The 53,715-nt window shown below is 39.5% G+C and overlaps 2 protein-coding genes across 2 annotated transcripts in view; one reads left to right on the top strand and one right to left on the bottom strand.

Moving 5' to 3' along the window:
* Positions 1-3,121: 3,121 nt before the first annotated feature.
* On the bottom strand, positions 3,122-38,836 carry radil2a (Ras association and DIL domains 2a). The gene is made up of 16 exons (XM_008303329.1): positions 38,229-38,836; positions 36,447-36,785; positions 35,580-35,815; positions 31,172-31,500; positions 26,315-27,010; positions 26,127-26,164; positions 24,850-25,019; positions 24,634-24,746; positions 20,414-20,633; positions 18,930-19,102; positions 15,046-15,190; positions 12,282-12,463; positions 11,779-12,160; positions 7,168-7,289; positions 6,192-6,331; positions 3,122-4,976 (listed from the first exon to the last, which is right to left on the bottom strand). Exons 1-16 carry the CDS (start codon positions 38,354-38,356, stop codon positions 4,874-4,876), a joined length of 3,516 nt encoding a protein of 1,171 aa, XP_008301551.1. The 5' UTR covers positions 38,357-38,836; the 3' UTR covers positions 3,122-4,873.
* A 10,303-nt stretch (positions 38,837-49,139) lies between these two features.
* grap2a (GRB2 related adaptor protein 2a) overlaps positions 49,140-53,715 on the top strand; it is a 20,967-nt gene continuing 16,391 nt past the window's right edge. Inside the window, exon 1 of the mRNA XM_008303328.1 lies at positions 49,140-49,338. The gene's annotated coding sequence lies outside the window, so the exon portion shown is untranslated. The remainder of the gene's footprint in view (positions 49,339-53,715) is intronic.

Here is a 53,715-nt window from a genome sequence, read left to right as displayed (position 1 = left end):
TTTTTTTAAATGTCCTGTATTCTCTGTCGTCATTAAGCTTTTAGGAAACTGCTTCAGGACTTGCTGAGTTATGAATGTGTTTCCGATAAGAACTCTGTCTCATTGTGGTTCAAATGTTGTTTAAATAAATAAATAAATAAATAAACCAGTAAAATCATCATAAACGTCTGTGATTATTGTCTGCTGCAGGTCTGATGAACCTGGGCGTCCCTTGTCAGCAGTTCCTGCTCCACATGCTGACTCAGCTGCTGAAGACCTCCGACAACACGATCAGATATCAAGACCTGAGCAGACAAGTGCAGACACTGAGGTGAAGCAGACCGGTTTCTATATTCTCTAGAGTACATTCTTAATTATTCTCCTACTTTTATTGCAACATACGTGATTGTTTTTGTCCTCAGCGACAGCACAGAGGTCCACACTCAGATGTCAGAGGACTCCAGAAACAGTCAAGCAGCAGCTGAAGCAGGAAGCAGCAGCTGTTTGGAAGGTCAACATCAGCAGAGGCTGTTCGACCCTAAAAACCACAGCAGGTACCCAGCATGCATTCACACAGAACATAGTAGAACTCTGTTTTTACAAATAGGTGCAAACAGACATGAAGACAGATTAAATCGTAATGTTTGTAAAATCTACCAAACTTTACAAATTATAAAATGAGTCCAATGTACATTTTTTAAGCATTTTCATAAATCTCTTTGCAAAACCTGAATTTGTGTTTCCATCCACATGTTTTGATGCCCATTCTTGATTTGTGAATTTGTGCAAAAACCTGAGTGAAACCCTGGAAATTCAAATATGAATTCAAAATACTGTTAAAACAACAACAACAACAAAGCTGAGGTGGAAAAGAGAGGAAATCATTCTATCTGTGTGGAGTGATGAGGAATCTGTACTGTTCCTCACATTATGACATGAAACCGAGAGAAATGCTGCGTTTTCACCATCTGAGCTTTAACAATTTGACTTTTAATTGTCTTGAACTCCTCATAGTCACATAATGGTTATCAAAAAAAGATTTAGCTGATTTTGTAAACATCCAGGTAACATCTGTGTTTTGAATGGAAACCTGACCTGTGATTTGATCAGGACGTCTTGACATGTGTCATCTCTAGTCTATATAATGCTACCAAATATACTTAGACTTTACTGGGAACCACTAGATTAAACTATCTGAGAATGCCAGTTCACTTTTATTTTTATTATTTTAAGTACATTTTAAAAGCAGGTCTTTCACTTATAAAGGAGTATTTTCTTCATTGCTGCATTGGGACATTTAATGATATAAATACTTCCTCCACCACTGTTAAGTACAGACATGAAGCCACAAATTCCCTCTGACTTGTTTTTAGAGCTAATGGGAGGAGCAGGCGCTGGTTTTAACCTAATGTAAAATATAATAAAACCAGACAGACACCAGCCATGTCCTGAAGAAAAGCTTCTGTGGCTGAAGTGGAGCAAACTGGGCAAACTCCTGACAAACCCAATCAGGCCAAGTTGACATTCAGACCAAACCTCGATGTGTGAGGTTAACCAGGCCGAGTTATTCCTGACCCTCAGCGCTCAGCAGTAAATCACTGCGACTCCTCTAACGCCTGCATTCAGACGCCCAAAATTACAACTTCAGGACACAAGTAGCCTCAGCAGCTCTGCAAACAAAGGAGCTCAGTGCGACCTTTACTTGGCCTGTGGACAGGTGGTCTAGCTTTTCTTGACCTGGCTGCTCTAATTGTTTTTTCTGTGGGACACAATGATGTTTGAACAAGTCAGTTCAGCTATTCTGGGAGTAAAGCATCCAAACATTTGGTGTTTTAGCTCCTCAGCTGTGAAAACTTAATGCTTTTTCATTATATTAAAGTAAATATCTTTGGGGGTTTTTTTGCACTGTGGGATCAAATAAGATACTTTAACTGTTGTTGATGTTATTTAGAGCCAATAGAGAAAATAGACAACATGCTATGGACATAATCGGTTGTTGCTGGCCTACTGAGGTGAACTGCTAATGCACAATTAAAAGTGTTGTTTAGTCACAGAACTAAGTATGCAGTAAAACACATAAATAAATAGACAGCTAGAGAACAGCTGTGTGGTGTAAAATGACATTTTTACTGCCACCAACCAGCAGCTTCATCCGTCTGAGCGTCAGACTCGTCCACTTCGACTCGTCTGCAGCCCATCCAGGAAACTTTGAGGTGGTTTTGTCGAGCAGCCGCAGAGTTTTGGGCCTGATCAGGATGATCGAGGACCGAGTCGGGATCCAGACCTCCAGGCTGGATGTTTTTCGGAGCAGAGTGCCCACGGAGGAGGCCCGCCTGCCCCCGGAGAGCTCCCTGGAGGAGTGTGGTTTCAAAGGAGGGCCAGAGGAAAGTCCTCCAGAGGCCACAGTGTACTACGACTACACACTGCTGTTTACAGACTGTCCCATCCTCAACTGTGACCACTACTTCCAGGCAAAGCCAGATTCTGCTGCCAGCAGGACTGGACACTGTCTGTAAATGACATAACACTGATAGTTCCTAGCCAGCTAGCCGCATGCAGCTACACGGCTGTGTTGAGTTCGGTCGTTGTCCTTTAATTGTCTTATAAATAGGATAGATTACCTCAACTTTCTTGCTCTGATGAAGGCTGTGATATTCGAACATATGAAGTTCTACATGTAACTCTTCTTCAACACATTTCTCCACGACTGAACACGGCACAGCTTCAACATAAAGACACTACAGTGAGCCATCAGGAATACTTACAGGTCTTAAAGGTGGATTTATGTCAGAAAGCTGCAGGGAGCTTCACACTCAGCACCTTATGGCCTGTTTACACTCTAATTACACACTCAGGGATGTAATTGAAGTCAGAGTGTGCAAATCTTTACACCAGCATAAAGCAGTGCTTTTAATCAGGGCCTCAGGGGGGCCACAGAGGCTGAACTGTGCCATGCTGGAGACAGTGGAAAGTGCCTGGCTAGTGGAAACCACAGAGCGGCTATAAACAGCGGCCGCTAAAGCGTGCCATGCAGCCGACACACCCAGCAGCTTCCCTGCTGCTCCACCCAGAACAGCTTTTAGATCCCAGCTGCAAATGTACTTCAGTCCGAACCCTGATGCTGTTAACAGGAGGAGACAAGTTTTCAAAGTCAAAAATAATATTTATTCCATAAAATACTGCGAAATATAAATATTACAAAACAGAATACTTTGAGTGAACTTTAACACTGTTTACACAAAGGAGGAAAACATAAACAGACTTCAGGTGATCGGAATTTGTTGGACATACAAGAATCTCCTGATATTTGTTTTTATTTTTTAAATCAGCTGCTTATTGATGAGCAGCTTTATAATTTGGGAATCTTTCATCCATTAAACCTGCAGTACATACAGCATTAGTGTATTATATGTGTGAAGAGTCGACAGAGTGAAGCAGAAAAAGCTGAACATTATAACAAACATTGTTCTTCATATTTTCATATGTACAGTAGAATATATTGATCTAAACTACAATAAAGTGAGTTGTTTTAGCTGTTTAGCATATGTTTGCTTTTATTATTGAAGTGGGTTTTCAAAGGGATTTGAAGCTGAGGAGTTTAAAGATATAATGCTTAAGCTTTCCAGCATTTATTCTTCGCAAAGGATTAGTTTTAGTCATGGGTACGAGGGGCAGGACTCAGACACATCAGCAAGGACACAAACTGTAATGTAGCCTGTTAGCTGTAATATAGCAGCAACACAGAGATGAGTAACTGACTTAAGAAAATACAGGATTTTGTGTCATTTTCAAACAAAAATGCCACCAAACGTATGTGAATATGTGAACATTTGTTACATATTCATCTTATGTTATAGTAAACGTAATATTTGCTGATTTGCACAAACAACTGGAAAAGCACTCAGATGATATTATATATATATATATTAGTTATCTGAGGCTTTAGGCAACACTTACTTAGGTTTTTTTGTGTGTGTGTGTGTGTTGAAAAATGAATTAAATGCTAGAAATTCAAATGACGGTTCACTTGCAGCATACTCAGGTGCAGATTTTGTCCAGTCTTTTTGCATAGTAAGAGATCCGAGGCAGCAGGATAAGGAGAACAGCGGCCTTGAGAACCCTGATTACAGTCATTCCTGCACGAAGACAAGAGGACATTTTACAGTGTAAAGATCTGTGACGCTTTGAAGGCCACAATGAAAATGACCAGCTGCTACAACTCACTGAAAATCATATTGAGTTTCCTGTTTTGGTAAGTTTCTCGTTCAAAAGTAAGAATACTGACGAACATATCTGAAACAGATGAAATCATTCCATCCTGATGCCCGCAGGCAGAGTTTTTAACCTTAATGACTCCTCAACAGACTAAATGACCAGCTAAGATGTTTGATTTTGAAGTGTAAAATGTACAGTTTCACAGTAGAAATAAGCATAATTTAAAAATGAATTTCAAAATAATTCCAGTTGAATCCAGACGTGCACCATCCCGCAGATGCTCCCGTGTAGTCAGACATTCAGATAGATGTGTCTCAACTGCAAATCGCCACAGACGCCTACTTTCCCCACGAGAACCGAGCAGAGTTTGTTTATAGGCCAGAAAGAGGCTGGGACAGCAAAAATGAGCTTTTTAAAACTTCGCCTTCCGTCTGCCAACGAAACGCCCACAGTCTGAGTTTGGTGTGAGATCGCAGAGTCTTTGGTTGATTGTCGCGACGCTCTTTGCGCACGAAGCTCCATTCCACAACGAGTGAGAAATAAAAAGCAGGAAGTGTGTTTTCCTTTGGTTGGGGAATCCATCCTGTGAGAAATACTGACTTTGGATGCAGCAGGAAGGATGAACCTCACGTCCTCCAGTATTCCCAATTGCACTTGATCGTCCACCAGCGCTCTTCCTTCAGCATTTAGTCGTAGCCGAGGCCTTGACGCTTGTTTTTGCGTCGATCTTGGCGACCAGCAGCCTGAGAGAGTCTCCTGATGATCGAATCAGCTCTCTCCCCCTGAAATGAAAACACACAGACAATAAGCTGTGAGATCAGGCCTCTATTTGCTGAGTGTCTAAGAAGTTAGCGGCACTTGAGTCTTAGACAAGGACAGTTGATGTTTTACACTCACGAATCAAGACACTGTGTTGAAGTTTCCTGACATTTTCTCATTTAAAATCTTAACATTTGAAAAGAAAACAAAAGAAATGCTTAAATAATATCAAAGGGGACTAAGTTATGTGGGCTTTTTATGCAGAAATTTGACAACAACATCAATAAATAGCATAAATTTCATAATATTTGTCAGTGAATCAATCAATGACAGAGAAACTTTATGGCTTCAACCATTAACATGTAAAATGATGCATTATTAGTAGTTTACACAGCTGAAATCTGAATGTAATCCTGTCTGAGTGAAGTGAATCACCTTCCTTCTACCAGATTTTATCAGTAAAATCTGACTTTTGTGTGAAAATAGAGGAAATGAAAAATACTTTTGCTAATCTGATGGAAACATGTGAACACCAACATATGGAGACATTAACACTATCAGCAGAGCCACATCCCATAAGCTGATTAATGTCCTGTTGTAATGACAGCACCAGTAAATCCTGCTGTGTTCTTTTCAACCCTGTTTTTAGCAAGTATTTGTTCACGTTTTGTCAAATTGGTGAAATTAAAAGTAGCCAAATTAGATACCAGCAGCTCCTGTTTGAATGTAGATGTACAAACAACTATCATTTGATTACTGCGGGATAAAAGGAAGCTTGAAAATGTAAACTCTCTTTTTCTATGATTTTTCAAGCAGATTTATTGATGTTTGGGTCTTTAAATTAATGCGTCTATTTTGTCTCTATGGGTCTTGCTAACTTTGTGCTCTCCACCTTTGTCGTAGAGATTCTATGAGACGAGGAGTTGCACAAAAAAACGCATCTTTCTAAAAAGAAAAGTGAATTTAAGCTAATTCTGGTAAAAGACATGTACAATATTTGGCATGGTCCCTAAAAAACAGAACAAGTAGTTTGTGATAATCTCTTTACTTCTGCTCCTTCATGGCTCTTCTTAATATTGCTTATTTTCTAAATCACTACTCTTAAAAGTAAAAATAAAAAAACATCACTCTGAGGATTTTTGCTCCACTTGGACTGATTTTTTATTTTTTTATTGTGAATTTCTTCCTAAATACACTCCAGACTGCTATCAGCAGAGTTGGTGTACTTTAATACTCACGTGTTATATTCCATCCCAACCAGGCTGATGCCGTTCACAGCCAGGATGCGATCACCTGTTCTCAGTTTCTGACACTTGGCAGCCGGAGAGTCGGGAACCACTGACTTCACATAAATGCCACTCATTCTCAGCGGCGTTTTCTACATAAAGATAAAACATGACAAAAAATCGGATTATTGAGCGCTATGAAGGGATTCTAGAGCTGAAATGTCACTAAGACTGAAGTATTTCAACAACTATTTTGTACACACATTCCCAGATGACTGATTCTTTACCTGTAATGCCATCAGCAGGTTTAGATTTTAGGCTCAGAGTCAAATATCTCTGCACGTGGTGGATGCTTTAATATAAAATTAACTGAAGAAGCTTCCTGAAGGAGGAGCTGTAGTCAGTTTGGTGACTGAATAATATGACATTCCTATTAGACTTTGTTGTTCTCGTTTTGGAACTTGTGTCCACCAAAAGACCACAAAAAATTCAGCTTACAATCACAGACAGCTGAGAAAACTCTTCCCATTGAAGAGGCTGGAACCAGTGAAGTTTTAGCACTTTTGATCATTCATCTGATCAGCTAATCAACGAGCTGCTTCAGTTCCACATTAGAGAGCAAATATCTGTGTTCAGACATTATCTGAAAGTTGCTCTGTTCCACACTACTATTATTTCCACTGTCAACCGTAATGTTAACTAATGAGCTGTATTAAAATACAAGTATCACTGAACCACATTAGCTCTCGTCCATGAGATCGAACTGTGGAAGTCATTAGGAACATTTAGTGTGATTAAATGTGCCAGTTGAGGTGAAACCCCTGCAGTTCACAGTCTGATCTGATTAGTGTTTGTCATGGGACCTCAGGAGCTACACAAGCTTTTTTTTTTCTATGTCCAGATTAACACACGTAGGAGCTTGTTTTTCGTTTCATTTTATGCTACTGATGCACTAAATACTTGCTGCTAAATCAGTGTGTCGTCATACCATTCCATCTACGAGCGCCAGTCCAAGACCATGAGGTCCTCTGTGAAGCTCCACTGTGAACACTTCCTCTCTGTCTTCTTCTGTTTCCACATTTACCGTCTTCCTCTCAGCACTTCCACTGGCTGAACAAACACAGAGAGAAACATACCAACAGATTTAGTCTTTGTGCATCAACATGATAAATGCCAGAAATAAACCACTGACAGTTTAAAAGAAACCTCCGAGGTCAGTTAGAAGTGACCCACAGAGTCAATATATCAATTTTTGGAAACACAAAATAACACTTTTGCAGACAAATAGACAATTATGTTGTTTATGTTGATGTTATTTCTGCTTTGTTGTTAGTTTGGTGCTTTAAATGCGAAGCTCTTTGTCACTTTTCCTTCCTTAAAAGGTGCTATATAAATAAATTAATTACTTACACAGCCTTGACACCAACAAAGAACTATTTTAATTACTGATTTATCAGTAGATCTTATTTTGTTTTTCAGGGGAAAAAAATGCTTGTCTTAATTCACTGTTTCCAATTTTCTCATGTTGAAATGGCTGCCAGTCAGTTCTAAAGAGTCCAGGTAAAGCTCAGAAAAGGTTCAGAAACGTGTCGTGTAGGTGACGTAGATTTTGGCTTCTTCTTCTAAAGATTGGGAGCTTAGCAGTTGTTACACCGATCAGCAGGAGCTGAATGAGGAGCAGGAATTTATGACTTGAATGCAATATTATATGAGATTGTTTTTAGGTTCTCAGCTGGGTTACATCTGCACTCCTGTAAATGAATTGAGTTCCAGTCTTCCATTGTCTTCTGGGTAAATGGACCAAGTGCAGGTTAGCATGTTGCGGTGCTCTAACATGGTCCTGTAGTCTTCCTCTGCCTCATGAGGGTTGTTCTGTCACAACAACAGCAACAGTAGCCTTCCCCAACAGACCTGTTCCCAGCCCTGCACCTCCAGCCCCCCACCACCACCCAGCGGATCCCCTCCGCCTTTTCCCGACATGCAGCCTGTCTGCCCCCCACGCAGGACCTGCCCCGAACAATGCCGCTGCCGATTAAGATTCCATGCAACAACCCAGCTGTAAATTCCCATGACGGATCGGCCACTGCTCTTTTCTCTCCTGACATCACCACCTCTCTGTAACTCCTCTGGCCAGATTAAAGGATTACCAAACTTTGAAAATAACATCAGTCGCCGGCCAGAACCACAGAGGTAGATGTAGTGGAGGTCGAGGTTCGGGTCGCCGTGGTGGGATAATGGTACAGAGCTCCCAACGACATGTAGGGAACAGGACATTTCCAAAACTCTCACTAACTTCATCCATCCATGATGTAAACATGATCTTCAGTGTTTGTTTATGAAACATTAGGAACATTGAAAACTTCCCCTCTTGCTGTAAATTTGGACTAAACTCTCTTCAGAATGACAACTCAGTGTGACTGAACCATCCCCAGATTTCTAAAGAGAATTAAAAAAAAATCTGAATACAACTTTTCTATCTCTCAAAAATGAATGTCCTGACTGAGTGTGAGAGTGTACTGACTTTACATATGCTGTACAAATTAATAAAATACAAGCAATTACATCATTCAGTCAGTCTTTGTGCTGTTTGTGGAAAAAAAAGTGAATTATTAGATGTGTTTAGCTTTTGAAATGTGAGAACTTGATACCGTTCCTTGTATTACTTTAAACTATACAGAATATCACCAGGTTTTGGACTATTGGTCAAACAAAATATGACATTTATTTATTTGAATTAACATGTTTCACCATTTTTTTTTTTCAGTTTTCTAACTGAAATATTTACCCAATGAACTGAATAAACAACCAGCAGATTAAATGATAATATAAACAACTGTCAGTTTTAGCCCTAGTTTAGCAAGCAACTTTAAAAATGATCATTTACTGCTTTTTGGGAGAATTTATTACATTTTTATGGTCTTAATTTATAGTGGTTTAACTTCCTTTAACAAAAAATGTTAGAAGAAAACGTTTCAGATTGAGAGTCACATTGCTACAAGTGCAAAACATGATTATTCATTGATGTGCTGATTATTTTCCTGATGAATATGTTCGTAGTTTAGGCTATAAAACATAACATGTTACCTGAAAATACCCATTCCAGCATCTCAGAGCAAAAAGTGACGGTCCTAAACTAAAAAATATCTAATTAAGAAATTGTTACAAAAGGAAAGTCGCAAATCCATCAAATATTTGACGTTTAGTCTTGGAAAAACAGATCATCAAAATAGTTGCTGATAAACTGTCTGTTGCACTTGTATATAATAGGATAAATCATGCAGATTACACTATGGAATTACCTGCGTAAAGGACATATATGGAGACAGAGAGTGTGCCAGATGGCTTCGCTTCAGTGTAATCCTCAAAGCATTTAAGCAAATTACTTTTGATAAAAGCATTAAGAGAGAAAACACAAAGCAACAAGTAGCCAATGAGAGTAAAGACAGCTGATTAAGACCAACGAAATCCTGCAGCTTAAAGTGCTTCTGCAGGAGCACACTGGGGGGTCTGTTAGGGAGCGCATTAACACAGGTTCAACCTCGAGCACATGTGACCAGGAGTGTTTCTGAAGGTCTGATTCAGATCTGAGAGTGTCTGGACCACTTTCCTGAATCCAAATGTTGAAGTCTTTTTTTGTAAATAAGCCATCAGTCTGCTCGCTTTGCTGTGACTTCTGTTTTTATTTGGTCAAAATAAGTCAGTTTGATGAAGCTCATGTTAGTCTTTGCGATTTATTGGCTGAGATTAACAGTGTTGGTGTTGTAATTTTTGTTCCAGAGTTGTGATTCATATCATTGGGTAATGTATGATGGTTTATCCTGCATAGAGGAAAAGAGGTTTTAGCCAGTTGAAACTCACCAGTGTCAAAAGGATAAGAAATTAGTAAAAAAGAAAAAAAAACTCAAGCATAATAGACATTTTGGTTTTCGATATTATTATTATTATTATTATTATTACTATTATTATTATTATTATTATAATTCCAATCCACTAACATAGAGGTGGTGGACTTCATGATCTATTCTGCCAGTAGCTGCCACAGGGCGAGACATTTTGGCTTCATCTCTGTCATACGTTATGTCTGTGGGTGGAAACCCTCATCCTGATGCCTGAAGCTTACATACAGTGCAGCTTCATCGAATATTTCCAAAAGTGGTATAAAAATAGATAATTATGCAGCCAGCAGCATCATTTCAGTTTTATACTGCCTGAAAAAACAAAACAAAACATGGAACATCCAGATTTCAGTTTCGAGTGGTTAATGTTCTCAGTGACTCCCTCTTACTCCTACACATGACCTCATGATGGAGGCGTCCATAAACAATAAGGGTGGGAGAGGAAGCACTCTTTCCTTTGCACAGTGAACCCACCCTGCGTAGCCTTCCACTTGAAATTCCTGACCGCCAGAGTCAGTAAAAGATGAAGGGAGGAGGCGCTCCACGTCTTTTATGTCTGGGTACCTTTATGTGGACCTGGAACCGGGGGGGACAAATATGCAGCCGGTGCACAAGGTCAAGTCACTAAATACTTTCCTTAATAGATTCAGGCAGCCATAGAAGGTAAATGAGGTTTTGGGAGGAATGAGCGCCGGTGACCTCATTCTAGACGTTAGTAACAGGGGACGAGGTCGGAGCTGAAGTGGCAGAGCTGTGTGTCATTTGAATCAAAACCTGCTGTGTGTAAGTGAAGCCGTGAATGGGCCTTTCAAATGCTGCCGGTTTGTCATCATGTGTGACGGCTGTGTGGTTTGCTCTTTGTTTCACACTCTCACTCGCCATTATCATCTGCTGTTGTCAGGTTTCAGTTAATGTCTTTCAGCTGTTTGTGTGGCTTTAAAAAGACCACTCTGAAGCATCTCTGAAGCCACAGAAAGAATATATGTTGAACCTGACCAGGAAAATTTCATTATTGATTAATGTGGGGATGTTTTTGTCAATTAATCCATTAACTGTTTTAGATATTAAGTAGTGAGATCTCATATCCTGTTAAGTTCCCAGAATGTCCTTGTTATATCCAACCAACAGCCAAACAAAAATGACAAATGTATCGGTATCGGTTCGATGAACGAATTTAGGTTAAGTGACATTTTCAAGCTGCTTGTTCTGATCAACCAACATTGCCAGAACCAACTGCTCTCTGACTGGTCCAGCCTGAAGAATACATTATCTCACGAGTGAGGCAGAGATTGTGCCGAAAATAGGAACACGTGACAGACCAGAGCCTTTACCAAAGGCAAAAACTAGCCAGCAGTGGCAACTGAGAAAGTATCCTGGGGATGCTGGTATGGAGGCAGGCATGTAAATGACTCGGCCTAATGACTGGACTCAGACTGCGCGTGACTCGTCTCATTAAGATAGGGCAGCAGCTAAATCAGTCAGTGACTTCAAGATAGAGGTAGACTTCTGTGGCCTTTCAGTAGTTCTATTTTCTGCACACCTCCTGCACCATACACTATGTACAATGAATGTATGCATATGTACATACTGTACATTGTTTGCTATGCTCTTTATTTACTTGACAACACCTGAGAGAAAGGAGAAAGAGAAAGGATTGAAATACTTTAGTGCAGATCTTTAGTCCAACTTTTGCCTTCCGTTACCTTTCTTTAGCTGGCGGGCACCCTCCTGCAGGTCAGCCTCCAGCTCAGCCAGCTCCATACCTTGTGGGGTGTTGGGTGGCGTGAGCAGGCAGGACGGGTCCAGCGCCAGGCTCTTATGGTAGCCCATGTCAGCCTGTCCTGGGAGGGTGTTCTGCAGCTCCAGGCTCTTCAGCTTCTGGGTCAGGACTGCCTCACAGCTACTCAGGTCCCCATGAGATCCCCTGGCCTGAGCTGGTTCTGTAGGGGATGCACAGTGGCGCAAGTCTGCCTCAGGGGTGGGACAGGTAGCTGGGTCAGAGACCACCTGATGGGCAGGATCTTGGAAGACTCTGACAGAGGGCGAGGTCGCAGACTGGCTGTCTGTTGTCGTCCCGCTGAGAGCCTGAGTTTGGGAAATATAAAGTTAATCAATAGCAGATGTAGAAACATCAAAGTGTTTTAGTTCCCGACTGCCTCTGGCTTTGTGTTATGTTGTTAAGCCGTGGGGTCAGAGAGCTCGTTACCTGTTCCTCCACATCGGCTCGGGTTTGGGTTTCACTGTGGGGCAGCCGGCGAATGAACTCTTGTAGACGACCAAGCTGCTCAAACAGAGCCGGCTCCACGATAGGTTTACCCAGCTCCAGGTGAAACGTGCTGCTGGGCAGGATGAGCGGCGGGTGGTTGTCGAAGCTCTCCAGGATGTCGGCTGCAGGGAGACGGAAGATGTCTGTTATCATGCATCGCAAACAACCTGACCTTTGTTACAGTCTTCTCATGAAATTCGATGCTGTCAGTTTAAGTAAAGCTGCTGCATGTGGGTTAACACTTCATTAAGAGCAGTAAATAAAGTGCAGGACTTGTGCTGCAGACCAGAACAGGCGCTGGTGTTTCACCCAGCAGGGTGCAATCAATCCGAATGAACGAAGAGGTGAACATAGGTGACCACTGGGAGAAGAAGCTGTGGACTGACGCTGATTGGTGGAGACAGACTGACAGGACAGGATTACTCCGGAGGAATACGTCCACATTCAGCCAGGTAAAACTGACTCTTTGTGTCTGTTTCAGCTCTTCGTTTAGACTGAAGTGGCGTCTTTCTCCCCAATAAACTGAGCTTTTCCCAAATGGCCTCCAGAGCCCATTAAGGGCACCACCAAATATGATGATAAATTTAAAGTTGTGAGCATCTACACTGATGTTAACAGTGGAACCGAGAACATGCTGCACACTCCGGCTGTATCACAGTATGGAGATATCGCCGACCTGCGAGTGCTTTATGTTGCACAGAAACATCAGAAACACAATCAAAAGGATGTGAGTACACAAAATTAGTCCAGGACGAGAGGAGTTGGGATAATCTGGCACTCTGTCACAACAGCTGTCATACTTTGTGACAAAATGTATTCATCCTTGATATGAGTCAACACCAGCTTGATGAATGGTAACGTGTCTGCACTTATATGGCGCTTTTCTACACACATTTACACACCAATGGCAGCAGACCTCAAGTTTTGATCCTTTATTGTGTGCATAAACTTTTTTGCAGTGGCGCCTTGGGAAAATGCCATGATAAAACAAAATTTTTGTAATGAAATAAAGCAAACAACTCTAATAAAATTTATATATAAACTACAGTAAGAATAATCTAACATTTTATAGTAATGAATTGAGTTTAAATTATTACACTTTATTTTGCTCAATATTTAGCTACAGTTTATTCATGTTTGTCCTCATGGTATAATGTCTAATTAATTTTATTTATTACTGGCGACTTTGGGTCTCTGAACATGTTGTGGTCCAAGTCTGCAAAACTGTGTAATTTCTAACAGACAACGTAACATGAAAGGAGACAAGCTCATTTAACTGTACACGACTTAATGACAAACAACTGAGAGTGTAATGAATATAATAAAAAACAGGAGCGCATTAAATGGAGCAGCACGGGCTGATCCGCAGCTGATGTTTAAGCAACACTGAGCTTTCGACAGAGTTTCTGAGCATAGTTCAGCTCTCTTGTTTGATCAAGTAATTAAACTTGCCGCGTTGTCTGTTATTTATCATGAAGTCTTACGCAGTCATGCATGCCTGCTGTCAAGTTCTAACATGTAAGCTACACAATAGGTTGTTCTGATTCTTACTGGAGTCTGGTTACTGCAGTTTACTGTAAACAAAAAGTCATCTTGTGGAAAGAACAGCTGAGAAAATGCTTTTAGTCTCATGATATTGGGCAAACGGTCATTTCATAATCCATTTTAATGGACACTGAATTGCTGAGTGTTTAAACAATCTGCCACCTATCTTTTATAACATTCAGAAATGTGCAAAAACAAATTCTGACAAATTCCAGGTTATATTTTTATGATGGTATGCAAACAGGTAAGGGGGGAAAATGGTGAGACCATTGTGTGGATAGAGGAAACCTGACTACAAAAAATTTAAAAACATATTTGCTTTACATGCTCATTTTTAGTTATTATCAGCATATTTGCAGAGAATTGTCACAGTCATCATGGGGTAAAACCATAGACTGTATACAAATCCTACATAAAACATATAAAAAAAATATATGTGGATGTTTAATGCATTAACAAAAACAAGAGATAACAAGAAACAAGAAAAAAAGGGCATGTAAATGTATTTTGCAGCCAAGTTACAAGCGAGTGAAACACTTGTGGAGCACTTTGCATCAGCTGAATGTCAGATTAATCATACCCTTGGGGTGATTTTCAAAACCAAAGAACATCTGTGTTGTCTCAGAGGGGGAGTTGACAGTTGTACATTTCTCTGCCACATCACCATTAAAAACGCTGGGCTACACAGTTGCAAAGCTAGCTTAAGCTAACTATCTATCTAGCTAGGCCAGCTAAATGCCCCCTATTGTTCCTCAGGCCTGCAAGAATCTCACAGGTGACTTATTTGAACCTTGGACAGTGAATCCGGGATAGACAGAAAAGCCTTGAGATATCCTAAGCTTTCATAATTGATAATCCATCCAATTACTTTCCCTATGAAATGTAAAGAAAATACCTTCACAGTTTATCAGAATGCAACATGACATCTTTCAAGTGTTTGTAGCAAATATAATAAAACATTTGAGTAGCTATTTTAGCCAGAATTTGCTGAATTAATAATTATTCTAAATTATTCTGATTAATTTCCCATCCTACTAATTACTGTTTTATTGTTTGTACTGTCCGTGTCACTACTTTCTTTCTCCATCTTTATATTGTTATCTACAGCTACTATAGTGTGTTCATACATCTCTGTCATGTCTGTTCCTCTGTCACTCACCCGTCCTGACAGCGTCCTCTGCATCATCCACTGATGGGTTCCATCCGGCAGGGCAGGCCTTTCCAGAGCTGTACTCCCTCAGCATGTGGTGAAGCTGGGCAGGTTTCAGAGCAGCAAACTCAGTCCTGAGAGAAGCCCAGGACGCCTGGATGAACATAAAACAACAAAGAAAACACATAACATTGAAAAACATGCAGCAAACTCATTCTGAACCCATTTATAATCTTAAAATGGAGGATAGTAAAAGCACTCCACTGAAGAAAGAGCCACAAAAGCTCTTTGTAGTCTTTGTGAGAATGACAGTGTGGCAGAAACAACTATTTTCCCATCATGCTCGTTTTCAGCAAACAGTCACTGCTACTCTCTCATTTGCATGAAAAGTATTTTAAACCAATTACATGATGTATAAGCAGTTTTTGTTCCCTTCACCCCAGGGCCAGATGTGGTAACCAAGCCTCATGGGAAAATATTTCTCAGTCTGAATGTAATGCTGGTGAATACAGTAGCACTTTAAGTGTCACTCTGATCTCACTGCAGCTTTTCGTGTGTTTACTCTGCACTCCAATAAAAGGTGAGAGCTGGGTTTCATTAAAGTAAAACTAATTAACACGTCCTGCTTGTTTTGTGCAGCGTGAGAAGTGCAAACTTTTCATTAGCTCTCGGCTCAGCCTCTCAGGTCGCCGTGAAAATCCTTATCATGAAATATGATTACTGCCTCGCTGCCGCTCTCACTCATCCACACTTGAGAAAGACAATGTTTGATCTTTTGATGACTATAGAAGCAGGTGAGTCACTTGCCAGCACCACTCATGTGATTATTGTGAGAGACACATTACATAGTTCATTCAGTCTGTTCCCAGTTGAATTGGTGGAAGTAAGACTTTGCCTAGACACGCTGAGGCCACAATAGAAACCATAAGCTAAATGTTGTTGCCCTGCTTTTACAACACAGACGCCATACTGAGCTCAACAGAAGCTGAAGTTTAAATTCTGCTTATAAACAACTGAAACTTAAAAATGTCTCTGTTATGTCTGAGACTTAATGTTCGGCAGCTATATTTTCCCAAAATAACTCAACAGATGTTGTGTTCTCCAAACTGCTGGCTAAACAAGCGACGCCACATCCCTCTGGTGTAATTTACAACTGTGCCAGCGAGCCACTTCAGTTCTTAAAAGCCCAGAACTACAGATGGAAAAGTAAAAATCTGACGAGGGTGTGTGCTGTTTTGTAGCAGCCACAAAGTGACCTCATGCCAGGGGAGGGATGCATAAAAGCAGCAGCTTCTTAGCAACCATCCAATCCCACAAGCAGACGAGACAGAGCCCTCAACAGCTGTGCCACGGGTGGGCTGGTGCTGCGACTGCGAGTCATACAGTGAAAACAGGTGTCAAACTGAGTGTAAAACTAGGCCTCATACTTAACCCAGTTCCTCCATGTACAGGCTTCTCCACTGATGTAGACAAGGATCATCTCAAGTTTAAATTAGCTGTGTTTACCTCCAACAATCATAAAAACCTTCTTCTCTACGAGTTATTCCGAACCAAAATAAACCAATTCATTCAACTCACCTAAATAAATGTATAAAATTTACTAGTTAGCAAGTGACCAAACATGTTCAAATATTTAGCTAAAACTAGGGGATAACAGTTTCGACATATAGGAAATAAAAGAAGTTGTAATAGATATACAGCTGAAATGGTGAGCTACAGCAATTGGTAAACACTTTAAAAAGCTAAACGTGTGTATAAAAATTTGATTAAGAGCTAGCTACCAGTAAAAGATGAGCAAGGATAACTGAACACTGTCAAAAGTAATAAATTCATGTTTGAAACGGGTATAGCAAGAGATACCAATGTTAAACTGTTAGCTAAAGTCATGGATATGCAGCTGAAATTGTTAGTTTGAGTAGTTAGCAAACAGCTTAAAAAGATGGCTACCAGTAGTGGAATTAAACAGGGGGAAATGATTGAAAATATGGATTTAAGAGTTGAACCACTTAGCTAAAGTAATGGATACGCAATTGAAATTGTTGTTTGAGTAATTAGTAAATAGTCGTAACTGCTAAAAGTGTGCATAGGAAGTTGAAAAAGCTAATGACAGATAAGAGTAAATGTTCGAAAACAAGAAACAGAAAAATGTGTGAAAATGCTAATGCAGCTTAGGTAATGGATTAACAGTTTAAATAGTCGGTTAACTGAAAGCAGTTGGCTAAAATTGTTGGTTGCTGTAACTAATTTTAGCTAATGTAGCTAACTGATATATAATCTAATGAGTTAAAGTAATGGCTAAATTTTCAAAGTTATTTTTTTTAATTTACTTTTTTGCAAACAGTGATTATGATTGAAATAGCTTAACCCCTAAGTGAACATCTGGTGTATTATCCATCATTAAAAAGAACATTTGAGTGGTGCAGATGAAACCGTCCTGCTGATGGGACACAACATTAACTATAAAACAGTTGGAAACTACTTTTCTATATCACTGAAGACGTTTAAAGACATTCCTGGAAAGTCCTGTGGCCTCAGGCTGCTCAAGAAGGCATAAATATAAACTGGTAATCCACCCTCCCCTCAATCCGGACTTATTTAAACTGCCTTTCTGTCCTTAAGTACCGTCCCTTTGATTTACAGTAATCCCTCACTGAGTTATGTCCCACATTAACGAACTGTTAAACAAACACATTACCCTAAACCCATTCATCTTGTCAAGCTGACAAAGTATCACAAATAAGCCTCAATCTGAGTCACATTGCATGTAAAATACTTATAAAGTCATGGGGTTACATGGACTACATATAAGTGAACTTTTGTATTTTTAGTTTTTCTATTTCTAACAACAGCAAACAAACAACAGTAGCACATGGTGACTCCATCACAAAAACATTCAGCACGTTCCATACCATCAACTTTCCAGGCGCCACAAACCTGTGAATCAGGAAAAGGTTTGTCGTTCTGTAGGGCTGAACGACCTTTTACATAAGTTTGTACTCATTATGTCATACCTGGGTAATTTTATTTGCAGGTTTCCTTTCATGACTCAGTGTTTAATAACAAGCCAAGTGGGAGCTCAGCTTCCTTCTGTGGTACACAGAGTAAACAAGATCTGAATGGGTAACTAAGAGAACAGTGCTCTTAGGGAGGGATTAAGTGTTAAGTTGGCAAGCTACTGCAGCACAGCAAACACCGAACACAAGTAGAAGCAAATATAAACTGGTTGTTCTCTTGTGTACAGTGTTGTCTGAGTGATGCAGTGTGCTGTTCCTGAACAGTGAGAGCCTTTAAGATGCCTTCATGTGAATGCCTCTCTTTGTCTTTGAACATTAACATACCATCCAAGAATAAACAGGATCTGAGGTGATAATATATTACACATTAGCCTGGCTAACAGGATGTACTCAGGTCCATATGATGTCAAGTGATGGCCACACCTTCACTGGCACCATGATCTCATGACCTGATCTTTTAGTGTATTTACTTGCTCTGTTCTTGCAGGTTGTTTCCTCATATCTAATCAGTGTGAATGGTAGCATGGGAGCTTATGTGTATCTATTCTCAAGGGTACTATAACCATAAACCAATACCAGGCCTCCACAGACAATACACTGCTCAGCCTTTATGGCATTATAAGTCACAATGCTTGGGAACAGTAAGAAGCTGGAGAAAAGTTTCACATTGCTGCAGTGGTAGAGGTTAAGTGAAGTTCAGATTCCCCAAAGATGGAAACTTTTGCACCGAATACATAAACACATAAAAGTAGATCAGTCGTAGTGACACCTTTAAGACAATAAAAACATTCAGGCTGACGTAAACGTGACTCTGCTGTCGGGGGGCTACACCCGCCTGCAGTAAGACAAACAGGAAAGGAGAAACGGATGTCCTCTGACCTGCAGGAGGGTTTCTTTGGGTGTGGCCAGCAGATTGACAGCAGCAGAAAGCTTCTGGAAAAACTCGACAGCCAGATCGCCCAGACCAATGCTCTGGATCCAGTCCATCAGCAGGTCCAGGTTGGCTCGGATCTGCACACCTCGGGACCACTGGTAGAACCCAGCAACAGATCCTAAACAACCAATTAGTCAGTCTTTAATCAGAAACATTTCTTTCAAAATCAGGGCTTCATCTGACACTAAGCACGATGGGTTGCATGCAAAAAGATAATGAGTCTGCACTACCTTATTTGACAAAAATCAATGCATTTTCCTGTTATTTTTGACCATTCAATAAACACAAATGTCTATCACATTTAAGTACATGGAAGCCCAATTAACAAAACAGGTTAAAGGAAAAATAAATGAATATGCATAACAATACAGAATAAACATGAGAATTAAATGTACAGTGAAGAACAGGAGTTTTTACACTAAAAAATAGTAAAGGTGCACAATAAATGTAGAAATAAAAGCACTTTTAGCTTGGAGGGCTGAAATGTTCTTTACGCTAAACGCTTTTGATTTAAAATGCTCAAATGGAGATGGGTTTTTTTTTTTTAAATGGGGTAAAACAATCTATTGCAGCTTTTTGTATGGGCAGTGGCCAAGTTTAAGAAATAAAAAAGATTATTGGCAAAGCAATCAATGGTTTGATCATATAATACCAATACATAAGAGACTGCACACACATTAAATGCAATACTACAATACTGTAACATTCATTAGACTTCACTTAATCCATTTAGAGATATGATGCTGACAAGTCTGCAGCCATGGTAGCAGCTCTATGATGCTGGACAATTAGAAGTAACGTTTCCTGTGTTTGCCAACTTAGTATTCACTTATGAGCATGCTAACATTCACTCAATAACTAAACAGCTTGCTAAAATCCTAACCAGCATGCTAACATGCTCATGGTGCCAGTGCTAATGTCCTTCATCTTAGTTTGCCTTGTTATTATGCTAACATTTGCTACTGGACTAATCAGCATGTTGAAAGTGGCATGCTGGTGTTTTACATATACCATGTTCGTCTTTTCAGATTTGCTTGTTGGCAAAATAAGATTTACTAAAGATAAAGTACCTATGAGGCTAATGGAGAGTTGTTAGTTTAGCATTTGAAAATTGAAAATTGGTATCTGTGCCACAGTTAAAGACAATCTATTCAACATTCATAGAGATATTTCACCTAAAAGAACAAATTTTATTGTGGGGCGAGAGGAAAAGTCAAACGACAAACAGCATCATTAGTATTCATCCTCTGGGAACCATGAACGCCTGCAAAATATTTAATGGCAGTCTCCATGCATATCCAAGTTGTGTGTCCAAAAACTGACAAACCAACAGCCCAACATCTACATTGATAGAGCTACACCACTTGCACAACTACAATCAAAAGTTAAAACTGGTTTCCTCATGTGGGACAGTGAGCTCAGATCTTACCTCTCTCCATGAGGGCGTTGAACAGTGATGCATTGATGAAGAAGAACAGGTAGGCACACAGTTGTAACGAGATGTCCGGATGCACCTGGAAGGCTGTGAGAAGCTTCAGCACCTCCTTCAGCACCTCCAGGATGCCTTCGAGCCCATCAGGCACTCGCAGCTGCCCGTTCTCTGAGAATGGATTCCCATCCAGCAGACCAGGCAGGGCTGAATACATACTCTGTGGGGAGAGGTGATGACATTTCACTTGGCTGTTTGATGTTGCCCTGCATGTTTTACAAAGTACTGGGTGATATGACCTTCAGAGTGGAAAATACCCTCTTCTTCTACCAAGTGTATTGCAACGTGGAAATCAAGCAATAGTAAGGCTGATACTGGTTGTTACTTCTCTCAGAAGCACATAAATCACAACATGTTGTACAGACACACACCTTTCCCTTTGCATCGTGTGATTTCTGATTCTATATAAATATAGGTCAATAAAGTTAGTAGCACAGAAATGTCTTTCTGTCGCCACATTAAGTGCTGCTGTGTACAGAACACAATGACATAATGACTCAGAGAGGAAGGCATTCACAGAGTGTACAGGAAAAGCTTGTGTTTCGCAACACAAAGGGCAGCCGTAGGGAAATGAATACCACGATCCTATAGTTACTCTGCAGTTTGTATCGTTTCAGACGATTAAAACTGATAGTAAGTACCCTATGGTCACTAATGTGTGCTAATTTTAGCTAAAATTAGATCGATATTGCGACTACGTTTCTTTTCTTCTGCTACTAATACACTAAATTCTACCATTTGCCACAGGGCTGTCATCCTGAAGTTATTAGAATTACTATTTTCTGATGTGTAAATATAACAATGTTAAGGCCCATGTCATTATTATGAGTGGGTGTTTTATCAAAAAGCTAGTTGTCAGGTAATAGTTACTTCTAACCATCACACAACCCTCTCTGTAATTTGGGAATCTTTCCCACCTCTGGTATTTATTTAATGAATGCAGCATTACATTTGTCAGGTTGCTAGAAAGTCTGTGGACTCCAGGTGGACAATTTAAAGCTCTGTAGTTGCTATTTAGGTGTACTTTCAGCTTGCAGTGGCTCAAAAACCTACTTGTTATAGCTTTAAAAATGCAGATTGCATGGTGTTTGACAGAGAAACAAGGAGTTTCAGTCCATTATATGTTAAAGACAGATAACAGTAAGTCCTGCCGACAGTGCAAAATCATCTGGCAAGCTGTTTTATTGAATGCCACCTCGCTGTCAGCTATTATCAGTACTCCTTCTTCTGACATAGTTCTTCCATTGTTTCACATGTATGACATCAACCAGTGGGTCCACGTACACACTACCACACACCATGACTAAGATAATGACCTCAGAGAAACTGAAAGAGACCATGAGTTCCACAATAACCCTGCATGCCTGAGGCAACAGGTCAGCTGATAGTTTACAGCAAATCTGCAGGTAACCAACTGCAATTTTGTTCACATTTCATTTATGAATAGCCTTAGAAGAGGAAGTGAATAAGAAACGATGTCTGTACATCATGAACATTCAGTCATTTTACACAGGAAATTAACAGAAAGACCTTTCTCTCCTCCTCCCTTACTTTCCTCTTTTGGGTGTTTCTCTGATGACAGTCGTTTTTCCTCTGCAGGAAACAGACTTCTGCTCATAGCTACTAATCCTCTCTTTCTCTCTGACACAAAAAATAGTTACCACGAAACAGATATAAATAACACATTGTGTAATTCACAGAGAAATTGCAACATTAGCTAGTGTTGTGACTAACAAACCTCCAAAAGGTAGAAAAAAATGTCAGACAAGTTTTCCTGGAATAGAACTCCTTCAACTAAGATTGATAGGACTGAATAACATCCACTATAGAGGCTATTTTTTCAGTGCAGACATTTTTACAGAAAAGTCAACAGAAATATGTCTGAGTATTCAAAACAACAGCACAGACTGTTCCTGCTTCCTTCCCCACCTTCCTCGAACAGTCACTGTGCAGGATGGTGGTGTTTCTACAGCATCTCCTATTAATAATTCCGACATCCCAAACATGTTTAAGAATTGACTTGTAAAAATACCCTGCTTGGACTAAAAAATCCTGTTTGCTAAGGTTTATCTCACAAAAGTTTCCTTATTTAAGGTTCAAAAAATCCTTTCATTACACCCACTCTTTCTTTATCATTGAATTGCTGGCAAAGTTTCTTTACACTTGAGGTGAACACAGAAACACTTTCAACCCTTAGCCTTCCACTGTCAAATCATGCACGTATTATCATTTTTCAAAATAAAAGTCAAACATCCAATTGAAGGAACCATTAGCAAAACACATTTCTGAGTGGAAGGGGACTTTAGATGTCTGCGCTGTGGTGCCAACTGAATTCGGCATAAACCAGACAGTCTTAATGAGCCCCTCCGGCATGGGAAAGTCACATAAATTCAGCCTGGGAGCATCTTGTTAGGCTGTAAAACTGCAGACAGACAAAACAGCAGTGCCAAAGCAAATGCAGACACACAGGAAGACACATCTAAGACTCTAAAAAGTGTATATCATAGTGTATCCCCAGAGTTTTACATAGATCAGTATTAGTTTCTTATATTTGTCAGGCCTCCACCAGACAGGCACATTTTATTTCTTTACACATGTGTGAGTAACATGACAAACATGCAAACCACAATCTAAAGTCTGAAATGCTGGACAACCATACATTTTTTTCCAGCTAAATGAGAGTTCACCACAGTTCCATAATTCTTTGGAGCCTTCTTCAAATCTCTGTAGACGTGCCAGAAATTATTTGGGTTGTAGATTCCAGGTCAAATGGTTAACTTAGTGGTAGATATGCTCTCATCCGCCAAAAATGTTATTGACCAGACAATTGCTGATGTCACTTTCATAAGGAGAAATTGTTTTTGGCAGCAGGAGGAACAGATTATCAGTAAACATGTAAACTGAAAAAACAGAAAACACACCTGTGTTTTTACAACTTTGAACTCACCCAATCTAACAGGGACTTCTAGCTCTATTTAATGTTCACTGATTTTTGACTTTGCGCCAAACTAAATTACATCATGTCAAAGACGCTTTCAGTGTGGTTGCATCTCAGTCAAACAGATGACCAAAAAATTGAGCGCAACAATTTTTATATCACAGCTCATAAACCAACATGGCAGATCATTTAGTCAGATAATTTTTCTGTGAACCATTCCTAAATAGTGTCTGGTGGGATCTCCAGTTGATAAAGTTCTATTTTCAGAAATGATATGAATATAGGAAGGTGCACGCTGGTCTTCTCTATAAGTAATTTAGGGTAATAAGGCTAGTAGGTAGAGTGCAGTAAGTTCACTGCGGCCCATTTAGTTAACTTAGAGAAAACATGCAGAATTTTTCCCCCAATCTAGGGCTGCAAGGTGGCGCAGTTGGTAGCACTCTTGCCTCGCAGCAAGAAGGTCAAGGGGGCAATGGGATCTTTCTGCGTGGAGTTTGCATGTCTTCTTCATGCAGCGTGGGTTCTCTCCAGATTCTTTGGCTTCCTCCCACAAGTCCAAAAACATGATGAGGTTAATTGGTGATTCTAAGTGTGAATGTGAGTGTGCTTGGTTGTGGCCCTGTGATAGACTAGTGACCTGTCCAGTGTGTCCCCTGCCTTCACCCTAAGTCAGCTGGGATAGACTCCAGTGAGGATTAAGCGGTGAATAGATAATGGATGAATAGACGGTTGACCAATCTATTGTTTAAAGAGTAGGTACGATGCCAACCAAGACAGTCCTCATTATAATTATTTACCTTTTTGTTTGTATTTTAAATTTCTCTATACACCACTTTGGTCAACACCAGTTGTTTTTATAAAAGCACCTCAATGCAACTTTAAGAGAGAAAAAGGTCATCCGTTGTTCTCATTGTGGTTCCCACGAAATCAAGAATTCTGGGTTTGTTATTCAACAAGCCACCGTAACCTTGAGAGACAAGATTGTCGGTGTTTATATTCCAGTCAGTGGAAAAGACACCCTGCTCACTATCTCACAGACCTTTCCTGACGGAGAGTTTGTGTTTCCATTCTGTTATTGTGTTTTCTGTCTGGAATATTCTCAATGAAAACAGAAAATCTATTCGCACAGTCCAGCTTCCTGCTTCACATGTGACAGACGCTCAGCTTTACAGGTCAACAACATGTTAACATCATCCCTATATATTAATGTGTGGAAGCCAACCTTTGTTAGGTAGTAGACAGACTGCTGGAAGGTGAACATGATGACTTCTTCCAGGACTGTCATGGCTTCCTCACAGGCTGTTCGAGTGGAGGACATCTCAGAGTCAAACAGACCTGATAAAACACACAAAGACGCCTTAATAACACACACACACACTCGCACACACACACACACTGCAGGTCCGACAGCTGTGATTATGATGAGTATAATAACCACCTCGATCCTCCTGGTCCTGCCTCCAGGGCAGCAGCTGAGGGACTTCGTGCTGGATGAAGTGCAGCAATTCAATGGAGTTGGCCATCCACAGCAAGAGTGGCTGCAGACCTGGAATCAGCTCCTCCATACTCAGCAGTTGAAGATTCTCTGGCTGCCCATCACCAGAGCTCCTGATAAAAGCACAACCAGTGAAAAATTAGTGCTGACATAAGTATAAAAAGATAAAAATAAAAATAAACAACACTGACTTAACTAGGCTTTATAGTTAACACACTGATCTTTTCAACCAAGCCAAACACACTCTCTTACATCCAAACAGGTGAACAAGGACTTCTTCACAATGTCTGAGAAATTCAACCAAATATCTCGTCATCTACATTCTGTTCTGTCTGTGGATTAATTTGCACTGATTTAAGATGGAGGCTTTGTTGGAAGGTTAAAATCTAGATCCTATTTTAACCTCTGAATTAGGTCATTTTACTGTTTAAATGATGACCTATGTACTTTCGGGTTAACCTAGTGTCTTTAACTTCCTTTTATTGTTCTGCAAATCAGCAAAATGTCACATGCAACGACTTTTCATTCCTTCATATGAAGCCACGTTTTTGCTTTTCTGCTGTCACAAGTCAGAATCTCTGTTCTTCTGTTGGCTAAAATGTTTAGTTGAATACATTAATTTGCTGAAAGTTAATTAACATAACTTTATACTTTAGTTATTTTACTGCAACTGTGAAAGGTGATGATTTTCTGCTGTTGTCTGATTCATCCAGCGATGATCGTTTTAGTTACACTTTAATTTTTGACATTTCATAACAAAATAATTACTTACTACTTGTAGCAGCTGTTATTAACTGATATTTTTCTCTTAGATGCTTCTGAAGATGTGGTCACATTACTCTCGACTTTCTTTTGAAAATTCTCCTGCTTACTGTAACCGGAGCCCACACACTGACCTCTGATTCAGAGTTCGTTAACCTCTGAAAAATTAAATCACCTGCTGACACAGACAAAATGTAACCCAGTGACAGTGATAACAAAGCAGACTTTGTGAGCTTTGTAATCATGAGAAAAATCTTAGCTGTGTCTAGTTTCTATGAGAAGTGCATGTGGGAAATTGTGCCTTTGCACAACCTGGATTTAAGGAGCTTCGTTATTTACTGGAGGAGCATGTAGTTTTATTTAGACAGCAATACCGCAAGTGTCATATGTCATCGCAGGCAGCAGCAGGTCATTGTCATATATTTCTGGGACATTGTGAAAACACTTAGTCTACTCACATTTCTGGCTGGATTGCTGCAAGTTCCTTTGTCTTCTCCTGTGATGGACAACACATAAATAAGATATCCATTTCATGCAAGGATTATCAGTAAGCACTTGATTACTTTGCATTTGCTGTCACACTCAGGGGAATATAATGCTCAATACACAGAGATTAACACTGTGCAGAGTAAAGTTTCATCCTTACCCACATAACAAGCTGGATCTGACCGGCTATCCGGAGCAGCAGCTGCCTGAAGTGTGTCAGCTCGAACGTGGAGGCTGAGTGCTGGATACAGAGGCTCAGCAGGAAAGCAGGAGTCAGCTTTGGATCATTCCCACTGGGCTCCAACATGTCCAGAATCTCTTGCAGGACTCTTTCCTCCTGGTCCAGCTCGTAGCTTATTGAAGCCTCTGTGCCTTCCAGGTCTCTCCAACGAGGCGGTAACGGCTTCCTCTGGAACTTTTTTATGGTGACAGAGGAGCCGCACGATGAACAAGAGGATGAGGTTTTTGAGTCAGCATTCGGGCAGAGTCTGGTCATCCAAGGAGGGGTGTGGAGGGACCCTGATGCGCTGGTAGGATCCTTAAACATGAACAAGTAGTGTTTCCCCAAGCCTACCAGATCTCCTGGATTCAGTTCTACCTCCTCTTTCAGAAGAAAACCATTTCGGGTCACAGGAGCACCGTGAAGAGGCTTCAGCATCGTCATTGTCTTTTTGTGCTCTCCTGTGGAGGTCTGGTTGTTCGAGTCCAGGCGTCTGACGCAGCAGTGTTGTGGCAACACATCGGGAGCAAAAAGAAGGATGTCTACCTTTAATCTCTCCTCGTCTTCGCCGTTACTGTGCTCCCTGCAGCAGCCAAAGATGGTGGTGGTCCCACTCATCAAGTAGATGACAAAATCCTGCAAAAAGGAAGTTTTCATTAACTATTTTAATTTTAAAAAATCTATTTTTATTAACCTATAAACCTGCCATGTATTTTAAAGATTAATCCATAAATTGTCCTGTGAAATGTTCAATGTTAAGAAAATGTTAGAAATGGGGGGAAAAGCTGAAAGTAACAATTAAACAACTGATTATTAGTCTATGACAAGTTAAAGAAATGATCATCGAAATTTCCCATATTATCATAGATAATCATATAAGACAAAAAACATCAAATCATCACTAAGGATACTGGAATTCATTGTTTTAAAGAATGTCTTAAACGCCTGATTAATTTTCTTTCAATCCTTTAATTGACTAATCTCTTCAGCTCTTTTTTAATCCCAAATTCTTGAAGCAAGCACTGGTTCCAAAACACAGTCGGTGTGTAGGATGGGATTGACTTTCTTGTGTAACACTTTGGACGTGAACCAGCAGTGTGCATGTGAACAGCAGCAGGATCAGCTGTTAAAAGTACAACCTGCGCTGGCAGCATGAGGCGCGACAGGAATGGAAGGGCTTACGGGTGAGACGCTGGTGATGTCCGTCACCTCAGGGTCACCACATTAAGACTATTAGTCAGGTGATGATAGTGTCTCACCTTGCTGGTCAGAGCCAAGCAGCCTTAATGTGACGGTAGTGCTGTGACATTATACTATCTCCTTTACACAAGTGCTGTTAGTAAAGTCTCATGGCTCACCAGCAAAAGCCCAGTTTGTATTTTCAGTTAATGTGTTGAATGCCTTATGTCTCATTTTATCTCAGACACTATTTAAAGATACTTGCTGGACTCACAAGGTTTTAAAATAAGAATAAAAATAAACACGAATCATACATACACACTCATCCTACAAGTCAAAACCTGCCACTTAAATTATCTACAACGCAACACCACTGATAGTTTAGTAAGAGACCGGGGTGTGTTATTCCAGTAGCAGCTAATGTAGCCTGGAGCTTCTAGCCCAAAGCAAAGACAGGGAGGAGTCCACTTCAGACGTCTGGTAAGCTCAGTTCTGTCTAATTTCACACCACTGAAATGTATTTTCAGTCTCAGTCTTCAGACCCAACTGGCACTGATTCAACTACATTTACTAGTAGACACTTATCAGACTTTACACTACTTTTATCTCTTATATGTATACTCTGATGTGCATACATATAAGGGGAACTGTGGTGTTGCCCATTAAATTTCCTTTATTTATTTTTATTTTTTTAACACAAGCAGGACAAGAGTATAATTTTGTTTTGCTCCACTTGTTGATCTGTTAAGATATCTGTAATGTTTATCAACATTAGTTTAGCATGTTAGCATGTAATAGATCTGAAGAAAAAGTCCAAGGATCACTACAGTAAAAGGATTCATTCTCTGACGACTATGAATGTCTGAACCAAATTTCATGGTAATCCATCCCCCAAATGAACTACAGCTGATGGACCAATCATCATCAAAGCATTGAAACTCTGTTAACCACAGACTTATGACATTTCAGCAACATTTAGGCCCGTGTTTTGTCATATGGTGTCCCATTCAACTAGAAAAAGTCTCACTGAAATTAAGAAGCTCTTTCACAGGAGCATCCTGACCGAGATAAGCACAAGTAGTAGCACAAGTTAACAGGTTACAGACATACATATGACGATTTAAATAAGGTTTGCATAAAGATGTACTTCTTTTTTGTTGCAGTTCTGCCACCTTTTAGAAATGCCCTTTAATACAGGGTAAAGAAAGCCCATTGAAATCCACTGCTTAAATTTACATTTTAAGTTAATAACATGGTTGTCATACATAAGCTTGATATTCACTGGGTGGAAGTTATTTCTGTATCAATAGATGGCTCTGACGCTTTATATCAATTAGGTTACGGGTCATAATTTAACATCTCAATCACTGTAGGCTACAACAGTTAATTGATTAGTCAGAAAATTAACCTATAACTATTTAGATAATTGATTCATCATTTGCTGGTTCCTGCTGCTCAAACATGAGGATTTTCTGCCTTCCCTTGTGATATATGATAGAAAAACAGCCTCAGAAACAAAGCTAAACATCAGTTTTCAGTTCCTGTTTCTTGACCACTAACACACTCCAGACTCTCCTAGTTTCTTCGGTTTGGCTTTGCATTGGCTGATTCTAAAGAGTAAAACCAGGGCCTGCTGCAGCTCTCAGCTTGTTGCGTTGCAACCAGCATCCTGCACAGTCAGCAAACTTCACCAACAGGGAAAGAAAACATTGCGAGAAAGAGCTTCCTGTTCCTGGGAATGAGCTGAGTTCAAGCCACAGCCTGGCCCTCTGGTTTACTGAGAAAAATGAGCTGCGTAAACAAGTGATTCAAACTGCATCACCAGTATCGACAGGGATGGTGATACTTTGAAAACAAGGTGTAGTTTCAAACCCTAATCGAGCTTACTGGCATGTTGATTACAGCACAGCAGTGACAGTGTTTATATACTCTGAGAAAGCTGCTGTATAGATTATCCTCCTCCACAGTGCCTGTAATCAGGGTTATCTCCATGTTTTGACAAACGTCCTGAGCAGGCTTCCTTTTGACTGAATGGTGAATGCTCTGTTCATGGACCTTTCATTGGCACATGGTGACAGACAGCACGTCCTCTGTGAAAAGCTGAGCCTGAACAGGATTACTGGCCCGAACACACCTCTGTAGGTCACTTCCATTCGGAGAAATCCACTGTGAAGCTCAGAGTGCTTCCTCTTTGTGTCCTGTTACAACACAACTCTCTGACTCTGGGATTTCCTCCCTGAGGTTCTTAGCGTAAGACGTTCAATCCAACACTCTCGTGTACTTGTGTTTGCCTCAGCCTGTTTACATGCTGCCAGGAGACAATCAAGGATCTTATGCAGTCTGAAGGAGGAGTCCTCCCTTCCTCCAGGGCAAATTTTCCACTTGACCACACATATTTAGATATGAGATAATTTAGAGAGGCTGTTCATTTACAAGTGCGCCATGTAACTCGTTTGCTGTTCTCCAATAAATAAAGTCTTAGGTATTTGGTTTTCAGCTGTGGCATTCAGATATAGTTTTTTTTTCTAAACATAGGCTTTCAAAGCAGGCAAACTGGAAAGTAGATTTTGTCAGAACTTTTTTGTACGTTTACATTTTAATTGCTCTGTTAAAATGTAGATTATATATATATATATATGACTAGTAGTGAATGTCATATTTCAGTTCACCTTGGCATTTAGACATCAGCTGTGTGGGAACACTTTAAACTGAGCGATGACAAGAAAAAGGCACTGTGCCAAGTATGCAGTTTGAAACTGGCCTGCCAGGGTGTTACAACAAGCCTGAAAACTCACCTGAGGACTGTAAGTAGCAGTGTAAAAAACTGAGACCATAATGGCTAGCAAACTTAGCTTAGCTAATGTTTGGTGGCCAGCCATGAGTGCATGATGAAGCTGCTTTCATCTGCTGTTCAAACAATAACGTTACACATGATAAAAACATGCACTTACTTTATCATAATTATTACTGATCCAAAAAGTTAAAATATCTGGACATCTGGGGCATTAACATAGTTTGTCATTAACTCTCTTGATTCATTGTTAAAACATCTTCAAACTGGGCAAATTTAAAGAGAGCAGTAAGCAGGACTTCACATGGCCATTTTCTGGCATTTTAAGGCTGACTTAGTGCATGAATCTATTCTGTGGAAGAGGAGGACACGGGTCAGATGAGTCTGAAATGAACTGAACATTCTGAGTCAGTCAGTTTTTTCTTGAGAGGAGAATTAACTAATAAATTCTCAGAACAGTTGCTGATTAATCACCTCATCGAAAACATGTGATTACTTACAAAAAACAAGAAATGGAGTCTTATTTTGAGAAACATTTCTGGTATATTTATTTGTAAGACTCATTACGCACCCTGGAAATTACAAAGAATTATCTTTTGCTAAGATTTTTTTATTTCACTACTTGTATTAAATTGTTCGACATGACTGGCAAAGTTTCACCCGCTGGAAGTAATTATAGGGCAAGGTATGTCAGGTAATAAACGATGAAACACAAAGGGATTAAAAGTCATTATAAGTCAGTCTCTACTACATTGATTTTGGTCATTCTTTATTTAATGGGAAGTCTCATAGCAGGGAAATAGTTTCTGAGTAATCCTGTCACTCACCTGTCTGTGGCTGTAGCCCTGCAGTAGGAGGAAGTACGGAAAGTCAAATGGTGGGTGGATGGAGTACTGGGTGGTGTTGTCGTCGCTGCTCTCCGTCTCCTCTTTCTCCATGCCGAGCCGCAGCACCTCCTTGTCGGCCTCGGCCTCGGGATCTTCTCTGAGCGCGCTCTGTTGCGCCCGGCTGGCCTCCTTCCCCATTGCAGACAGATCCATCTCACTCAAGCTCCTCCAGAAGCCGAGTCCGTCCACGTCCTCCCCGCTGCCGTCCACAAACAGGGAGGTCACTCTGGAACGGCTCTTCTGCAGCTTACGAGCCTGAGCATTGATACCTGGATGGGCGAGTAGACGGTGTGTTAATGCAGAGTTTTGGCTGTCTGCTATTCAGCTGTTCATAGCACATAAAGCCAAAGACATACAAAAAAATACACAAACAGAGATGCCTTTGGATTACCTGTGTCTATCATTTTATTTCACTTTATTGTCATGCCTCATCCTTCACAAGAGACACAGAATCAAAAAGAAACCAATGTGCCCTCGAAGAAAACTTTCTTTAGCACCACGCCTGAATAAATCTACATGTCACTGTACCTTAAAAACGCCCAAATCTGAGAGAAAGGCACTTTTAATGAAGTTCATTTAGTTTTAGTCTTTAAAAAAAAAACATGTAGCCAATTTTTTTTGTCATTTGAGTTTTATTAATTTTAGTCACAAACATTTGAGCCTATTTTTTGTCAGTGACATTATAGTGACATTTTCCCACCCATTTTTATGTCTTCTAAATATTTTGAGGTGGCAGCTGTCGCCATCTTTGTGCACAGTTGCCACAGTTACAGGTGTTATTTTGGTCTACGGTGAAGGTTAGTGGAAAAGGTTCAGCGTCCACGTCCCTCCAATCTGCAGACAGACTCTCCTCAGGTGACGTTTTCAAACTCTGAACAGCTCTCTCTCTGTCGATCATGCTCATGTAGCATTAGCATTAACATAGCTACCAGTTCTCTCCACTGAAGCGCAGCATCTCAGTCAGTACTGAGTTCACTTACGTGTTCCCTAAAATTACCTGTCTGGGTTAACATGGAGAACATTATTTCAAGCAAAATTCCCTCGGGGAACGTCTAGAGGAGGATTTAGATAAGGTGCTGTCAATAATTCTGGAACTGATTCATTCCCTCTGACTCAACATGAAAAATGTCTGACGTAAAGTACCATTACATCCACATAACCTGACCTGAAAATGCCAGTTGCTGCCTGCTTAGTTCATAAATCTGCTTCTACTAAGAGGCACTAAGATCAGACAACACTACTGACAGAGACATAACATTGCCAAATATAGAGCTTCTTTTCAACGGCAGCACAACAGGTCAGACTGTTAAATCTACTGAACATGAGGAGGACATTTTTACTGATCAGGAGCTACAGTGTGTGCATTCACAGATTCTGCAGATTATAGAAAAATACCTGACATTTAACTAGAAATGAATTCATTTTTCTATTTGTCTGTCTTTAACATCATCTGTTAGTGTTTATTCATTGAAGAAAAAGCATTTCAAGCATATCGAGGTTCAAGTCTTGAAATGTGTCGACAAATATTTTTCATCATAGTTTTTGCTGATAAAGTTAACACTGAAGAAAAGCAGCTCTAAATGCATAGTATTCTGCATTTTCTAGAAAAAGATCAGGCACTGAAAGCACAACTAGCTTTTGCTGATGTACAGTCTGGAGAATCATCTTTATAGCGAAAGAGCAAATGTATGAATATTAGAGTTTGACACTAGTAAATTAAAACCATATTAAGTTGAGTAGAGATGACCACTGTAGGGTGAAACAGTACTTCATTATAAATGGATGCCTATTACACCCCATATGTGTGTTATCAAGTTGCATATTGCAGGCTCAACTACTTAACTAAATGTTTAAACATCCGGTTCTTAGAGTTTAAGTACTGTCGTTAAATTTCTTGTAAGTCTGACTAACAGCCCAGAACTCAAAGATATTTACTTTAAAATTAAACACCAGGACAAATCTTCATAATTTCAAGAGCGGAACTCAATAACTTTAGTTTTTTTTTTTTTCTTTCACAATGCTTTTCAATCAATCGACTAATCACGTCATTTATCTTCAGCTAAATCCATGCCAGACAAAACAGAAGAAATACAGCTTTTGTGTATCAAATGTTTACAACAACCAGAAATCACTCTGGTCAACTCAAACGCAACGGTTCACTGAGCTGGCGGCAGTTCAAGTGCAACACAACGAGAGGAAAGCGGGGGAAATGTGCAGGGAAAGTGAGATGTGGCCACCTCTATCTCATACCTACAGCCGCTCTGTCGACCTGACGTAACACAAACACTATTCAGCTCATTTGGAGCCATTAAGCACAGTGGAATGTCCAAAGAGCCCGGCTTCACACCCGGAGCTCTGCTGCTCTTATCAGCTGTGGAAATGGGTGTTTTCCACATTGTTCAGCACCACAGTGACAGACTGGGCACGCTGCCTAAAAAGCCATGGAGGTAAAGGGCAGTTTCCCTCGGTCAGGGTAGGTCGTGCCCAACAGAGCCATGAGAACTACTGCAGGGTTTGACTGATGTAGACTTCTGCATACAGATGTTTCAGGCTGCCCAGCTTTTGTAGGCTTCATTATTACACTGAAAATATGATGTTTACCTCCAAATGTTTTTCTGCTGAAGGTGGGAAAGTCTTTGAAACAAATTTATGAGGCACTAAAATTTACACAGTGTAAACCCAACGAATGACAGTCATTTAAAGGAATAGTTTTGGGAAATTTGCTCCATCCACTTTGTTTCTGAGAGGTAGATCAAGGGATAGCTACTACACTCACATATAAAAACAGTTAATATGAAGCTGGAGCCAGCATCCAGCTAGCTTAGCTGCGCACAAAGACTAGAATCAGTGGAAAACAGTTAGCACAGGCTCTGTTCGATGGTATCAACAGCTACAAACACCTCTAACAGTGACTTTTTGCTGGATTATATTATTTTATAGGGGTTTTGTGCCTGTGTCTTCAATGGTTGGCTATAAACTTCTTAGAGCCAAGACATTCAGTGCAATGTATACACAATGTACACAACGAATTTCTTGCTTTTACAATTTGGTTTTTGTAAGCGATATAAATTGGTGAGCTTTAGAGGTGCAGGCGGGCAGATTGTGTTACCTCTGGACTGTTTCTCGCCTTTATGCAAAGCTCACTGTCAGTAGCCTCATATTTGCAGACTTGAGTGAATAAGTGTTTTTCCCAAAATGTCCAACTATTTCTTTACATCAAACCCCAAGGTAATTAAGTATCTTTCAGAGGGTTAGCTGCCTTCATAACTATCAGCAAGTAAATTTCCAACACTGGTAGACTAGTATATGTTCAGTACCTGCTGGTGTAGATAATCATCAGTAGGTGGTTTTGTTGTCTGTGGACAGAAGCAGAGTAGGTTTCCCTTTGTTTCCAGTCGTTATGCTAAGTTAATCTAACTAGCTGCTGGCCTTGGCTTTATACATGCACAGATATGAGAGGGGTATTTATCCTTTAACCTTACAATTAAATCCCAGATTCCATACAGAGTGTATGCTTCAGCATTGTTGCTATAAATGTTGTATTTGTATTTGGGAACATGCCCTGGATTGTGCCAGGGATAATCAGCAGCTGAAACAGTCACTGATTGACTGGTAAATATCTATTTAAACATATAAGTAATCTAATGTCTTAGTGTGAATGTAGGATAAACTGTAAAAGCATCATACTTCAATAAATAAGTGAAAAACTATGCCAAAGAAATTAGATTTTAAGGTTTTGTATCATTTTTGTGTGGCTGTGATCAGGAGGAAGTTTCAAAATATCAACAGCACCAAGAGAAATGATTATTAAAAAGCCAGTATCAACAAAGCAGTGTGCTGGTCCAATGCAGATGAGAACCACAACACACTTGTGCCAAAGTCAACAGGGCTGCACAGTCCCCAGTGTTCAGGAAGTGAGCTCTGCTAGAAAGAATAACACAGCAGTCAGAGGCCACATTGTGGCAGCTACAGGCCCGGTGGGAAGAGCTGCCCGGTGCCTTGATGCTTCGCGGGGACCTGATGGGCCCTTGAAATAAAACAAAGATAAGAGCGGGGCCACTCTGACCTCCTCTATCCCTCACTGCAGCTTTTGTTTCCTCCTGACCTCTCTCACATGGCTACCATCTCCCCTGTTCTAGCTGGTGATAAGCTGGACAATAAAGGCTGTTAGCCTGCAATAAGAGGCAAGGATAAAGGCTCCCCATGCAGAGACTGAGTGATTGATTACCCAGCCGTAAGGATGTTAGGGTCACTGAGTATCTACATCACTGAAAAGGGCACAAACTTAGATCTCTGAAGAAAACAAAACATATGTTCAACCTATGAAGACGTTAGCTGATGAGTATACCTGCTGTGACTGTGTCTCTATCCTTTAAACTCTGCTCTTCGACACTCGCTCGTCGCTGGATTTCAAATCGCCTGGAGAAGCCTTCCTTGGGTTTCCAGAGTGACTGCAGCATGAGGGGCCTCTCGTTGTCACCCACCACCCTGAAGCACTCCCTCTTCCACTGGTTATCAGCACCCGTCTGGCCAATCACGTCACACAACACATAGTCATTGGCGTCTTCTTTTTCCAGACAGTACCTGAGCAACAAAAGCAGAGAAACTTTTAGGAGGATTGTGGGAGTGGGGGATGGATGGTAGCTGCTTTGAAACTGAATTTACGCACTGGTTTTAGGAATGCAGGTTAACCTCTACCGCAAACTTGTAGCACTTTTAGCTGTAATGTCCATGGCGATTTCTCTTTTAGTTTTAGTTTAGAAAGTTTCTGAAAATATCTTTTTTAAAAAACCTCTTTAGCTTGTTGCTTGTTTTTCCCAAAAAAACACACAAAATCCAAAGATAGATTAACTTAGAATACATAAAAGCAACAAATTCTCACAAAATTAATTTAATCTAATTTTGGGCACCTATGCTTAAGAAAAAGCTTAAACAATAGCCGTACTAACCACCACTTGGTAAACATGTTTTGATTTTGAACACAAATGAGGTGAGAAATAAGCTGTGCAATTGCGAAAGCAGTCTTCATTTTATGGCTAAAACTATAAAGTTGCTGATGAAAGGGATTTGAGAGTTGGTTTTGCTTCACAGTCATGGTCTGCTGTCTGATCCAGTACATACTGTTCAGGTTTAACTGGTGCTCAGTTTTTCCAGACTTAAATCTTGTTGTAAGGGGTCTCCCTAACATGTTTCAGCTCCATCTGGAACCTCTCACCTCTCTAAAGCCTCCTTCACCAGCTCCTTTGCACTGGACTGAGTGGTGGCCAGCACACTCTTGTAGTTGGTCCCCTGACAGATGTCACTGCCAAAGATCTTCAGGATGCCAGGGACGGACAATTGGCTGGACAGCTCTGCTGGGTCGTCTGCGGCCTGGATGTCTCCGGACAGAGTCCCGCTGCCCATCCCCTGGCCGCGCCGTCCGCCATCCCGTAAGTTGGGGCTGTGGTTGAAAACAGTTGAAAGCCTGTTGTTGTGGCGGCGGATTTTGCTCTTGGCTGGCTGCCGGACACCCACGCTGTCAGTGGAGCGGACAGTGCTGTCCGAGTTATTGGATCTGAGACAGACAAGAAAATATTAGGCCATCTTGCACATGCACCATGGTTGTGGCTTCTGTCTATCCAGACCGGAAACATGCATTGAAAATTGTCGACACTGATTTAGGGTTCGTACTAAACATTATTTTTTGTTAGAGTTTTCTTCAAGAATCATGACATTTCTTGGTTTGTAAAACATCAGAAAACTGTGTAAAATGTCTGTAAATGACAAAGCTTCAACCTTGAGCGACTGTAAATTACCACAATGTGAGACAAGGGAAGGCAGCCAGTTCTCTTGTTTGTGAACCTGCAAACTGCTGGAAAGGTGTTTGATTGACTACCATAACAAGTGCACATAAATCTTTTCTAAGGTAAAATAAAAGGCTGAGTAAAAACTTTGATCTGCAATCTGATTAACAAAGAGCAGCACAACTACCTACAGATACAGAAACAACCTTTTCACAATATTAATCATTATTCCTCTCTACTTAATGAAAGAAAAACAATGAAGAAGTTGTATTTATGTGAAGGTAAGAAAAATGTTTTCACAGCACTTGGACTAGGCTTAGGTGGGGGTTTTCTTACCACTAAATATAACACATAAGTGAAAAGGGAGGTTGTGAAGGATGAAATTCGTGAAATGCAACAAAATGTATATAAATGCTGTAAATAAAGCAAGACATGGGCTTACTGCAGAAAAAGGTAGAAGGCATCTGTACATACTTAAGAGGAGTTTTCTACAACTGTGTAACTCTTAAGTTAATTTTCAGTTACGAACATGATGGCAAACATCCTGACAGCTATTTTAAATTTTAAGCTGAATTAAGAAATGAAACAAAGATTCATTTTTAACATGTCATATGTTATTCTTGGAGCTTGTGATGCACTGATAATCACAAACAGGATACCACAAATAACGATGGCTTACGATTTAGAAATCACTATAATATAGTAGGGTTTTAAGGTCCATAAAATGTCAGAAAACAGTGAAATATGTTGGTTAGATGACATTTTCAAACAGTTTTGTTCACAGTTGGAGGATATTCAGATGTATAGAAGTGGAAAGAAACCAGAAAATAGTCAAATTTAAGAGGCTGCAATATTTTTTTAGAATTAATTTTAACAGTTAATCGATTATTAAACTGGTTGGCAGTGAAATTAATAGTTGACAACTATTCGATTAATGGTTGCAGCTCTGTAATGTAGATGCAAGCGGTCTCCCTCTGGACACTCTTGCTGTAAATGGACGATGCTGTTTAAACATTAAGATTGACAATAAGTAAGTTTTAGTAATCTGAATTGTGTCTTAATGTGAGACGTTACAATTGTCAGTAAATACTGTATATAATATAAACACTTAAAATAGCTTTACATCTACCTACAACAACACTATAGTGATATTTATGAAGTGTTTACACATTAAAAACAGGCATGAAGCACCGTGCTGTCATGAACAGACTTACTGCAGAGATCCATTGCTGGGTTTCCTGCCCAGCTTGGCCAGGCGCTTCTTGGGAGAGCGGATGAGTAAACCCACAGGGAAGTTCAGGGCTTGTTTATTTACGTGGCTGCTTCTCTCCTCCGAAATCATTATGGTCTCCAGTTGTTTTTTTCTTTTCTTTACACAAACACAACGAAACTAGCAAGATGACCAGAACATTGCATTCTTTGTAGCTAGCTAGCTAACAGCAGGAGATGAGAAGTTCTGGAGGATGAGGAGTGTTTTCTTCCCCACGAGAATAGTCCGCTTTCAGTTCCCAAAAAAGGCTTTTTTAAAAAATCAGAAAAAGGTGTTTAAACAGTCCGACAGTGTCTCTGCATCCATGAGAGAAACCGCTCTTTCCAAAGTTAGCGTTGTAGAGAAGTTCCCACAGGAGAAGCGCCGGTGGTTTCAAACTTTTAAATCGGACTTCTTGAGGATAAACTCCGAACTAAAGAGAAGGTTCAGCAGCAAAGGAAGAAAAAGAGACATTTTCAACACGCCGGTTATCGGTTTCTGAGTGGAAGTGGCAGGAACACGGGAGAAGCTCCGGTCCGGTCCATGTTAGACGATGTTGATCCGTTACGTCCTCGAGCAGGGACTCAATGAAACAACCTGCTGCTGGACGCACGAGCACGAGCCGCTCTGCTGACGTCACCAGTGTGGAAGGAGAGGGGGCGGGGCTTATAACACACACACAATGATCTATGTTTGTGAGGACATTCACTGATCTATACAGGACACAGCCTATAGACGTATTCAGCCTTCCCTGGAAGTTTTTATTACTTTACCTTTATTTAGCTTTTTGACAAGAATTTACACAAAAACGGTAAAAAGAAAAAAGTAAAAGCTAATTTAAATGAATTCAATTGACAAAAAATATAAAAGCATTTTAAGTGACCGACCTGGTCACTGGTAAAACAGTATTTTCCAAAGTAGATGTCCAAGTCACTGAAGATCCCATGCAGTAGAGTTAAATCCGTGATTTAAAAATGGAAGGAATATGGCACATACCTTGAGTAACTATGCAACAATGAGAAAAAAAAAAAAGGGGGGGGGCATCAAGATACCTATGACTTCTCTGAGGGAGTTGCAAGCTCATTGTGGAGATGATGTGTTTGTGATGATGTGCAGTGTTTAGTGTCAAACATAACATCTTGTCTGATGGCCAAAAAGCTCAACTTTGTTCTTATCAGAAGACTGAACTTTCCTTCAGTTGACATCAGAGTCTCCCACATGCTTCTGGTGAGCTCTCATCAAGATCTCATACGAGCTTTTTGAAACACTACCTTTCTTTTTGCTACTCACCAGAAAGCTTTAACTGGTGAAGAACAGGCAACAGTTGTTTATATTTAAGACACATTCAGTCCTCCCAGGCATGGAGGACACATTTCTGGAGAGATGTTTTACCTTTCCTCAGGGAAATTCTTTCAAGCAACGCACTTGGCCAAGTCATAGTTTTCACTTTATTCATGAGAAACTATGTGTGGTTTGGATCTTTAGTTTGCCAAAGCCAAAGATGATAACCTCACACTTGCTTTGTCTTGATTTGTCCACAATCCAAAGATTTTCAGTTTATTGCCACAGAGGAAAGAAACTAAAAGGTTATTCAGATTTAAGAAGCCATAATCCTAAAAAAAATAATCCCTCACAAACCACAAACCATGTCTGAACCGTCTAACGCAGCTGTGAGGACTGACCATAATGTCCTCATTACATTGCAGAAAGGTTTTATGTATAACCCTAGATTTAATTTATTTCTAAATCACAGAAACAGTCATCTGTCACAATTGCTCAGCACAGAAACTGTAGGAACTCAAATGATATTTTATTAGCCTCTGTGAGTCAGTGGGTGGATTCAAGACGCTGCTCAGTGCAACATTACATTTTGTGTATCACCTCCATCGTCAGCCTTTAAACTTACTCGGTTATTATAAACCACAAGATGGCAGCATTGTTTTACTCCTTTGTTCAAGTATACACTTCCACACACCCACTGGAGTCCAAAAATTCAACTGAGAGTCAATTAAGGAAGTTGGAGGTTGCAGCAGAGGTGTGATGGTTGTTGGCTCAGATCACAGCCAGCGTTCTAAAGGTAAGAGGGATCAACAGGGCAGAGAAAGAAACTCAAACTGACTGCTGGAGCCTCAGTGTTGTGACAATTTCTGCAATCGAGTAAATTCACAGAGAGCAAGTGTTCATCAGAGTTTATTTATTTCAATATACTTTAAATATGCATTCTGGTCTCATGTCTACCTAAAACAAAAGGTACCAAAAAGAAGTTACATTTAAACCTGATGAGCTCTGTTTCTCTTCCCCTCTCAGCAACAGACAGCGCTGGGGGAAACCAGCAGCTTTAGAGCTAGGACGATGAGTTTTTGGTTATTCAGAATGCACATAAGACTGCATTATACTATTTTGCTTCTTAGACGTGATCATGAGTCATTGCTGCTATATATAACATAAAATACAATCAGCTGATGCATCTGAAACAGAGCATCTGCCTCCTGAAAGAGTTTTGTTTTTGTACCAAAGCATCTGGTTTCAGTACAAAAAAAACAACGTCTGTTTTACGAGTGTATTATGTGATACATTTCCAAAATGATCTTAATGTAACTACTACTCCCTTTCTAAGTTTGTGAAGTCATCCTTAAGTTTGTCCATCAGCTGATTTCAAACACATAAACAGCTGATCAGGTGGCAGCACCACCTGTAGCGTCAATGACTGAAATTAAGGGTTTAGATGGACCACAAAGGACATGTTGAGGTTTAATCTTCTCAATTCCGATAAATTATAGACACATGGTTAAAAATTAATGTATGCCTTAAATCTGTATTAATTTGTTTTTTTTTATTTTAGGAAACCTCCACACAGTTATTGAATTATTTATAAGCAGGCCGTGTTTGAAGAGTTGTTGCTACAAGGTTCAGTTCTCCTGCATTTGTCTGTGGGTTCTTTTGTCTTTTTGACATAATAAGTATATTTGCACCAGAACAGTGTCTCTATGTTTGCCATATGAACACAACTATTTCCTTTGTTTTTAGTATATAAAACTCTCCACATGTGCAGAAACCACAAAGAGAACACTGAACTGCAGCAACAGCATCCTGAAAACGAACTGACTTTATGTCACAGAGATCTGTCCTGGTTGTACAATAATACCACAGACCTTAGGCCACAATGTGTCTTGCTTGCAGTCCACATGTTAGTATGGTATGTTAGACTTTTAAGTTGTTTTTTTTTCTTTTTCAACACAGTACAAACTGGATCTGAGACAGAAAACATCACTGAGTCTGTCTTATGAAGGTAATTTAAGGAACGCTGATGAACGTTGTTTTTTATCAAAGTATTTTTCTTCTCTTTGCAGACATGAACTTTTTTTTATGCCTTTAACTGTCCCGATGAAAGCTTTGCATGTAAAGTTTGTTCCTTGTCTTTTAATTTCATTTTAGTTTCATTTGCTGTTTTTGTTGTATTTTATTTTTGCTTTCGTTTTTTTTTTTTTTTTACCATCTATACGCTTACGGTTCATTAACATGGAAGCGTGCAGCCAGCCAGCACTTTGTTTTGTAGAAATAGAAGTGGAAAGCCTTTTAAGCTGTTCACAAATAATAACTCAGCTGTAAGCTCTTGTACGTCCTCACATGCGTCTGCTTCATCCCGTCCACTGAGTTTACCACAACCTAAGGTGTGTAGATTAAACACTACGGAACATTTTTGCTGGTTAAGATAATCTTCTGCTTATAAACTCTAAAATGAACTATATCAGAGGCAAGAAACAGCAAAACAGAAACACAGCAGTCTGTCATACTTTTGAAATAAGCACATTTTCTCACTCAAATATGTCTATCTCATAATATAAAAATATCTACATATTTTGTGTATAAATCCTTATTTGCTTTTGACTAGAAAAAATAGGTGTACAGGCAGAGTGTCAGCCACAGCAGATGATTTAAAAACACTGGTGGGCAACTGTGAATCTCACACAAATGTTATTTATGTGTGGTCTCCTGTGACAGAAGTCAAAGGTGAAGCTTCTGTCCTACAGTTAAGGCAAATTTATGCACAAAGTGCTCCATCTAGTGGCAGAAAGCTCTCCCACAGCTGAATCTTAATTCATCAGCAGAAACACTTTAATACACATACAGTTGAAACCATACATTTACATACACTGTATAAAAAAGACACAAACTTTTTTTTCTCACTGTCTAAGATTAAATGTGAATAAACCTTTCCTGTTTTAGGTTAGTTAGGATTACTAAAATTATCTCTACTTATTAAATGCTACAATAATGAGAGAGAGAATGTTTTAGAGAACTTTTTTAAAACTGTTTTTCAAACTCAGAAGTTTACATACATTTCCTTAGTATTTGGTAGTATTGCCTTTAAACTGTATGACTTGGGTCAAACGTTCTGGGTTTCCTTCCACAAGCTTTCACAATAGTTTGATAGAGTTTTGGCCCATTCCTCCTGACAGAACTGGTGGAACTGAGTCAGGTTTGTAAGCTGCCTTGCTCCATACGCCTTTTCAGCTCTGCCCACAAATTTTCTACAGGATTGAGATCAGGGCTTTGTGATGGCCACTCCAAAACATTGACTTTGTTGTCCTGAAGCCACTTTGTAACTAATCTGGCAGTATGCTTCGGGTCATTGTCTATTTTGAAGACCTATTTGTGCCCAAGCTTTAACTTCGCTGATGTCTTGAGATGTTGCTTCAATATTTCCACATAATGTTCTTTCCTCATGACACCATCTATTTTGTGAAGTGCACCAGTACCTCCTGCAGTAAAACACCCCCACGACATGATGCTGCCACCCCCATGCTTCACAGTTGGGATGGTGTTCTCAGACTTCAAGCTTCCCCCTTTTAACTCCAAATGTAACGATGGTCATTAAGACCAAACAGTTCAGTTTTAGTTTCATCAGACCACAGGACATGTCTCCAAAAATGAAGGTCTTTTGCCCTGTGTGCATCTGCAAACTGTATGTTTCATTTGGAGTAATGTCTTCTTCCTCTCTCATCCTTTCAGTCCATGTCAGTACAGGACTCGTTTCACTGTGGATAATGACTCTCTGACCAGCTTCAGCAGCATCTTCACAAGGTCTTTTGCTTTTGTTTTGGGGTTGATGTGCACATTTCACCCCAGAACACTTCATCTCTGGGACACAGAGCCCGTCTCCTTCCTGAGCAGTATGATGGCTGGACATTCCCATGGTGTTTATACTTGCGTATAGTTGTTTGAACAGATGAACGTGGAACCTTCAGGCATCTGAAACTTGTGGAGGGCCACAATTCGCCTCCTGATATCTTGACTGATTTCTTTAGATTTTCCCGTGTTTTCACAAAAGGAGGCAGTGTGTTTGAGGTGTGCCTTAAAGTACATCTACAGGTGTGCCTCCAATTAACTCAAATGTTGTCAATTAACCTATCAAAAGCTTCCAAAGCCATGACATCATCATCTGGGCTTTCCCAAATAGTTTGAAGGCATAGTAATGTTAGTGTATGTAAACTTTTGACTTTTATGAAAGTAATAAAAAATTCTCCAGAAAATTCTCTCTCTCATTATTTTGACATATAACAAATAGAAATATTTTTGGTTATCCTAGCTGACCTAAAACAGGAAAAGTTTATTCTGATTTAATGTCAGATAGTAAGGATGTCTTTTTATATAGTGTATGTAAACTTCTGGTTTCAACTGTAGTTCTTCTCGAAGTTCTCATGCTAATAATGTACATGCCTGCAAGAATATTTCAGAGAACAGGCTACAAATGTGTGAAGCTGTAAAACAGTTTGGTATCAGTTCATCTTTGGAGGTGAATGGTAAAGTACACAAGCAGACTGAACACTTTACACATTTATTCTAATATTTCACAATAAAAGCATTATTTCTCTGTAATATTTATTTGTTATCACCATCATATTCATATATTTTGCAGAATGTCACTTCCAATTATTTTTTTGTAAAACAGAAAGTAAAGTTACAAAATTCTGCACATATTTGACCACAATTAAAAAATACTGTTACCCTTGTACATTTGAAAGTTTTTGTTACTTTGCAAGTGAAGATTTTACATGTAACGTGTTCACAGACATTCATTCATTTATTAGCAGTAAAACCCAATAATAATAATAAATACTAATATCTCATGAGCTACTTTTGATACTTTTAGTGCATTTTTTCCAATTATATTGACTTACTCCAGCTGTAAGTTGAAAAGTCTCCACTGTTAGCACAGTGATGAATCATAATAATCATCATAATCATAATAATAGCTGGTTAATGGATTAGCACTTGTTTTGTTTGGTAATAATCTGAATCATGTCTGCTTGTTTCTGTATTTGTGTTTTCTCAATTTGTCACATTTTTCTGTTTTCTGAGTTTGCTTGTATTTCGTCTGGTGAATGTGTTTTAAGTTGTAGCTTCAGAGTCGCCATATTTGAGTCTTTTTACTGCAAAAATGTCAAAAATTAACTGGATCCAGCTTCAAATGTGACACTGTGCTGCTTGTTGTTGGCTTGTATCATTTAAAACTGAATATTGTTGTGGCTTTTGTCTGTTGGTTTATTAAAAACACAAAACCTGAAGGCTATTTTGTGATTACTTTTTTTTAATTAATTGACTAATTACGACACTGATTGGCAGAACAACACAAATTACTACATCTGTTTAACCGTATTGCCATTCAGTATGTGTTCATACCACAAGCAGATTAAACAAAAACCTTTTATGTCCTTACAGCTACACCACAGTTAATCATTAAAAACGTGTAAATGCTCCATTTAAAAGCCAACTGAGATAAAGAGCTCCAGAACACTGTTCCATTGTAACTTTATTAACAGTTGGCCGCTGGTACACCTGCAGCACCTCCTGACTGAATCATATCTGCAGTCTCTCCTGCACTCTTACATAAACGTGTATTCATGTTGTGGTATTGAGTAACAGGACGAGAGGCGGATGTGAGCGGCATCCACCTGCAGCTGCTGTGCACAGCGAGCGGTTTGGAGATTCAGGTCAGATGCGCATTTCTACTCTTTGCTGCAAACTGCCTGCTGTGACACAACGAGTGCAGCTCAGGAGATGTTCAGTCTGGTTATTTATCATCTGTCAGGGCAGAGTGAGGAGCTTCTTTCATCATACAATGTTTATGTTGGAGCTTCTCGGTTTGCTTTGGTTTGATTCTGTCTTGGAACAACTTGCACATGATGCACTTTCACCTCAACACAAAGAAACATGAAGCACTGATGTGCAGAAACACATACAATGACACCCACTATACACCAAGTGCAAAATAAACAAAGTCCTCTGCATGAAATTAAAACAGGGACAAATTAAAATAACCTATTTCTAGGTTCTGTGGTATGTTTTCATCAACTAGTGCATTTCTCATTTCAGCAAAAGCACAAAATCTACATCTTTCATCAGGACACAAAGATGCTTTGGTGTGTTATTAGGATGAAAAGCAACAGTCGGCCACATACAGCATGTAACACATACTGAAATACTACACATCTACACAGTTCTAATGATAAACATCTGAATGCAATCTAATTATTTGGTCCCAAAACATAATGTGAGCATTTGTACAGCGGCCAATGATCCTTTAATTGACAATTCACTACTCAATTTTGCTGCAGTATCGAGAAAACCCATGAAGCATCGATTCACACGCTGCATTTGCATGTAGACAGGTCGATCACGGCTGAAGCTGCACCGACTTCCCATGAGCACTCAAGATAATTTGATTTTCTGTCACACAGCGTACAACAACACTCCATCAAGACAGTGTTCATTGATTGGAGAAAAAAAAAAGCCTCTGCTGCCGTGGTTATAGAACACAAGTGCAGTCAATAATGAAGAATCAAGATGTTTATCGCAACTGCAAGGCGGTAACATAAAGCTAAACATTTAAGTGTTGTCTTTGTCTGCACAATGAAAAGCTTCATTGTAGCGTATTTTATGCTAAGACCTATTTCTTTCTTTGCATCTTGGAATTTTCCACTGCCTTTTATGTCTTGTATAAATGCATCTTACTCTTGAGCCCTGAATTATTCATATCCACACCAAATATTGATTTATAGTGAATTTTTATTTGACCAGTAGGTTTCTTCTGCTTTGAAATGACTTAAACAAGCAACAAAAAACCTGATAAAGATAAACTATGTCGATTTTTTTGTTGTCGTGGTTCTTTTTTTCTTTTTTTTTTGAAACATTTTTACTAAATCTGTTCTGATCAAATTAAAATACAATATAAATCAAAATTTGGCATGAATATTAACAATGTTTAACTTAATTGCAAGTAAAGTGCTTTGTATCATCTAGTAAACCCACCCATCCATCCGTTTATATCTTATGATTGTGGTGCAAATTTAATTGATGACAAATAATTGTCATGTTGTTCACCTGTGATTGTTGGATCATCCACCACAGCTTTGTTTTTGTTATTAATCCACATTACGCCTTAAAGGGCTGCACAGTATCAAGTCTTGCTTTAACAGAAACCAGATAAACGTAGCATAATTGCACGATTTTTCCCTTTTTCTCGTCACTCGACCTTGTTGTTGTCCAACGTCCTGTCTACATACTCGCTCCACAAGCCTAATAACGTCCTGCATTGATGACTTGATTTTATCACTTCTTCATGTACATATTATCAGACTCAAGCTCATTTAAAAATGCAAGTTGATTTCCGTGCGTGTGGGCCTTTAAAGATTTATTTATTCTACAAAAAGGGTTGTAGATCATATTTAGAACCATTTAACATCCACATCTTTTTAAAGGAGGTGAAACTGGCTCTTATTATACAAAAGAGAGTAAGATTAATAAAAATATATAGATTAAGACAACAGCAAAAAGCTTATTGATTTGTTTGACTGTACTTATTGGACTCGACGTTCACAAAGATGAAGCGGCATTTTTCTTTCCATGTGGAACAAAAGTCAGTTGTGTTAAAGATGTTAGTGAGGAATTATAATTATATCCATGTTTTGTTTTTTTATTAACATTTTTCCTCATTCATCTGTCACCAAGTTTTTATTTGTCAACAGAGTCTTTGGAAAAGTTCACCTGGTCAAATAAAAACTCTATAACTTGTGATGTGGGATGGTTATGTAGCACTGGAGGATGAAACACACAGGTGAGTTGTTAATAAAGAAGCCAGCAGTCAGCTACGAGCTAGTTTATCATTAACATTAAAGTGTAGCAGCATTATATTGTGCTTCTGGGTGCTGTGCTGCCTCACCTGATGCACCTGAGTGGGTGGGGCTGAGTATTTAGGCTGCGACCCTCCTGTTTCCTTCTCTGCGCTCCCATCTGTGTCACTTCTGTGTGCAGGTCTGTCAGTCACAAAGCAACTGGTGTGTCCCCAGTCTGTGTGTGTGTGCGCTCATGTTCCCCAATCCTGGCTGGTTGTGGTAAAGTGCAGAGATGCTTGGGCCCTCTCCCTCCCTCCTTGGTGTGTGTGTGTGTGTGTATCCGCCACTCGTCATAGTTGCTGAAGGCCGGTGGCGGTGGTGATCTAGGTGGTGGTGTCCCCCTCCTTCGTGTGCTGTGATCCCCTGGGAATAGGTTTACCTCACTAAGAGTGTGTGACACATGTACGTGGGTGTTTTGCTTTATTTTGGGGAACTCCCCTCTCCTTCACTAGCCCCTGTCCGGCTGGTAAGCCTCAGCAGTCTGTTAGGTCCTTCTTGAATGGCAACATTTTAAAACTAACAACATGTATCTTCAAACTTGTGCAATAAAAGTATGTGACTGAATCTCGGCTCCCACGTCTCGTGCCTTGTGGGTAGAACGGACCTGTGTGCCTTCTTGTGTTCAAAGAGGGTAATTCTCTGGGTGCAATTCCCAGAGTGGCGTTATCGGGCACCTAATCCTCCTTTCAATTATCCTGGGATCATTTTAATGCATTGTGCATTGTTGTAGTCTGCCACAAAAGCATTAAAGGGTTTAGCTGTAGAGGGGAGGGCAACACACTAATCAGCAGGTCGATGTGTGCTAGCAGCCAGTAACCAAAACTACATACAAAATAAATCTACTCTTCCCCGTCCACTTCAGCCACTCCTGCTACTGGAGGCCAACACCAGCCTGCAGTGCTGAACAAATGGCAGGTTGTCAGCTAACCAGACAAATACTGAGAGCAAGAAAATATAAAAGAAGTCATATAAACCAAACGACAACCAGCACTTTACCTGTGAATGTAACACAATACAAATTAATCTCTTGTAATAACAGGTAAAAATGCAGCCAAATATCATAAAGACACTGGACTTTTCTGAGTCTGTAAAGAAAAAAAACTGCAAATTATTAACAGATCCACGTTTTATAATAAACCCAAACAAATTCCATATAAAAGAATTATTACCTCTGTGTGAGTTTTCACCACCACATGACCCTACCAGCTCAAACAATCCTAGTTAGAACTGAGTCTATTTGTTTTACTGAAGATGACACACCTGAGCTGCAGGTGAGCTGCTCTCACCCTGATTGGTCAAGCACTTCCGGTTGCTAGTGTCCCCCATTTACAGGTTAAAATCATTTGGGCTTAGAAAGCATTCAGAGTGCAAACCGACCCCTTCCTTAGCTAACTTAATTGTGTTTAATTTTCGAATTAATGAACGATTACGCGCGTGTTAATTCATAACGTCAAAATAAAAGCATGTATTTTTAAAGATGTTTTGCAAACTCAAAACTGTTCTCTTCTTGTCATTGTGGTGCTGAAAACTGAATCAGCCTCACATCTCCGAGCCTCGGGGATTTGTCTAGATTCGTGTTTCCCTCAGTTCCGACCAGTTTGTTATTCTGCGACTTTTATTTTGAAATGGCCTCTTTCTTTACAGAGAGGCGGCTCTCGTCGTGCATCAGAGCTTCACGCAGCAGAAACGCGGGGCTCACTCATCTTCCGTCTTTACTGTGTGCAGTGAACGCATCAGGAGAGAGAGAGAAAGAGAAAAGGCGCTCCTTCAGTCTGAACCTGGACTTTAATTTGGCGTTAAAACATGCCAGGATTCTAAAACATGCAGCTGCGTTCAGACAACAGGAGCTTCCGGCCTTAGAATAAACTTCATCCAAGTCATCTGCACTGAGAAGCAAAGGTAAGCTGCTCCAGACCAGAACACAATCCAATACAGAAGCTCCTTGTATAAATTGACTGATATAGCAGCTGCTCGCTTGTCTTCCTCTTTCTCTCTGTTTCACTTCTCTATCCTCCATCTCCACCTTGCACGTGTATTTGCTCTTATTTACTACAAAATATGCACTTTTTTAATTGAATGAAGTATTTTTTCACAAATCAGCTGCACCAACACACAGCAGCAAAGCTTTAAATTTGGCTTTTTGAGTGAATTATTGCTGTTATTTAAAGGCTGCTCTCCAATCAGAGCAATAATATCTTCTAGATATTCCTGAATTCAGCTAAAACTCATGCCAAATCTTACATTTCTGATGTAATATTTGCGTTATTAATGATCCTTTACTGGACTGTGCTGTTTGAGTCGCCTCCTTTGTTTCTTAGTTGCATGCATGTAGTCCCTCACTTTGGGGAAGTGGTTTTAAAAAGCCGCTGTTGATGTGAAAAAGAAATAAAAAGGAGGTTAAAGGAGGAAGTAAATGCAAAAGATACAATAGCCCAGCATGTGTTTATACATTTGGTCTGAACCAACTGACTGTCACCGCAGAGGTCAGGCATCAAGGTAAGAGGTTTGATCTCTGATGTCTGACCACCTTCTGAACGCTGTGGTGGAAGAAAACATCCACTGTGAGGCGGCTATTTAGAGTCATCATTTTCTGCATTAACCTTTTTTTTTCCCTTAGATAATAGTTGAGAAGCCCTTCAAAGTTACCAGATATCTCCAGTGGAATCTGTTTTAACAGCTTGTTTCACTTGACCAACACTCCACAACCAAAAGCAGACTCAGTTTACTGTCATTTACCGGAAAGAAATCCTTCTGAGAAGCTAAAACTGGACTGGTGGCATGTTGCCTCATTGGCTTACGAAACAACTAAAATAAGTCAGAAATGAATAAAAATGCTGCTGTATACTCTACTTTATCTCCACTTTATTCTACTCTGTCTGTTATTCTGCTGTGTTTTAGAGGAACATGTTGTACAGTGTTATTACTTATGATGTAATTTTACATCAAAAGCATATGAAACCTCGACAGCTTTCACAACTGAAACATCCCTTTTTGTTTGTGTCGACTCATGGAAAATGGCTAAATTAGGTGACAGTAGCACAATTGAGTATCTTTGGGTTTTGTTTTTTTTAGTCAAATCAACAATTTAAACGTCACCGTATTCAGAAATTTTTTTTCAGTACTTTTTGACATAGTTAGCAATGTGATCTGCAGGCTAATCAATAATGAAAATGCAAAAAGCAGTTGGAGCTCTTTGCTTTATTTCAGTTGTTTATGATCTCACATTTGTTTCAGTTAAATTACTTTTCAAGGCCTTTATTTTATATATAAAAGCAAAAACGAGAGAAAAATTAAACGTGTTTGCTTCTTTTCTTGAACAAGTAACCCTACAGTAATTCCTAAATGATCAAATTATCTGATTTAATCTCCTGCTGTCAAGCTGCTTTAGTCTGACGCCTGACTCTGAGCTCATCTTATCTCCTCTTTATTCTACTTTAAACCCGATTCTGTTATATTCTAGGGGTCATTTTGTACTGTGCTAAATTGTAGTTACTTTTAAGATCATGATTTTTTTAAAAAAAGAAACATTGAACATAAAAAGGACACTTAGCTACTCCAAGAAAACTACAGACAAACATTGTCTAGTTGATGCTTTTCTTTTCCGTTATGTGACAGAACATCTTAAGATTTTGAACTGTTAGCAACAATTTAAAGTTTTGAAAATGTCACCTTTAGACTCTAAGAACCTGATTTCTTTTTGCCCTTTTTTAATGGACACAATTAAAAATATAACTTGCAGGTGAATCAATAATGAGTTTGTAGGTGTTTTATTTCAGGTGTGTATGAGTAGAAGTTGTTTCATTTAAAGAACCGCCAAAAGATGTGAAACTGACCACATAAAAAAAAATCTAAAATGAATGAAAAGCCTCCAAAATAAATGACTTGTTTTACTGAAAAACAAACAGACAAACAAAGAAAAATTACTTTATTAGCAAAATATCTGCTCTAATCGCTTGCTTTGATTAGAACAATATGCTGCACATTTTGGGGGTAATTTTATCCCCAGTTTGTTCTGTTTTATACCCAATTCTGCTAGATTCTAGATGAACATATTGTTGTTACAACACATGAAGCATTCTTATTATTAAAGATGTCACCTTGGACTCTGGTGCTCCAAATAGCATTTTTTTCAGTACTTTCTTTTTTTCTTTTTTTTTGCATTACGGTAATTTCCGGACTATTGAGCGCATCTGAATATAAGCCGCACCCACTAACTTTAAAAAGAAAGCAAATTTGTACATATACAGGCTGCACTTGTCTATAAGCTGCAGGTGTCCATGTTGTAAAATGAGATATTTACAAAGAAAGATGTTACACAGAAAGATTTTTTCAACTTTTAATTAAATGCGTACTAGCAACATACACAAATACGTACAGTAAATGCTTTTTTCCGAACAGTGCCTGTAACACGCCCAGTTAAGAAAATAAAAAAACCAGTAGCCTACCAGGAAAAAGTCATTGATCGCTATCTTCATCTTCCTGCTGCGCACTAAAACCACTGAAGTCTTCTTCTTCAGTGTTGGAATTAAACAGCCTCAGAGTTACTTCGTCACAAACTTCCTCAGTCTCTCTTTCGTTGTCGTTCTCAATGTCACTTTCAAATTCGTAAAACTTGCAAAAATCCATAAATTAGTCATTGTTTAAGCTGTAGTGTTCAAAGCGTGTGAAAAAAGTAGCAGCTTATAGTCCGGAATTTCCGGTAATCTACGGATTAATAGATAATGAAAATTAGTTTTAAATGCAGCTCTGCAAAAAGCAGTCGGTTGCTTATTTCAGTTGTCTACGAGCTAACATGGTTTAATTTAAAGAACTGTCTGAGGCCTAAACATGTAAAGGTGTTGAATATTTTACATAAATAAGCAAAATGAACAGGCCTTTTTGCATCAGAATCCTTTCATAACCCCTCAGGTTTACTTTGTGACCCTTCTGAAGGTCACAGGCAGAAAACCACAAGACGTAGAAGTAGCTCCGCCTGAAGCAGCTCCAGCATTAAAATGTAGCTTCTGCGTTGATTCATTGGCACTAATCCAATCAGGGAGCACACGTTTCTTTATATGAAGGACTTCACATTCTCGAGGAGAATGTTGTTCTTTTGGTGCTTTTTACTCCACTGGACGTTTTAAAGGGGGTTGGCTCATGCGTCATTTGCTGCCAGTTTACCTGTAACACCTGCAGCGGTCGTGTACAGTCAAGTCCACTTTAGCAGGATTTTAAAATATTTGTACTTCACAAAGGTCAATCAGTGAATAACAGATTTGACATTTTTAATGCACAGCTGTGTAAAGTACTGTAGTTCCACCTTAATCAACAGTACAATACAACATACATATAAATGTATTTAGTATTCACCACCCAGTAATACGATATGTAAATTGGAGCATTTTTATGATGTCTGGGTACTTGACAACGTTATAAATGCAGGATATTTACTTGTATGGAGCATTAATAACGCTGTAGTATTGCTAGTATCTGTAAAGGTAACTTATGTGTATGTATTTATCTGCATGCTTGCTAATTAATGCTCATTATTTCATCTATTGATGTCAAAAAAGTATGAAAATATGTTATATCTGTGTTTCATCCAAAAACGGCAGCAGATATTTGCATTTCAGAAACTGGAACCACTGAATGTTCAATGTTTTTGCTTAAATATACAATAATATAAGAATACATATGAATAATGGATCAAGAAATGTATCATTTCATTGTCAAGGGTTGTAACCAGTTATTAATTAAGCTGCTAATCATTTTCCTTGTCAATCACTTATTTATAAAATTTCCGACAGCCCAAGTTGGTGTCTTTGAATGTCACAGCCAACAGGCCAAATCACAAGAAGCACTTACACTGAAGAAGCTAATATTTCTATCAGTAGTTTTTGTATAGGGCTGCAACTAATCATCAACCTTCAGGGTTTTCAAGTTGACATCCAAAGATATTCACTTTACCATCACAACATAAAAATATCTTCTTACTTTAAAAAAAAAATCAGATTTTCTTGTTTTACTTCCTCCACCACAGCTACCAGGTTTAAATATGACGACCAGCAGTCTGAACCCGTGCGTATGCATGGCTCTCTGCACTCATGCAGCTTGTGATGCAGGTGCATCGATGTGAGAACGAAAACGCCCCTTTAGTTAACAGCGAAACTTCACGCAACACTGCAAGCAACACTTCTTACCGCTGAAACCCTGTCTCCACACAGCACATGATTATGTGAGTGCATCATGGCAGACAGAGGATTTCTGCGGAGCTCGAGGAAAGAGTAGTTGATGCTC

This window comes from Stegastes partitus, unplaced genomic scaffold (assembly GCF_000690725.1).
Source record: "Stegastes partitus isolate 25-593 unplaced genomic scaffold, Stegastes_partitus-1.0.2 Scaffold1982, whole genome shotgun sequence".
NCBI lineage: Eukaryota > Metazoa > Chordata > Actinopteri > Pomacentridae > Stegastes > Stegastes partitus.
The sequence above is the reverse complement of the archived record's forward strand: the minus strand, read 5'-3'. Positions and strand labels throughout refer to the sequence as shown.

Bases quoted from the DNA above. Each gene is read 5' to 3' on its own strand.
- radil2a (XM_008303329.1), bottom strand. From the start codon at position 38,356: ATGATTTCGGAGGAGAGAAGCAGCCACGTAAATAAACAAGCCCTGAAC. The intron at 20,634-24,633 runs GTTGGCTTCCAC...CTCTCCCCACAG, and splicing joins CTGTCTACTACCTAACAAAG to AGTATGTATTCAGCCCTGCC. The intron at 4,977-6,191 runs GTGAGTATTAAA...TTTTCATTTCAG, and splicing joins GTTGGGATGGAATATAACAC to GGGGAGAGAGCTGATTCGAT.